At 49.8% G+C, this 70,099-nt stretch overlaps 2 protein-coding genes and 8 non-coding genes across 10 annotated transcripts; 7 read left to right on the top strand and 3 right to left on the bottom strand.

The window, feature by feature from the left end:
- Positions 1 to 25,872: 25,872 nt before the first annotated feature.
- On the top strand, positions 25,873 to 26,863 carry LOC113248967 (olfactory receptor 6S1). Its single transcript, XM_026490557.1, is given in 3 exon segments — positions 25,873 to 25,912; positions 25,915 to 26,808; positions 26,811 to 26,863. Coding segments are annotated over 3 exon segments (987 nt in total).
- Positions 26,864 to 33,321: 6,458 nt separating this feature from the next.
- Positions 33,322 to 33,393, bottom strand: TRNAP-UGG (transfer RNA proline (anticodon UGG)). The gene has a single exon. It is a non-coding gene; the product is annotated as a tRNA-Pro (tRNA).
- Positions 33,394 to 35,043: 1,650 nt separating this feature from the next.
- TRNAT-UGU (transfer RNA threonine (anticodon UGU)) lies at positions 35,044 to 35,116 on the top strand. Its single transcript has one exon. It is a non-coding gene; the product is annotated as a tRNA-Thr (tRNA).
- A 644-nt stretch (positions 35,117 to 35,760) lies between these two features.
- TRNAY-GUA (transfer RNA tyrosine (anticodon GUA)) lies at positions 35,761 to 35,850 on the top strand. The gene is given in 2 exon segments: positions 35,761 to 35,797; positions 35,815 to 35,850. It is a non-coding gene; the product is annotated as a tRNA-Tyr (tRNA).
- Positions 35,851 to 39,091: 3,241 nt separating this feature from the next.
- On the bottom strand, positions 39,092 to 39,173 carry TRNAL-UAG (transfer RNA leucine (anticodon UAG)). The gene has a single exon. It is a non-coding gene; the product is annotated as a tRNA-Leu (tRNA).
- Positions 39,174 to 46,385: 7,212 nt separating this feature from the next.
- TRNAT-UGU (transfer RNA threonine (anticodon UGU)) lies at positions 46,386 to 46,458 on the top strand. The gene has a single exon. It is a non-coding gene; the product is annotated as a tRNA-Thr (tRNA).
- A 307-nt stretch (positions 46,459 to 46,765) lies between these two features.
- Positions 46,766 to 46,837, top strand: TRNAP-AGG (transfer RNA proline (anticodon AGG)). The gene has a single exon. It is a non-coding gene; the product is annotated as a tRNA-Pro (tRNA).
- A 2,415-nt stretch (positions 46,838 to 49,252) lies between these two features.
- TRNAL-AAG (transfer RNA leucine (anticodon AAG)) lies at positions 49,253 to 49,334 on the bottom strand. The gene has a single exon. It is a non-coding gene; the product is annotated as a tRNA-Leu (tRNA).
- An 828-nt stretch (positions 49,335 to 50,162) lies between these two features.
- On the top strand, positions 50,163 to 50,234 carry TRNAP-AGG (transfer RNA proline (anticodon AGG)). Its single transcript has one exon. It is a non-coding gene; the product is annotated as a tRNA-Pro (tRNA).
- A 12,686-nt stretch (positions 50,235 to 62,920) lies between these two features.
- Positions 62,921 to 66,350, top strand: RNASE12 (ribonuclease A family member 12 (inactive)). Its single transcript, XM_026490541.4, has 3 exons — positions 62,921 to 63,097; positions 63,310 to 65,011; positions 65,683 to 66,350. The coding sequence occupies exons 2-3, from the start codon at positions 64,978 to 64,980 to the stop codon at positions 66,156 to 66,158; spliced, it is 510 nt and encodes a 169-aa protein (XP_026346326.3). The 5' UTR covers positions 62,921 to 63,097; positions 63,310 to 64,977; the 3' UTR covers positions 66,159 to 66,350.
- The last annotated feature ends 3,749 nt before the right edge of the window (positions 66,351 to 70,099 follow it).

Below are 70,099 nucleotides of genomic sequence, written 5' to 3'. Positions count from 1 at the left end.
TGAGACAAGAGGGTCTTCTAGCCACATACCTATCCACAGAGAGCTGGCACCCCAGAAAGGGCTGGCGTGATCGAGTCAGGGTACTAAATGAGAAAAACATGCAGCCAAGAATACTTTACCCAGCAAGGAGGCATTCCGAATAGGAGCAGAGATAAAGAGCTTCCAGGACAGAAAGGAACTCAAAGGATTTGGCCGCGAAACCACCCTGCAAGAAAAAGGAAGGGGGATCCTGTAAGTGAAGAGACACTCCAAGAGTACCACAGACCAGAAAGAAACAGAGACCATCTACAGAATTAGGGACGCGACAGGTAACGCAATGGACTCATCTCCATCTGCTTTTTAGATTTTTTCTTTATCATTGGTCTGAAGCAATTTTATTGGGATGTAGGTTGATAAGGAGGGTTTTTTTCATGATCCTTATGTTTGGGGGTTTTGTTGGCTGGATTCCTGAATTCTTGAATCTCTGGGTGTAGAGGGTTCATACAATTCAGATAATAATCAGACATTACTTCTTCAAACAGTTTTTTTCTGTACCTCAGCCAATTTCTTATCTACCAGGCCACGTGAAATTGCTACAAAGCTCACACATACTCTAGTGTTTGTGTGCAGGGCGTGGTTTGCACCCTTCCTTTTCTCTGATTTATTCTGGACAAATGCAATGATCATACATTCACGTTCTCTCTCTCTCTCTCTCTGTCTCTCTCTCTCTTTTTGCTGTTTAGTGTCTAACGTGAAAGAAAGGCCATCTACTACATTTTTCATCTTAGACGTGCTACTGTTCAGCTCCAGAAGTTGGGTTTTCCTTGTTTTCATATTTTCTATATCTCTGTTTCACTTCATCCTTTGTGTACATTCTTACGTATGTAAAACCTCTTTCTAACGGTGGTTTGAATGTCCATGGGCAATACTTCCATCGTCTTTTTCATTTCTGGGTAGGTTTCTATTGTTTAATCTTTCTCCTCAGTACGAGGTGAACTTTTCTCCCTCTTTGCATCCTGGTAATCTTTTGTTGGAAGGCAGGTATCGTGAATTTTAATTGTTAGATATTAACTATGGCTTATATTTCTACACATACTCTTGAGGATTGTTCTGATGGGGAGGCTCCTGGAAAACTATTTTATCCTTCCAGACTAGCTTTCCAAAGGTTTGTTAGGTGGTATCACAGTGGTCTTCAATGTATTTTGCTACTGTTCTGTTGGTATTCTGAGCTCTCTTTGCAACGTCCCACGAATTACGAGGTTTTCCACTCTGCCTGCTGCCGGTAGCACAGACTTTTCCTGATTGTGTGTGAAGGCTAGTGACATTTTCCTCTCTGCTTCCCCTGGGCTATTATTTTCCCCACACCACCTACGTTCCTCACACATGTGCCCTACTGCGGAATTCTATGAAAACTCAAAAGTGATCCTAGATGGCTTTCTGAGGTCCTCTTTCTCTGTGCAGCTCTCCTCAGTATTCTGTACTGTAAACCACAGCCATATTGACTTCTCCAAACTTCCATCTTGCTGTCTCCAACTCTATGGAAATGGCTGAGCTTCGCCTGTATTCTTCATTCCTGACCCGTAGACTAGAAATGAAATCTCTTTAGGCAGTAAGTTAGGGAAATACAGAGTCCCCCATGTTTGTCTTCCCTCTTGCACTACTCGCTTCCCTGCATTGCCTGGAAATACATCGACAGTGTTCTTTTGCCAGGGCGCCTGGGTGGCTCAGTTGCTTAAGCTTCCGACTCGTGATCTGGACTCAGGTCACGAATTCAGGGTCTTGGGATCAAGACCAGCATTGGGCATCACACTCAGCACAGAGTCAGCTTGAGATGCTGTCCCCCACTCCCTCTATCCTCCCCACCCCCCACACTCTGTCTCTCAAACCAACACAGAAAATCTTTCAAATAAAAGAAAATCAGTTACGTAAGAGACAGCCTCTGCAACAAGGGGAAGACCCCAGCAGGGTCCGTGCCTTGCCCAGAATCACAGACTGCTAAGAAGGCAGAACCAGGCCTGAACCCAGCTCTCCGAGTGTCCTCAACGGTGGGGCCGTGGCTGAACCTAGCTACTCACTGGGAGCTCGGGAAGAGGTTGTGATTTGGAACTGGCCATAGACCTGGAGATGGTGTGGGGGTGAGAAGAAGCATCGACATCCCAGGCAGGAGGCATCCCGGCACGTACCCGTCTGAGGAGGAGCCCAGGCCAGGGCAACCCACTGACGGCACCCCTGCCCGCATGACACCCAGAGGAAAGGAGGGATGGCTCGTGACACACGACTGGCAGTGTCTAGGGGTAAGGGTGGGCTCAGCCCCTCTAAGCCAAGGCTCCAATGCCTTCTGCAGGGTTTGCCTTGGAAATTAGAAAGCCTAAGACCTGGGAAAGCTATTTCCCATCCACCCCTAGGTGGGACTCTCATCTTCTCGGCCTGCACAATACGAGTATTGGGGCCCGCACACGTGCACAGATACACACACAACACAATAGGGACTGTGGGTGGCATCGGAGGAGCTACAGACTCAGAGAAGGTGAGAAAGGAAGAAAATGTGGTGGCAGGTATTCCCTACGTGGGACACCACTCCCCCAGTTTCTTAGATGGTATCCCACCTATGCCTGTGGACTTCCGCAAGAAGTCCGCTGGAAAAATCCCTATCGCACAGGCAAGACACAGACCATCCCTGACGGGCACAACGGCTTCTCCGGGGTCCCCAACAGGGAAGATGGAGACTTGCGTCAGAGCCCGGGGTGTTTCTAAGCTGGGGCCCTGGCTGCACCCAGACCTTCCCTAGGGCCTGTGGAGAGGGTTGTGTTGGTGTCACCGGGTACGCATGTGGCATGGCACGCAGAAAGGGGATGAGCAGTCGGCAGCCCAGAGCACTGTTTGTGTAGGTGCTAGTCCAGGTGTGGACTCGGGGAGGGGATCTCAGGAAGTGAAGTCACTTCCCTGATAACCGACCCCCACAGAACTTGGAACCCCGGTCACCAGGCACCCACATTCTAGTGCGGTCCCGTATCAGGCTCACTTGGCCGGAGACATTCGATAGTGAAAGATGTTCTCTTGCTGCGTGCCCATTTTCCGGGGCTCTGGCTTCCAGAAACCCCGGGGTGAGGGACTTTTCACCTGCTGCAGACACTGGCTCAACCCGTGCCCCCGACGCCGCAGGGCCTTTGCCAGGAGGTGCCGGAAGGTAATACCGAGCGACCTAGGCCAGGCCAGGCCAGGCCACCTCTCCGAGCCACCCCCGGGCAGCCCCATCCCCCCAGTTTCAGGGAAAGAGGGGTATGTGGGGGAGGTCCCGCCCTGGGCTGGAGGAGGTTGCAGGGCAGTGGATACCCTGGGGATGCCTTCATGGTCACACCGATGCCACGGTGGGCAGGGTGGAAAGAGGATTCCTGAGGTGCCTCTCACCAGGGCCAGAGTGAATCCAAGGCCCTCGAGCTGTGTCACTTTTCTCTCCATGGTGGAGCTGCGTGCATCCTGGGGTGTGGTGGGTCTGCAAGGGAGTCCCCTGGGTCTGAGGACCAGCAAAGGCAGCCAGACAGACCTCCGAGGCCTCCCGCCTGGCTGCCGGGCACTGTCTTTACAGAGCTCCACACAGGAGACAGGGCAGGAGCTGAACGATGGGATCCCCTGCCCCACCTCCCAAAAGGACAGGAAGGAGTCCCCTACTGCCAACAAAGTCCAGCGCTGGCTCAGGGTGAGTGGAGGTGCCGGAGGGACCCAGCACCCAGGGCACCGATGCGGCACAAAGGGACCCAGATCCCAGAAACCAGCCTCTGGGCTCCTCGGGGCTCCCTCCTGGACTCCTGCTCCCATGTGAACCCCATCTCCTCCCCAAACCTGCCCTCAGGGCCCTGCCAACGGCCTTGGCCCCATGCACAGTCCCTATCCACATATCTGTACGAATATCAGAAAAGCCACCTTAAACCACCTCTCATCCCTTGCTCGAGATCCTGCTGAGCTGGGAGACTTTTCCCCAAAGGGGCCTGGGGCTCATGGTACTATGCCTATTGCTCTGCCCTTTGGTTGTGAAGGAACCCATCCCTGGGGCCCCTCCAGGGTCCGGAGCAGGCGCCTCCTTGTGCTGCACAACATTCCAGAAGGCCCATCCGTTACCGCAGCCACTGAGCCCTTCACAGAGGCAGGACGTTCATGTGATTCCCTTCTGTTGCCAACTCACAGCGCTGCACGGAACATCCTACCTGCCCTAAAATCCCGAGCACCCCCACCCATGAAACAGTCTCTGTGTTCTCAAGCCTGACATACATCGTCAGAAATCACAGGGACGATGCCGTTAGTGCAGGGAGCGGCTGTCAATACTCAGCTAACGATCTGACCTGAGATACCGACGTCCATTCACACACCCCCCACCTCACATCCCCGTATTGTTGCCATTCTCCTTTTTCCCTAAAGAGATTGCACGAGTTATTTTTTTTGAGAGACAGACAGAGACAGAGACAGAGACAGAGACAGAGACAGAGACGGGGGTTGGAGACACAGAGGGAGAGACAGGATCCTCAAGCAGACCCTGCCCTAAGTGCGAAGCCTGACGACGGACTCGATCTCAGGACGCGCGCATCAGGAGCTCAGCTGAAACCAAGAGGCGGACCCTGAACCCACGGAACCAGCCAGGCACCTTGCTCCTTTTGTCTACTGTGGGCCCTCCTGTCCCACCTCTTTGCCTACGTCACCGAGAGCCTGGGGGTTTGCTCTGGGCTCCAACCCCCAACCCTCCTGGTGACCGCAGTGAAGACCGCATGTCTCCCCTGTCCCACCTCAGGCTAGAAAGGCCTCAACCGTGAAGAGCAATGGGACCCGTGTGGTGCGGCCCCAACGGGCAGAGCTGCTGAAGAAGCGAGTAGAACACCTGCTGACCGCCTTCCTAGACGGAGACCTCAGCTACGTCTCCATGTTCCTGGCCACATACAGAGCTTATGCTACCACCCAGGAGGTGCTGGACCAGCTGGTGACAAGGTGAGCACCCTGCCCCTCCACAGCCCAGTGGGATTTGCCCACCTCCTGCCTGGGAGTCTGGGGACTGCCACCCAACTTCCCGGAGCCTCAGTGGGCTCCTCGGACTGGGGCAGAGTTATTACAGGGACTCAGTGGGGTCCTGGAGGGTAAGGACACCTGGGCGCCTGGCCCTGTGGAAAGGTCCGCTACGGGGGCTGTGGTCGTGCTCGTGGATCATCGTCCCGCTCCCCATGAAGAAGCCTCTGCCTTAGCCCTCACCGTCACCACGGTCTTGAGCTGGGCTCTTTTCCCCTTGGAAAAGGACATCTGACACTCCATCTGGGGTCTGTGTCCTGAGTGAGACCAGAGCAGGCATGCCCGGGCATTAGCAGGGGGCCCCGGGCCCACTCAGCTCTCTGGGATGGGGCTGGTGGGGGCCCTTTCATTCATCGAGCATAAAGGATGGATGCCCTTCTGGGTGCAGACCTGCAGACGCTTCCCTGGGCGCTGACTGTGATCCCACGCACACAGCAGACAGCACCCGGGAGCACCCCAGGGCTCCATTCTAGTCGGCAGTAAGACAGTGACACTAGATATGATGAGAGGGAGGGTTCACAGGGCATTTCATGTGATCCCCCCACCACCCCTCCGGCCTCCTCTAGCTACAGATGCGTCCTCTCTTCCTGGGACAAGATCGGCGGAGCCCAGGAGCAGCGGGGCACGTGAGTGAGCTTTGGCTAATGCACAGGGCCCTTCCTTCTTCGAGAGGGCAGCGAGGGGACTGTGATCTGGGGGCTGCTGGACCCTCATCCCACACATCTGCCATTCCTGTGAGAGGGTCCAGGTCTGAGGGCTGCTTCTGCAGAAGAGGAAAGGGGGCCTGGAGAGCCCTGGGTGGGGTGTGGGCACTGTGGGAGAGCAGAGCGGGCTGGAGGGCAGCCTCAGCCCCTAACAGAGTCATTCCCCATCCCCGCCGCCTCTCAGCCCTGTCTCTACCCCAATCCTGGGACCCAGAACAAAGGGCATGGCTTCCACACATCTGGTGGAACGTCGACACTGGGTGCTCAGCAGGTACTCAGGAGACCCAGGGAGGCCTCGGGGACTGGACGTCCCCCAGCCAGTGGGAGATTAGTGTCCACGCAAGGACACCCTCTCCTGGCACCTACTGAACGAGGCAGCACGTAGGCACGGGAGGGGAAGTGGGCGGTATCGGGAGGGTCCTGGGAAGGCCAGGGATGGGACAGAGTCCCTTAGTTCCCTCCTTGGTTGGATAGTCACAGCAATGACCACGCCAGACACGCCACCCCTCCCTGCCCACATGCAGTGCAAGTCACGCGGCAAGTGGGCAGGGAGACTGAGCAGGGTGTCCAGCTTCCGCTTGGAGGACAGAAATGGTCACACCAGGGGTCAAGGGCTCCCACTCACAGAGGCTTTGGGCCAGCCCCTCCTCAGTGACCAGGCCTGCCTCAGGCAGCTCTGCCACATCACAGGTGGACATGGAGTAGGAATGGGCTCTGACAGCCAGGAGCCGGGGACCCAGGGGCCCAGCTTCCCACAGGGGCTCCCTGGGGCATCCGCGTGGGAGGTGCCCTGTCCTCTGACTCCTCTGCCCACCTGTCTGTCCCCAGGGCCATCTCCTCCATCCTGGGCACCTGGCTGGGCCGCTACCCTGAAGATTTCTTCCAGCCCCCAGAATTTCCCTGCCTAAAGACACTACTGGCATACGTAGGGCTCCTCGTGCCAGGCTCAGACCTGGAGCAACGTGCCTGGCTCCTCCTCTCTCGGCTGCGACACCTCGAGCCCGCTGAGCCGGAGGCTGGGGGTGAGGAGGACTGGGGGTGACTGATGGAGGCCTGTGGAGGGGAGAGAGTGGGCCACACAGAGCAAGCCTCCACAGACTGCAGTGTGGCTGGGAGCAAGGTGTGGTCTCAGATCACTGTCCCCATGGGCTACAGTTTGGGGAGACCACCCAGGGACGGGTTCTTAGACAGTACTGAGTGGTGGGCAAAGTTGCCTTCATTTGGAAGGGACATGGAAAGACAATCATGATGACCATACTTTCTCTTCTTGGAGCGACAGCAGCAGCCCCAGAGCGAGATCCGCGACCGCGCCGAAAGCTAGTCCCACCTCCCACTGTGGTGCCTGATGCAGCTTCAGAGCCTGAGCTGGAAAATCCCATCACTGCTGCTGGAGCTCAGCAACTCAAAAGAGCAGGGACGTCACCTGACATGTCGGGCCCAGTGCAGCTGGTGATCAGGGCTCTGATCCACCGTGAGGACGTGCAAGAGTCACCTGCACCCTTGGAAAGCCAGGAGCCTCAGCAGGCCCCAGCACCAGCCACGGAGGTCCCTGAAGAGCCCGAGATGACACCTCCCACGTCAGAGCCACGGCAGGACATACTCACTGCTCTGACTCCCTCTCAGGAGCTAGAAGAGTCACCTGCACCTTTGGAAAGCCTGGAGCCCGAGCAGGCTCCAGCACTACCTATGGAGGTCCCTGAGGGGACCCTGATGCCACCTGCCCTGTCGGAGCTGGCGCAGGACATACTCACTGCTCTGACTCCCTGTCAGGAGCTCCAAGAGCCACCACCGCCCTTGGCAGCGCCGGAGCCCGAGCAGGCTGCAGCACCAGCCACGGAGGTCCCTGAAGAGCCTGTGATGGCACCTCCCATGTCAGAGCCATGGCAGGACATACTCACTGCTCTGACTCCCTCTCAGGAGCTAGAAGAGTCACCTGCACCTTTGGAAAGCCAGGAGCCTCAGCAGGCCCCAGCACCAGCCACGGAGGTCCCTGAAGAGCCCGAGATGACACCTCCCACGTCAGAGCCATGGCAGGATATACTCACAGCTCTGACTCTCTGTCGGGAGCTAGAAGAGTCACCTGTACCTTTGGAAAGCCTGGAGCCCGAGCAGGCTCCAGCACTAGCTATGGAGGTCCCTGAGGGGCCCCTGATGCCACCTGCCATTTCAGAGCCACGGCAGGACATACTCACTGCTCTGACTCCCTGTCAGGAGCTTGAGGACCGCCCTGCACTTTTCGCAGCCCCAGCGCCCGCACACGCTGCAGCAGTAGCTATGGAGGCCCCTGAAGGGCCACTGATGCCACTTGCCATGTCACAGGCAGCGGAGGATACACTCACAGCTCTGACGAACGGTCATGAGCTGCAAGAGCCACCGGCATCCTTGGCAGCCCCAGAGCCCGAGCAGGCTCCAGCTCCTGCTATGGAGGTCCCTGAAGGGCCCCTGATGCCACCTGCCCTGTCGGAGCCGCCGCAGGACATACTCACAGCTCTGACCGCCTGTCAGAAGCTCCAAGAGCCACCTCTGCCCTTGGCAGCACCGGAGCCCGAGCCGGCTGCAGTCCTAGCTATGGAGGTCCTTGAAGAGCCCCTTAGGCCACGTCCCATGTCAGAGCCAACAGAGGATAGACTCACGGCTCTGACCTTCTGTCAGGTGCAAGAAGAGGCACCTGCACCTTTGACAGCGCGGGAGCCTGAGCAGGCTCCGGCACCAGCCATGGAGGTCCCTGAAGAGCCCGTGATGACACCTCCCATTTCAGAGCCACGGCAGGATATACTCAGCGCTCTGACTCTCTGTCGGGAGCTTGAAGACCCACCTGCACCTTTGGCAGCCCCGGCGCCCGCGCACGCTGCGGCACTAACTATGGAGGTCCCTGAAGGGCCCCTGATGTCACTTGCCTTGTCAGAGCCAGCGGAGGATATACGCAGAGCTCTGACTCCCTCTCAGCAGCTACAAGAGCCACCTGCACCTTTGGCAGCCCCGGAGTCCAAGCAGGCTACAGCACCAGTTATCGGGCTTGCCGAAGGGCGCCGCCTGCCACCTCTCTCAGTGGAGCATCCGGCCTCGGCCCCGGAGCAGCAGTTCCTGCTCGCTGAATCCCCAAAGGATGGCTTCCCCTCCCCTGTCATTCCAGTGTTTCTAATTTTTGCGTTGTTCATGCACCTATTTCATAGCTTAATATATTCTGGTCTATAAATAAAGGATAAATTGAGTTTTCGTGGAATTTTACTCTGATCCTTTTAAATTGTACCTCCAGGTGTCATTAGGTACACAGTGTTTCACAACCTGTCCTTCTACAATATTTCCCTCCCAGACACTCCCGTGCCACTCGTCAGATACTGCTCATTCCCTCAGCCCAGTCCCTGCAGCCACGGCTCCCCTCTCGTCTCCGCCTCTGTGAGTTACTTCTTCTGGGTTTTCATGTGTGTGGGATCAGGCAGTGTGGCCTTTTTGTATCTAGCTACGTAACCTATGAGTGATTCATTTTTTTTTTCAGGTTTTTTTCTCTTAAAAAACAAACAAACACAGAAAAATAAAAACAGAAACAAACAAACAAACAAAAAAACCCATTTTACTACAAAGGAATATTCCTGATACAATACTGCGCATGTGAAGCCCCAAAATGAAATGTTTTCATGATCTGGGATAGGCTTTCCTTTTGTAAGTGTGACCCAGGAGCCAGAAATATCTGGGTCCAGGAGACACCTTCAAAATCTTTCATTTTCCTGGATAGGCCAGGTTTCAATGATTCTAATGTGCATATTATAAAAATATTAAGACTGCATATTAAATCTTCCTCTTTATTACAAACATATCAGGTAATTTAAAAGTTCTCTAAGGTTTCAGCCAGATTATGTTTTGGTAGCAAAAGAGTGATGTAAATATGAAGAAAGGAAGACACATTCCTTCTACCTTCTACCATGATAGCCCATAACACATGGTGTCCCTCTTCCAGTCCTTTCCCTCGGAGTGTATGGGTGAGTGAGAGCGGGGGAGGGGGTTTGCCTGTGTGGGGGACAGGGTGGGGCAGGGAGGGTTCCACAGCTGGGCTCTTGTTCGGCCTGAGGTCCCCACAGTGGACAGGCACTGCTACTCCTCTCCTGTCCCCTTCTGCATTTTCAGGGGCTACACATCATTTACTCAGCAGCACCACCTGCCCAACAACTGAGACCTCTCCAATTCTTTGAGTCTCCCCCTTAAAGTGAAGAGTACAATGTGCCGTAAATCTCTTCTGCTTTAGGGCTGTTTCCTAAAAGCACAATTTCTGGAACACACGCTAGTCCCATTGTTGGAGTATTGGCTGCAGGGTCCTCTAGCTATACTCTCTTTCTTTCCGTGGAGCCTTGCTTGGGAAAGGAGGGTCCCCGGAGACTAGAGATGAACCCTGAAATCACGAGGAAGACAAGCCAGCAGTGAGGCCATCAGGCTCCCTGGGCGGGACCCGTGGAGCAAGGAAGAGCCTGCCCATACCGCCCTCATGGATCCTCCCTCCACAAGCAGCCCTGCCCCCCCACCCCCCCACCCCCGTCCTGGAACACCCCTCATCCAGACCCCGTCCCGGGACACACCCCAGCCACTCCAGCCCCTCTTGCTCTAGAACTCAGCTTCTAAGTAGAGCAACCGGGTCCTGCTTCCAGGCCAGCAGAGGGGCGTCGGCCGGGCCACACTTGTCTGCTTGCTCCGGGTCCATCCTTTTTGGGCCCTCTCCTCGCAGGCAGGAACCAACCTCTCAGGGCCGCTCAGCTCAGGGAGTCACAGACACGACCTGAATGTGTTCATCCATATGTCCACTAGGTGGCAACAGCGAGAACTGCTTGAACCTCTGTGAACAGGAGGGACCTTTACTGAGGAGGCAAGAGAAGGCTAGCTGAGGACAAAGCTGGAACTGACACCCCCCACCCACCCCCCACCATGGGGTGGAGGTGACATTCCGCAGGCACTCCCGGCTGCCCTAAAGGGCAAAGAAATAGTTCACCTTATAGACACCACAATCCTGCAAGACTTAAGTCTCCCTCAGCTTCCCAATGTCTTAGCACTTTCCAAGAACCAAGCCTTTCTATCAATTACTTAGCTTCCTGAAGGGAAAGTAGATACAATGAAATGTCCTTCTAATCTGCAGCCTCCAGGAAGTTCCCAACCGTCTTAATGTTCATGCCTTGCTAGAGGGCAAAACCACCTTCCCTAGACAATGGCAAGGCCTCTGCACCTTGGGAGTCTTCTTTAACATATGCAAGTATTATCTCAACCTCCCTTTTTCCTTCCCTTCCCCCAACCCCATAGTCTTATCATCAGCCACCCCTCACAAGCCGGGGCAGCAGCTCTTTCTGCCACGGGTCCTGTCATAAACCACCAGTTTTGCACCAAGGACGTCTCAAGAATTCTCTCCTGGTCGTCGGCTCCGGGTTCCACCCCACTGAACCTCACCTATATTCCACGACCTCCTCATTTCCAAAGCACACTGGGTGCTCATGGAAGCTGCAGGATGGACAGAGCCTCAACCGGCGGCTTTGGCACTGGGCATAGCCCCTCCACACCCCTCAGGCTCCTCCAGCAGTGACCCCCTGCCCCTGCCAGCCCCGATTCCCGATAACCCTCCGCTTCAGTTGTTGTGAGAGCAGTGCCTACGCTTCCTGCTCGAGACCCAAGTGAGGAGAAGGGAGAGATCCCTCTCCTCGCACCAAGTCACTTGACGGGGAGTCCACTTGATCAGAAGCTCTCCGTCTGGGAGCCCTGCAAAGGACAGGAATGCTGTGACCCTCCGCCTTCCCCCAGGAGCTTTGGTGTGGGGAGCACCGCAGACGTCTACACAACTTGGCGCACAACAGCATCACACCTCCGCGCCTACAGATGCGGGCGGCCGTTTTTATTCTCACCCTCTCAAGAGGCGGGGAAAGCCCTCTGGGAACGCAAGGCACATAGAGCAACCCGCTGACCCTGAGCCCCACCGGGCCCCCTGGCAAGGGGCAGTGCATCCCCGTCCAGGCAAAAACACCTGCGAAACAGGGCACTAGGCCCCTGCCCCCCGAAAACGAGGTGAAACAACAAGTGAACAGCAAGTTTACAGACCAAAGAGGACGGCCAAACTCCAGCGCTAGGGGAAAATAGCACCTAGAGCTCGAGGCTTTTTCTCATCATTCATTTCTCTCTCCATTCAACATTTTCCATTTCGTTTTTTTTTTTTCTTTTTTCCCTTTCCAACTACTTTTTCTTTTTCTTTTAGCAACTCTTCATTTTTCAATCTTTTCTTAACTTTCATTTTTTACATTGACATTTTATACATATATTCTTCATTTTTGGATTCCTGTCGCTATATTCAATTTGATTTCTGTGTATATATGAGTTTGGCTTTCTTTACCATTTTGGGATTTAGTGACTTCCAACACACAGACCAACAGACACTCGGGACCAAGTGGCTCACCCTGTTTTGTCCACCCTGTGAGATCCTAATCTCTCTCTCCCCCATCCATTCTTCTCTGGGAAAAGTGACTAGAGGGAGGGATTCACAGCAGCAGAAAGAGCCAGAGGTAACACTCTCTGCCACTGATCTAATGCATACGGTTTTAAGTAAGATGTCAGAGCTGGAACTCAGGATGACAATTACAGAGTTGCTAGCTGGGCTTGAAAAAAGTCTAAATGACACGAGAGACTCTCATAGTGCAGAAATGAAATCGAATCAGGCCCAAATTCCAAAGGCTCTAACTGAGATGCAGTCTACATTGGATGTGGACGCTCTAACGGCCAGGGTCAATGAGGCAGAAGACAGAGTCAGTGACACCAAAGACAAGCTGACGGAAAGGAAGGAAGCCGAGGAAAAGAGAGAAAGCCAACGAATGGACCGTGGGTGGGGGAATCGAAAAATCAGTGATGCCACAAAAGGAAACAATATTGGAATTACTTCTGGCCCCGAGGGAGAAGACACAGAGGGACAGAAGATCTGTCTGTGTAGATCGTAGCTGAGAACTTCCCCAATCTGGGAGGGAAACGGGCATTCAAGTCCAAGAGGTAGAGAGGACTCTTCCCCAAATCCACAGGAATAGAGGAACACCCTAACATATACAGTGACGTTTGCAATTTCAGACACAAAGAGAAAATCCTGAAAGCAGCTTGAGACAAGAGGGTCTTCTAGCCACATACCTATCCACAGAGAGCTGGCACCCCAGAAAGGGCTGGCGTGATCGAGTCAGGGTACTAAATGAGAAAAACATGCAGCCAAGAATACTTTACCCAGCAAGGAGGCATTCCGAATAGGAGCAGAGATAAAGAGCTTCCAGGACAGAAAGGAACTCAAAGGATTTGGCCGCGAAACCACCCTGCAAGAAAAAGGAAGGGGGATCCTGTAAGTGAAGAGACACTCCAAGAGTACCACAGACCAGAAAGAAACAGAGACCATCTACAGAATTAGGGACGCGACAGGTAACGCAATGGACTCATCTCCATCTGCTTTTTAGATTTTTTCTTTATCATTGGTCTGAAGCAATTTTATTGGGATGTAGGTTGATAAGGAGGGTTTTTTTCATGATCCTTATGTTTGGGGGTTTTGTTGGCTGGATTCCTGAATTCTTGAATCTCTGGGTGTAGAGGGTTCATACAATTCAGATAATAATCAGACATTACTTCTTCAAACAGTTTTTTTCTGTACCTCAGCCAATTTCTTATCTACCAGGCCACGTGAAATTGCTACAAAGCTCACACATACTCTAGTGTTTGTGTGCAGGGCGTGGTTTGCACCCTTCCTTTTCTCTGATTTATTCTGGACAAATGCAATGATCATACATTCACGTTCTCTCTCTCTCTCTCTCTGTCTCTCTCTCTCTTTTTGCTGTTTAGTGTCTAACGTGAAAGAAAGGCCATCTACTACATTTTTCATCTTAGACGTGCTACTGTTCAGCTCCAGAAGTTGGGTTTTCCTTGTTTTCATATTTTCTATATCTCTGTTTCACTTCATCCTTTGTGTACATTCTTACGTATGTAAAACCTCTTTCTAACGGTGGTTTGAATGTCCATGGGCAATACTTCCATCGTCTTTTTCATTTCTGGGTAGGTTTCTATTGTTTAATCTTTCTCCTCAGTACGAGGTGAACTTTTCTCCCTCTTTGCATCCTGGTAATCTTTTGTTGGAAGGCAGGTATCGTGAATTTTAATTGTTAGATATTAACTATGGCTTATATTTCTACACATACTCTTGAGGATTGTTCTGATGGGGAGGCTCCTGGAAAACTATTTTATCCTTCCAGACTAGCTTTCCAAAGGTTTGTTAGGTGGTATCACAGTGGTCTTCAATGTATTTTGCTACTGTTCTGTTGGTATTCTGAGCTCTCTTTGCAACGTCCCACGAATTACGAGGTTTTCCACTCTGCCTGCTGCCGGTAGCACAGACTTTTCCTGATTGTGTGTGAAGGCTAGTGACATTTTCCTCTCTGCTTCCCCTGGGCTATTATTTTCCCCACACCACCTACGTTCCTCACACATGTGCCCTACTGCGGAATTCTATGAAAACTCAAAAGTGATCCTAGATGGCTTTCTGAGGTCCTCTTTCTCTGTGCAGCTCTCCTCAGTATTCTGTACTGTAAACCACAGCCATATTGACTTCTCCAAACTTCCATCTTGCTGTCTCCAACTCTATGGAAATGGCTGAGCTTCGCCTGTATTCTTCATTCCTGACCCGTAGACTAGAAATGAAATCTCTTTAGGCAGTAAGTTAGGGAAATACAGAGTCCCCCATGTTTGTCTTCCCTCTTGCACTACTCGCTTCCCTGCATTGCCTGGAAATACATCGACAGTGTTCTTTTGCCAGGGCGCCTGGGTGGCTCAGTTGCTTAAGCTTCCGACTCGTGATCTGGACTCAGGTCACGAATTCAGGGTCTTGGGATCAAGACCAGCATTGGGCATCACACTCAGCACAGAGTCAGCTTGAGATGCTGTCCCCCACTCCCTCTATCCTCCCCACCCCCCACACTCTGTCTCTCAAACCAACACAGAAAATCTTTCAAATAAAAGAAAATCAGTTACGTAAGAGACAGCCTCTGCAACAAGGGGAAGACCCCAGCAGGGTCCGTGCCTTGCCCAGAATCACAGACTGCTAAGAAGGCAGAACCAGGCCTGAACCCAGCTCTCCGAGTGTCCTCAACGGTGGGGCCGTGGCTGAACCTAGCTACTCACTGGGAGCTCGGGAAGAGGTTGTGATTTGGAACTGGCCATAGACCTGGAGATGGTGTGGGGGTGAGAAGAAGCATCGACATCCCAGGCAGGAGGCATCCCGGCACGTACCCGTCTGAGGAGGAGCCCAGGCCAGGGCAACCCACTGACGGCACCCCTGCCCGCATGACACCCAGAGGAAAGGAGGGATGGCTCGTGACACACGACTGGCAGTGTCTAGGGGTAAGGGTGGGCTCAGCCCCTCTAAGCCAAGGCTCCAATGCCTTCTGCAGGGTTTGCCTTGGAAATTAGAAAGCCTAAGACCTGGGAAAGCTATTTCCCATCCACCCCTAGGTGGGACTCTCATCTTCTCGGCCTGCACAATACGAGTATTGGGGCCCGCACACGTGCACAGATACACACACAACACAATAGGGACTGTGGGTGGCATCGGAGGAGCTACAGACTCAGAGAAGGTGAGAAAGGAAGAAAATGTGGTGGCAGGTATTCCCTACGTGGGACACCACTCCCCCAGTTTCTTAGATGGTATCCCACCTATGCCTGTGGACTTCCGCAAGAAGTCCGCTGGAAAAATCCCTATCGCACAGGCAAGACACAGACCATCCCTGACGGGCACAACGGCTTCTCCGGGGTCCCCAACAGGGAAGATGGAGACTTGCGTCAGAGCCCGGGGTGTTTCTAAGCTGGGGCCCTGGCTGCACCCAGACCTTCCCTAGGGCCTGTGGAGAGGGTTGTGTTGGTGTCACCGGGTACGCATGTGGCATGGCACGCAGAAAGGGGATGAGCAGTCGGCAGCCCAGAGCACTGTTTGTGTAGGTGCTAGTCCAGGTGTGGACTCGGGGAGGGGATCTCAGGAAGTGAAGTCACTTCTCTGATAACCGACCCCCACAGAACTTGGAACCCCGGTCACCAGGCACCCACATTCTAGTGCGGTCCCGTATCAGGCTCACTTGGCCGGAGACATTCGATAGTGAAAGATGTTCTCTTGCTGCGTGCCCATTTTCCGGGGCTCTGGCTTCCAGAAACCCCGGGGTGAGGGACTTTTCACCTGCTGCAGACACTGGCTCAACCCGTGCCCCCGACGCCGCAGGGCCTTTGCCAGGAGGTGCCGGAAGGTAATACCGAGCGACCTAGGCCAGGCCAGGCCAGGCCACCTCTCCGAGCCACCCCCGGGCAGCCCCATCCCCCCAGTTTCAGGGAAAGAGGGGTATGTGGGGGAGGTCCCGCCCTGGGCTGGAGGAGGTTGCAGGGCAGTGGATACCCTGGGGATGCCTTCATGGTCACACCGATGCCACGGTGGGCAGGGTGGAAAGAGGATTCCTGAGGTGCCTCTCACCAGGGCCAGAGTGAATCCAAGGCCCTCGAGCTGTGTCACTTTTCTCTCCATGGTGGAGCTGCGTGCATCCTGGGGTGTGGTGGGTCTGCAAGGGAGTCCCCTGGGTCTGAGGACCAGCAAAGGCAGCCAGACAGACCTCCGAGGCCTCCCGCCTGGCTGCCGGGCACTGTCTTTACAGAGCTCCACACAGGAGACAGGGCAGGAGCTGAACGATGGGATCCCCTGCCCCACCTCCCAAAAGGACAGGAAGGAGTCCCCTACTGCCAACAAAGTCCAGCGCTGGCTCAGGGTGAGTGGAGGTGCCGGAGGGACCCAGCACCCAGGGCACCGATGCGGCACAAAGGGACCCAGATCCCAGAAACCAGCCTCTGGGCTCCTCGGGGCTCCCTCCTGGACTCCTGCTCCCATGTGAACCCCATCTCCTCCCCAAACCTGCCCTCAGGGCCCTGCCAACGGCCTTGGCCCCATGCACAGTCCCTATCCACATATCTGTACGAATATCAGAAAAGCCACCTTAAACCACCTCTCATCCCTTGCTCGAGATCCTGCTGAGCTGGGAGACTTTTCCCCAAAGGGGCCTGGGGCTCATGGTACTATGCCTATTGCTCTGCCCTTTGGTTGTGAAGGAACCCATCCCTGGGGCCCCTCCAGGGTCCGGAGCAGGCGCCTCCTTGTGCTGCACAACATTCCAGAAGGCCCATCCGTTACCGCAGCCACTGAGCCCTTCACAGAGGCAGGACGTTCATGTGATTCCCTTCTGTTGCCAACTCACAGCGCTGCACGGAACATCCTACCTGCCCTAAAATCCCGAGCACCCCCACCCGTGAAACAGTCTCTGTGTTCTCAAGCCTGACATACATCGTCAGAAATCACAGGGACGATGCCGTTAGTGCAGGGAGCGGCTGTCAATACTCAGCTAACGATCTGACCTGAGATACCGACATCCATTCACACACCCCCCACCTCACATCCCCGTATTGTTGCCATTCTCCTTTTTCCCTAAAGAGATTGCACGAGTTATTTTTTTTGAGAGACAGACAGAGACAGAGACAGAGACAGAGACAGAGACGGGGGTTGGAGACACAGAGGGAGAGACAGGATCCTCAAGCAGACCCTGCCCTAAGTGCGAAGCCTGACGACGGACTCGATCTCAGGACGCGCGCATCAGGAGCTCAGCTGAAACCAAGAGGCGGACCCTGAACCCACGGAACCAGCCAGGCACCTTGCTCCTTTTGTCTACTGTGGGCCCTCCTGTCCCACCTCTTTGCCTACGTCACCGAGAGCCTGGGGGTTTGCTCTGGGCTCCAACCCCCAACCCTCCTGGTGACCGCAGTGAAGACCGCATGTCTCCCCTGTCCCACCTCAGGCTAGAAAGGCCTCAACCGTGAAGAGCAATGGGACCCGTGTGGTGCGGCCCCAACGGGCAGAGCTGCTGAAGAAGCGAGTAGAACACCTGCTGACCGCCTTCCTAGACGGAGACCTCAGCTACGTCTCCATGTTCCTGGCCACATACAGAGCTTATGCTACCACCCAGGAGGTGCTGGACCAGCTGGTGACAAGGTGAGCACCCTGCCCCTCCACAGCCCAGTGGGATTTGCCCACCTCCTGCCTGGGAGTCTGGGGACTGCCACCCAACTTCCCGGAGCCTCAGTGGGCTCCTCGGACTGGGGCAGAGTTATTACAGGGACTCAGTGGGGTCCTGGAGGGTAAGGACACCTGGGCGCCTGGCCCTGTGGAAAGGTCCGCTACGGGGGCTGTGGTCGTGCTCGTGGATCATCGTCCCGCTCCCCATGAAGAAGCCTCTGCCTTAGCCCTCACCGTCACCACGGTCTTGAGCTGGGCTCTTTTCCCCTTGGAAAAGGACATCTGACACTCCATCTGGGGTCTGTGTCCTGAGTGAGACCAGAGCAGGCATGCCCGGGCATTAGCAGGGGGCCCCGGGCCCACTCAGCTCTCTGGGATGGGGCTGGTGGGGGCCCTTTCATTCATCGAGCATAAAGGATGGATGCCCTTCTGGGTGCAGACCTGCAGACGCTTCCCTGGGCGCTGACTGTGATCCCACGCACACAGCAGACAGCACCCGGGAGCACCCCAGGGCTCCATTCTAGTCGGCAGTAAGACAGTGACACTAGATATGATGAGAGGGAGGGTTCACAGGGCATTTCATGTGATCCCCCCACCACCCCTCCGGCCTCCTCTAGCTACAGATGCGTCCTCTCTTCCTGGGACAAGATCGGCGGAGCCCAGGAGCAGCGGGGCACGTGAGTGAGCTTTGGCTAATGCACAGGGCCCTTCCTTCTTCGAGAGGGCAGCGAGGGGACTGTGATCTGGGGGCTGCTGGACCCTCATCCCACACATCTGCCATTCCTGTGAGAGGGTCCAGGTCTGAGGGCTGCTTCTGCAGAAGAGGAAAGGGGGCCTGGAGAGCCCTGGGTGGGGTGTGGGCACTGTGGGAGAGCAGAGCGGGCTGGAGGGCAGCCTCAGCCCCTAACAGAGTCATTCCCCATCCCCGCCGCCTCTCAGCCCTGTCTCTACCCCAATCCTGGGACCCAGAACAAAGGGCATGGCTTCCACACATCTGGTGGAACGTCGACACTGGGTGCTCAGCAGGTACTCAGGAGACCCAGGGAGGCCTCGGGGACTGGACGTCCCCCAGCCAGTGGGAGATTAGTGTCCACGCAAGGACACCCTCTCCTGGCACCTACTGAACGAGGCAGCACGTAGGCACGGGAGGGGAAGTGGGCGGTATCGGGAGGGTCCTGGGAAGGCCAGGGATGGGACAGAGTCCCTTAGTTCCCTCCTTGGTTGGATAGTCACAGCAATGACCACGCCAGACACGCCACCCCTCCCTGCCCACATGCAGTGCAAGTCACGCGGCAAGTGGGCAGGGAGACTGAGCAGGGTGTCCAGCTTCCGCTTGGAGGACAGAAATGGTCACACCAGGGGTCAAGGGCTCCCACTCACAGAGGCTTTGGGCCAGCCCCTCCTCAGTGACCAGGCCTGCCTCAGGCAGCTCTGCCACATCACAGGTGGACATGGAGTAGGAATGGGCTCTGACAGCCAGGAGCCGGGGACCCAGGGGCCCAGCTTCCCACAGGGGCTCCCTGGGGCATCCGCGTGGGAGGTGCCCTGTCCTCTGACTCCTCTGCCCACCTGTCTGTCCCCAGGGCCATCTCCTCCATCCTGGGCACCTGGCTGGGCCGCTACCCTGAAGATTTCTTCCAGCCCCCAGAATTTCCCTGCCTAAAGACACTACTGGCATACGTAGGGCTCCTCGTGCCAGGCTCAGACCTGGAGCAACGTGCCTGGCTCCTCCTCTCTCGGCTGCGACACCTCGAGCCCGCTGAGCCGGAGGCTGGGGGTGAGGAGGACTGGGGGTGACTGATGGAGGCCTGTGGAGGGGAGAGAGTGGGCCACACAGAGCAAGCCTCCACAGACTGCAGTGTGGCTGGGAGCAAGGTGTGGTCTCAGATCACTGTCCCCATGGGCTACAGTTTGGGGAGACCACCCAGGGACGGGTTCTTAGACAGTACTGAGTGGTGGGCAAAGTTGCCTTCATTTGGAAGGGACATGGAAAGACAATCATGATGACCATACTTTCTCTTCTTGGAGCGACAGCAGCAGCCCCAGAGCGAGATCCGCGACCGCGCCGAAAGCTAGTCCCACCTCCCACTGTGGTGCCTGATGCAGCTTCAGAGCCTGAGCTGGAAAATCCCATCACTGCTGCTGGAGCTCAGCAACTCAAAAGAGCAGGGACGTCACCTGACATGTCGGGCCCAGTGCAGCTGGTGATCAGGGCTCTGATCCACCGTGAGGACGTGCAAGAGTCACCTGCACCCTTGGAAAGCCAGGAGCCTCAGCAGGCCCCAGCACCAGCCACGGAGGTCCCTGAAGAGCCCGAGATGACACCTCCCACGTCAGAGCCACGGCAGGACATACTCACTGCTCTGACTCCCTCTCAGGAGCTAGAAGAGTCACCTGCACCTTTGGAAAGCCTGGAGCCCGAGCAGGCTCCAGCACTACCTATGGAGGTCCCTGAGGGGACCCTGATGCCACCTGCCCTGTCGGAGCTGGCGCAGGACATACTCACTGCTCTGACTCCCTGTCAGGAGCTCCAAGAGCCACCACCGCCCTTGGCAGCGCCGGAGCCCGAGCAGGCTGCAGCACCAGCCACGGAGGTCCCTGAAGAGCCTGTGATGGCACCTCCCATGTCAGAGCCATGGCAGGACATACTCACTGCTCTGACTCCCTCTCAGGAGCTAGAAGAGTCACCTGCACCTTTGGAAAGCCAGGAGCCTCAGCAGGCCCCAGCACCAGCCACGGAGGTCCCTGAAGAGCCCGAGATGACACCTCCCACGTCAGAGCCATGGCAGGATATACTCACAGCTCTGACTCTCTGTCGGGAGCTAGAAGAGTCACCTGTACCTTTGGAAAGCCTGGAGCCCGAGCAGGCTCCAGCACTAGCTATGGAGGTCCCTGAGGGGCCCCTGATGCCACCTGCCATTTCAGAGCCACGGCAGGACATACTCACTGCTCTGACTCCCTGTCAGGAGCTCCAAGAGCCACCACCGCCCTTGGCAGCGCCGGAGCCCGAGCAGCCTGCAGCACCAGCTACGGAGGTCCCTGAAGAGCCCCTTGGGCCACGTCTCAGGTCACAGCCAACAGAGGATATACTCACAGCTCTGACTCCCTGTCAGGAGCTTGAGGACCGCCCTGCACTTTTCGCAGCCCCAGCGCCCGCACACGCTGCAGCAGTAGCTATGGAGGCCCCTGAAGGGCCACTGATGCCACTTGCCATGTCACAGGCAGCGGAGGATACACTCACAGCTCTGACGAACGGTCATGAGCTGCAAGAGCCACCGGCATCCTTGGCAGCCCCAGAGCCCGAGCAGGCTCCAGCTCCTGCTATGGAGGTCCCTGAAGGGCCCCTGATGCCACCTGCCCTGTCGGAGCCGCCGCAGGACATACTCACAGCTCTGACCGCCTGTCAGAAGCTCCAAGAGCCACCTCTGCCCTTGGCAGCACCGGAGCCCGAGCCGGCTGCAGTCCTAGCTATGGAGGTCCTTGAAGAGCCCCTTAGGCCACGTCCCATGTCAGAGCCAACAGAGGATAGACTCACGGCTCTGACCTTCTGTCAGGTGCAAGAAGAGGCACCTGCACCTTTGACAGCGCGGGAGCCTGAGCAGGCTCCGGCACCAGCCATGGAGGTCCCTGAAGAGCCCGTGATGACACCTCCCATTTCAGAGCCACGGCAGGATATACTCAGCGCTCTGACTCTCTGTCGGGAGCTTGAAGACCCACCTGCACCTTTGGCAGCCCCGGCGCCCGCGCACGCTGCGGCACTAACTATGGAGGTCCCTGAAGGGCCCCTGATGTCACTTGCCTTGTCAGAGCCAGCGGAGGATATACACAGAGCTCTGACTCCCTGTCAGCAGCTACAAGAGCCACCTGCACCTTTGGCAGCCCCGGAGTCCAAGCAGGCTACAGCACCAGTTATCGGGCTTGCCGAAGGGCGCCGCCTGCCACCTCTCTCAGTGGAGCATCCGGCCTCGGCCCCGGAGCAGCAGTTCCTGCTCGCTGAATCCCCAAAGGATGGCTTCCCCTCCCCTGTCATTCCAGTGTTTCTAATTTTTGCGTTGTTCATGCACCTATTTCATAGCTTAATATATTCTGGTCTATAAATAAAGGATAAATTGAGTTTTCGTGGAATTTTACTCTGATCCTTTTAAATTGTACCTCCAGGTGTCATTAGGTACACAGTGTTTCACAACCTGTCCTTCTACAATATTTCCCTCCCAGACACTCCCGTGCCACTCGTCAGATACTGCTCATTCCCTCAGCCCAGTCCCTGCAGCCACGGCTCCCCTCTCGTCTCCGCCTCTGTGAGTTACTTCTTCTGGGTTTTCATGTGTGTGGGATCAGGCAGTGTGGCCTTTTTGTATCTAGCTACGTAACCTATGAGTGATTCATTTTTTTTTTCAGGTTTTTTTCTCTTAAAAAACAAACAAACACAGAAAAATAAAAACAGAAACAAACAAACAAACAAAAAAACCCATTTTACTACAAAGGAATATTCCTGATACAATACTGCGCATGTGAAGCCCCAAAATGAAATGTTTTCATGATCTGGGATAGGCTTCCCTTTTGTAAGTGTGACCCAGGAGCCAGAAATATCTGGGTCCAGGAGACACCTTCAAAATCTTTCATTTTCCTGGATAGGCCAGGTTTCAATGATTCTAATGTGCATATTATAAAAATATTAAGACTGCATATTAAATCTTCCTCTTTATTACAAACATATCAGGTAATTTAAAAGTTCTCTAAGGTTTCAGCCAGATTATGTTTTGGTAGCAAAAGAGTGATGTAAATATGAAGAAAGGAAGACACATTCCTTCTACCTTCTACCATGATAGCCCATAACACATGGTGTCCCTCTTCCAGTCCTTTCCCTCGGAGTGTATGGGTGAGTGAGAGCGGGGGAGGGGGTTTGCCTGTGTGGGGGACAGGGTGGGGCAGGGAGGGTTCCACAGCTGGGCTCTTGTTCGGCCTGAGGTCCCCACAGTGGACAGGCACTGCTACTCCTCTCCTGTCCCCTTCTGCATTTTCAGGGGCTACACATCATTTACTCAGCAGCACCACCTGCCCAACAACTGAGACCTCTCCAATTCTTTGAGTCTCCCCCTTAAAGTGAAGAGTACAATGTGCCGTAAATCTCTTCTGCTTTAGGGCTGTTTCCTAAAAGCACAATTTCTGGAACACACGCTAGTCCCATTGTTGGAGTATTGGCTGCAGGGTCCTCTAGCTATACTCTCTTTCTTTCCGTGGAGCCTTGCTTGGGAAAGGAGGGTCCCCGGAGACTAGAGATGAACCCTGAAATCACGAGGAAGACAAGCCAGCAGTGAGGCCATCAGGCTCCCTGGGCGGGACCCGTGGAGCAAGGAAGAGCCTGCCCATACCGCCCTCATGGATCCTCCCTCCACAAGCAGCCCTGCCCCCCCACCCCCCCACCCCCGTCCTGGAACACCCCTCATCCAGACCCCGTCCCGGGACACACCCCAGCCACTCCAGCCCCTCTTGCTCTAGAACTCAGCTTCTAAGTAGAGCAACCGGGTCCTGCTTCCAGGCCAGCAGAGGGGCGTCGGCCGGGCCACACTTGTCTGCTTGCTCCGGGTCCATCCTTTTTGGGCCCTCTCCTCGCAGGCAGGAACCAACCTCTCAGGGCCGCTCAGCTCAGGGAGTCACAGACACGACCTGAATGTGTTCATCCATATGTCCACTAGGTGGCAACAGCGAGAACTGCTTGAACCTCTGTGAACAGGAGGGACCTTTACTGAGGAGGCAAGAGAAGGCTAGCTGAGGACAAAGCTGGAACTGACACCCCCCACCCACCCCCCACCATGGGGTGGAGGTGACATTCCGCAGGCACTCCCGGCTGCCCTAAAGGGCAAAGAAATAGTTCACCTTATAGACACCACAATCCTGCAAGACTTAAGTCTCCCTCAGCTTCCCAATGTCTTAGCACTTTCCAAGAACCAAGCCTTTCTATCAATTACTTAGCTTCCTGAAGGGAAAGTAGATACAATGAAATGTCCTTCTAATCTGCAGCCTCCAGGAAGTTCCCAACCGTCTTAATGTTCATGCCTTGCTAGAGGGCAAAACCACCTTCCCTAGACAATGGCAAGGCCTCTGCACCTTGGGAGTCTTCTTTAACATATGCAAGTATTATCTCAACCTCCCTTTTTCCTTCCCTTCCCCCAACCCCATAGTCTTATCATCAGCCACCCCTCACAAGCCGGGGCAGCAGCTCTTTCTGCCACGGGTCCTGTCATAAACCACCAGTTTTGCACCAAGGACGTCTCAAGAATTCTCTCCTGGTCGTCGGCTCCGGATTCCACCCCACTGAACCTCACGTACATTCCGTAACCTCATCAGTGGCAATGTCTCCTTTATTTCTGAATCATAAAGTATAGGTAGCACCCAATATATAATCAATACAGAAGAGGAGTTGAATGATTTTATTGACAGTGAGGCAATTCCCGGAGAAGCTGGAGGAAGATGAGGCTCTGAATGGAATCCCTAGGGAGAAAGACCACAGAAGTGCTTTATCCTACACAAAAGTACAAAAAAGTTCCTACTCACGTGGGACCCGGGTTGAGACATTGTAATTAAAGAGGTTACTGCCTGCTGGGAGCAAAGAGTTCTGGAGTGTGCCAGAGAACAATAGGGCTGAGAACCAAGGCCTTAAGGTCAATTCTCACGCTTTGCATGACTAAATGTGATCAGTATTCTAATAACGGAGGCATTTTTTTTAAAGCAAGTTTCAGAATATCATCGATTTGATTCTTATAACTGGTGGTGGTCTTCAAAACTGGAAGGATTTGAATGAAATATTAAGGACTTCATTTCTGATCTTGTGAGTAATTACCAGGAATTCCTGATTCTGTCTCTGTCAAGTCCTCTAATTGACCCCAGGTTTGTGAAAGGGCCTTGGATTGGTATCATGGAGTGAAAGAGCATAAGAAACCCACCCTAGGGGCGCCTGGGTGGCTCAGTTGGTTAAGCGCCTGACTCTTGACTTCGGTCAGGTCATAATCTCAGGGTCATGATCTCAGGGTCTTGAGATCAAGCCCCAAGTGTGGCTCTGCGCTCAGCGGGGAGTCTGCTTCTCTCCCTCTCCCTCTGCCCCTCCTCCTGTCCATGCACTCACTCTCTAAATAAATAAATAAATAAATCTTAAAAAAAAAAAAGGAAACTCATCCTAATATCCCCCAGAATATTTAGCTTAATGTTGACATTAAATATATCGATGTGGATACCTGATCGAATGATTCAGTGTAGTTTAGCCCTATTCTCTCTTTCAAACATACCATAACTTGCTTTAGATAAGCAAGCATTTTATGATAAGCTTAGTTCAGTTAGATCCATAAGTTCTGGGGGAAATTCTCCATGAAAAAGGTCATTTTATATAATAGATGTACTAATGACCTACATTGCTATGATTCATTCCACAGCCAAGCAGTTGAAGGACAAACCAGCTGGGTGCGACAATCACCTTCCAAGGGCAATAGCAAGCCAAGTCTAGAGTCTGGTGCCCTAACTTATACGGCTTTCTCTACCACATCGTTTTTCAGTTAAGTGCTCAAAAGTCTTTTGAACGCTTTGCACTCTTATTTCACTTGCTTCTTATAGCATTTCACGATTGAGAAACGCAGGAGTGATTACATAACTTTCCCAAGGCTACTCAGCTAGAAAATGGAGATGATGGAATTCAAAGCTATGCAGCCTACTCAAGTCCTGATCCTGGTGGAATGGGAATCATATTCTTCATGAAATTATTTTTTTGATATTTTTGTCCAACTCAGATGGTCAATGATCTCATTATTATAAAAATGAGGCATCACCATTTAGGATCTAAGAATGGAGGCTCCTGGCATTTTTACACATAAGTGTTAGCTACCCTTTCTGGAAAATCTTCTCCAGGTTTAAAAGTAATTAGATGAGGACCTCAGGTTCTTCAGATCTTAACAGGGATTGGAGAAAGTGGGGATATGTGCGCCATATCACAATACAAGAAGTTTCAGGATTGTTCTGGAGAAGACGTGTCCTCACCAGGATCAGGTTCCTGTTGTCACACAGGTGGGAAAGAGAATGGCTCCGGGCAAGAACCAGAGCAGTGGTGTGACCGAGTTCATCTGGCAGGTTTCCCGAATCTCAATAACACAAAAGCGGAACTGTTTTCTGTCTTCCTTCTTGTCTATCTGCTGACTCTAACAGGCAACGTGTTGATTGGGGTGGTAGGAGCTGACACTCGCCTGCAGACTCCCATGTACTTCTTTCTGGGTAACCTGTCCTGCCTAGAGATCTTGTTCACTTCCGTCATCATTCCCAAGATGCTGAGCAATTTCCTCTCAAGGCAACACACTATTTCCTTTGCTGCGTGTACTACTCAATTTTATTTCTACTTCTTTCTTGGGGCCTCTGAGTTCCTGCTGTTGGCTGTCATGTCTGTGGATCGCTACCTGGCCATCTGTCGCCCTCTGCACTATCCCCTGCTCATGAATGGCACTGTGTGCTCTTGGGTGGCCTTGGCCTGCTGGATGGGGGGACTTTTCCCTGTGCTTGGCTCCACAGTGGCTGTGGCCTTACTTCCTTTCTGTGAACAGGATGGTGTGGTGCAGCACTTCTTCTGTGACAGTGGCCCACTGCTCCACCTGGCATGCACCAACACCAAGAAACTGGAGGAAACTGACTTTGTCCTGGCCTCTCTTGTCATTGTGTCCTCACTGATGATTACTGCTGTGTCCTATGGCCACATAGTTCTGGCTGTCCTGCGCATCCCCTCTGTTTCAGGTCGCCAGAAGGCCTTCTCCACCTGTACCTCCCACTTGATGGTGGTGACCCTCTTCTATGGAAGTGCCATTTTTCTCTATGTGCGACTATCACAGAGTGGCTCTGTGGATACTAACTGGGCAGCAACCGTGGTAACAACATTTGTGACACCACCGCTGAATCCATTCATCTATGCCTTACGCAATAAGCGAGTCAAGGAAGCTTTGAAGGATATGTTTAGGAAGGTGGGAGCAGACCTTTGGGGGATCTTTTACTTGCTAAGAGTTTCAATAGGAAGACAGTGATGTGAAGGGAGTGTTATAACCAGTCCTGAGTCCAAGTCTTCTCCATTGTCCCTCTCTTTCCTATGGTCATCATGGACATCACCAAATGACCAAATTCTGGACCCACGGAAGAACTCCAAAGTCATCAAGGCTGCCCTTCTCTTTCAAGCAAAATTCCTTGACTCTGTCTCATCTATAAATCCATATTATTATTGATACAGCATAATCAATACCATCATTACATCATAAGATCCTCCAATCTGTGACAACTTAACCTAAGGGTCGATGATCACCAGGGAGTCTAAGGATGGGCTTCAGAAAACTTATTGCCTAACTAGAATTTAAATAAAATTTGAAGGGGAAAAAAAAAAAAGAAAATGTATAAGTCCCATTAGTATGTAAATTTTATGTTTTTGACCTTACATGCATTTGTCTGGGAAGAGGATCCATCGTTTTAATCCAGTTCTTTGAGAGATCTATTTGTGAACTTGCCGAAAGTTAAAAACTTATTAAAGTTCTTAGTAGAGTCTTTCAGTTGTTTATGAAAACCAAGAATCTTAAGAAAAATTTCCTTATAATCTTAAATAAAAATAGAATAAATGGATTATTTGTGTGTTTTCATATACACTTTATGAAAAACATTGTGTTTACCGTCATGTGGAAGTGAGGTAAAGCAAATTGAAAAGGGACTCACTTCTCCACAGTAATCCTAGGTGTCTTTCCAAAAGCAGATCCAAGAGAAAGGTCATGAATAATAGCATTTGATGTGGTTTTCTAATTTGCACTGTATTACAAAGATGAATTAAAGCTACCACTCATTTTTTTCACTGGATTGCGTCCCTTTCCTTTGTCCACTTTTGACATTCTTTTATTTGTTGTGTTCAATTTTGTTTTGTTTTTAGTAGAATTGGAACTGGGACAAAGACCTTTAATATCAGAGAATTATGAATGCCAACTGCTGTACCAACCAGGAGCCAGACTTTGGGGTACATTTTATGCTCCTCACTGGATATTCGATAGGGAGTGAGGATTCCTACTCGTGGTGCCTTTGGACGTCTTGGGCAAGTATTCGCTTATTTATTCACTCACTTTTTTTCATTTATTTACACATTTGTTTGGCAAAGGTCTGTGAAGCACCTTTGTCGGATATTCCGAAATGTGCTAAGATGAGCAAGAAATGGTTCCTCACCTCAAGCAGCTTTGATTTTAGAGGAGAAGACTGAGAGACAAATAATAATTCAAAGGAATAGGGATAACAAGGGGATTTACAAAACAACTTTGGAGATCATAGGAAAATTGATTTACCCTCTCTAGTATTTTCTTGTTAGAGAAGTTTTCAGAGACTATCAATGGGGATCGATCCCATGTTAGAGTGTGCTTGTATACATAGAGACAATGCTCATATATATACAAGTATCTCAGCACGTCGACCTCAAAATACTGCCACAAAATTGGCAAGCTGAGCCTTAGCATGCAAAGAGATGGCCATAAAGCTTCAGTGGGCACTGGAAATAGTCATGCTTCCATCTCATTTCATTAATAATACACACACACGAACTATTTCAATCCCCAAAGTATTTCTGAGTGAAAACGAAAGGAATGGAAGGAATGACCTGTGGTTTGAAAAGGAAAAAGAATTCTTCTGGAGTGATCTAGGACTGCTGCCCAGAGAGGAGATGAGCTATTGCCTTAAAAACTCCCTACTTTCACAGTGCCAAAAATCTGAAGCCAATCCCAGACATTGGCCAAGGAGAGGAATTCATGTAACAGTGTATAATATTTTTGGAAGGAACTGCCCCCATATTTTGGCAGGAAAGTGCATTAAACCATCTATTTTCAAAATTGCTTTATTGTAGGAAATTACTTGGGACTCAGTTCAACAAAAGTTTATCAAGTACCATGTTCTGGGAAATAAGTTGCTAAGAAGAGATACACATATATGGTCTCTGCCACCAAGGAACTCACAGACTGTATAGATATAGATGCTATAATTTATAATAAAATTATATTAGTATATAATATATAGTTATATTAATATGTAAAAATAAAATTAAGATTATATATCCATGTATATATGACTTAGGTCAAAATATAATAAGACCATTGTAAAATTTAAAAGTGGGTCTGACAAAATGACATTTTACTAATAAAACATAAGAGCAAACATTAGGTAATTGAATGTGATTAGGAATGGAAATATCACAATAAAAATCGTACTAGGAAGCAATCTGCAATTTTCTTTTTTTATTTAATTAAAAAAATATTGCAATTTTTTTTCAATCTCATTTTACAAGTTCCTGTTCCATAAAGAATTGTCTACTCTTGGTCTGAATGTCAGCAGCACTTCGCACAAGTGATCTTGGACTCTTATTTAAAATAGCTTTGTTCTTTGGTTCCCTAAAGAACTTGCCTGGTTTTCTGGCCACATTTCCAGCTACCTGGTTTGGTTTTGCAGGTGTATCCTCCTCCATAAAGCTGTTAAATATTAGCTAATTGTAAAGTTATTCTTAGAAGTCACAAATTAAGAGGAAGGTGAAAATAAGAATGTATTTCAAACACGTAGAGCAGAGCCTGGTCCATAGAATGTGCCCAGGAAATATTTGTTGAATGGATTAAAGACTCACGAGCAGATGACTGCCACCGCCCTGAGAGAGACGCTAGACTCAGGTAAGCAGCGTGGGTGTTAGTGCTCATTCCCGCATGAAGCGTACTCCAGCACTGTTCGAAATGGAACCTCGCACACACAGCTCCAACACTAGAGGGTTATTATCAGTGAGACAGTAGGTGAGAAAAAATTTGCCTTGCAGCAATCAACAAATCTGTCAGCTTCTAGGAAAAAGTCATCTTTGAGAATTCTTAACTGAAGCTCTGTCTTCATACACAAAAGTTGCGTCATCTGGCGTTATCAGAGGGGAGGTGGGGGGGGATGGGTGAAACACGTGATGGGGATGAAGGAGGACACTGGCTTCGGTGAGCGCTGGGGGATGTATGGAAGTGTTGAGTGTATGTACATCTGAAACTACTATAACACTGTAGGTTAACTGTATTAGAATTAAGATAAAAACTTTAAAAAATTAGGTATTATGAAAAAACATTATGAATATTTGTGTCATCTGGGAAACCACAAGCTAGTACCTTCATATAAGCATTATTCTCAGTTAATAACACCCATGGGCAGAATGGATTCAACATCTCTGAAGAGGGTCGCACCTCAACACAGATGGTACAAGACTCCCTTAGATAAAGTCTTCTTGAACATAAGCTCGCAATCCAACCAACAAACAAACAACCCACATACAGGAGCTCCATCAAAATCAAAAAGTTTTGTGCTTGAAAGGACACTTTTCAAGACAGCGAAAAAGATGTCTCACAGAACGGCAGGAAGTAGTTGCAAGTCATACATCTGAAAAAGGGCTTGTATCCGGAATATATAAAAACATCTATTCTCAAAAATACAAAGAACTCAATTAAAAATGGGTAAAGGATCCGAAGAGACATACAAAGTTATACAAATAGTCAATAAATACATGAAACTCTACATCGTTAGTCATCAGGGAAATCAAATGAAACCACGAGAGACCATTTCATAACCATTGAAATGGCTATAATGGAAAAGACATTAATACATATTGATGAAGATGTAAAGAAATGGAACAGTCGTACTCTTCTAGTGGGAATGTAAATTGGTGCATCCACTAGAAAAATCTGACAGTTCCTCAAAAGCTTAAACATAGAGTTGCATATGACTCATCAATTCCACTTCTAGGTATATACCCAGAAGAAATAAAAACTTTTGTGTCCACACAAAAACTTGTACACCATATCCATAGCAGCATTATAATGCTGAAAAGTGGAAACAACTCAAGTGCCCATCAGTTGATGAACGGATAAATAAAACGTGGTCTATCCATACAACAGAATATTACTTGACAAAAAGGAGCGAAGTACTGATAAATGCTACAACGTGGATGAACCTTAAAAACACAGTCCTAAGTGAAAGAAGCCAGTCACAAAAGACTATGTATTGTATGATTCAACTCACATGAAATATCCAGAATAGGCAAATCTACGAATCCTTAATGATATACTTGCTCTGGCAATGGCACCATTTTCCCTGTTTTCCCATTATTTTGAAAAATGCCTTGAAGACAGAGACCGGGTCCTACCTGAGTTTGTTTTTCTTGCCAAGAAGAGTGCCTGGTAATTTGGAACACAGCAAAATCTCATCACGTCGTTTTTTTGAAGGGACAAATGACATAAGGGCTGGATAAGGGTCAAATAGCCATGCTCACTGGTGATTTGCCGGGGGCCTTTTTGCATGATTCGAGGTGGGGGTGTCACGTTGATAATAGTGTAGAGTACTAAAGGCCCACATCAGCTCCTATAATCAATATTATTTAAAAAGCTGTTCTATTACAACAAAATAAAACAAAAAAAGCAACCAGGACTCTAAGAATCAACAGATAGACTTAGACCCTTAAGAACCTCAGACAATACAACCATTATTTGGGTTCTGAAACCCATACCTCTCTCCCACCTAAGATCATCTTAAAACTATTTCTGCTTTTCAGAACCAGCTTTCCTTCTTTCACCTCCCTCCTCAGGCCATGAGCTAGTCCCCTTTAATTTGCTCCTGTGCCTTTGTTCAAGTGCTGCTGAGTTCTTCCTGTCTTGATTGTAAGCCCGGCCAGTATTCCTGCCTCCTACCACGGTAATAGAAGGAGTAGTGGTGCCACTTTCATCTGTGCTGGTCATAAAAGTCCCTGAGAGTCCTCGATACCCCAAGAAACCTTTGCCTAGTCCTGAGGGCAGGGAAAGAAAGGACCCACTAAATAATCATGAACTACCCTGAGACATCCAAGCCAACCATGAAAGGTCTAGGTCTTCCCCTTCACAGCCAAACTCCTACAAAGAATTCTTTACCTACGTGTCCACACTTTCCCTCCTTCTTCAACCCACCCCTGTCAGCTTCCCTACGCTTTCTGCTTTTAAGCTGGTAAAAGGCAGTCAACAGCCCCTTGAGGAATCAAATCAGCTGTCAGGGCAAGGGATTGCCATCATGCTTCCTCTTCCAGTTCCTCCACTCACAGGATTCCATTCTCAACTTTTTTACACACTGGTGATCACCAGGGCCTGTCCTTAAATTCTTTCTCTGTGAATGACCTTTCCTGTGCATTCTTCTCCAAGCCAATGTTCACCACCACCTTGTGGGTTCATTTTTTAAATTGTAGTTGACACGCACTGTCCCATTAGTTTCAGAAGCACAACACAGTGATTCAATAAGTCGATACATTATGTCGTGATCACCACAAGTGTAGCTCCCACCTGCCACCACGCACACAATTACTATGGTTTTAATTCTAAAAATTCCCTTCTCCGGTTTGAGTCTTTCTCCTGAACGCCAGGACTTTATTTCCAGCTTCCTACTGCGCATCTCCCAGGAGCAAACGCACCCAACACATGAAAGCCCAGGCTAGCTACATCACACTCTGACGGGCTACCAACTGGTAGCCAGGGCATCCCGGCAGATTCCGCCCTCTCTTTTCCCTCCTTCCAATCACCAATCACAAACCCCTTGATTCTTGCCTGGCCACATAACCTTTCCAAGATAGGAACCTGGGAAAGGACAAATATGATAGAATCAGTCAGAAATCCAATCAGAGACTGCCCTTGTACAAGCTGTTTCAGAAGATTCCAGCAGGTTTGGGCTACTTCTGCAAACCGAAATCAACCACACTGTAAGGTTTCAGGGAGACACCTCACACGGCAGCCCGCTGGTTTTCCAGGTAAGCAATCAAAGAGCACTAACGGGTCTGGTGGACTCTTGCTGGAAATGGCAAGGCGACTTATCACTACGTTATACTGAGTCTTGGAAAACATTCAGTTGGGCTCTCTTTGGATGGAATGGATGTCTGCGCCTTCGGAGCGCAAGGGTCCCCAGTCCGCAGCTTTGCATTATCCGGAAGACTGCCAGGGCGCTTGTGACTGTGGGGTAGACGGTGTCCGGAACCAACAGCGCAGTCGCGCTCCTCACCCAGGCGGGGGCTAGATTCTGCACCGCGAAGGGATCGCTGCCGCGGACCCCGCCCTCTGGACGAGGATTCTGGTCCGGCATTGCCATCCTAGCACACCTCCAGGTACCGCTCTGTTCCGTGCGCAATGCCCTCGCGAGAAGGGCGCTAGCTTTTTTCCCGGCGAAGTGCCTGGGTAAGAACCGCCGGAGCAAGCTATTCCTGACAAAAGAACCTGTCAGAGCCAGACGGGGGCAGCCCGATCTCGTGAAGCCCTTGGTTCGCGGTAGCATCTTCGTTGTCCTTGTATCGGTACACAGAAGGTCCAACTTGCCCGGAAGCTGATCTCGAAACAGAACCAGGCTGGAACTGACCTCAGCCTAGGTGGATTTAGATTTGGGCGGTGTTGGCTTTCTTTGACTCTACAGGGGAGGCAGAGGGAAAAAAAGAAAAAGAAAAAACAAAACAAAACTGGGCTCGTCCGGGATTTGAACCCGGGACCTCTCGCACCCAAAGCGAGAATCATACCACTAGACCAACGAGCCAGCCCTGAAGGTGGGTTTTTCTCTTTTGGAATGTTCATTCATCCTGTTAGCTGCATCACGCTGTTTTTGATGCAGCTCACAAACCCAGCAATTTCCTCCAGACCCCAAGAACATCAATGTGCACATTGGGAGGAACCCGAGCCACGGCATTGCAGGGTAGGAATGTTCATGAAGCAGTTCGGGCTGAGCTGCGAGTCTGTCCTGGGCCCTTCCGAGGTGGGGTCTGGCGGCTTACACGGTTGGGACCAGAGCCATCGCAGGCGTCCCGGGGTGTAAGGACACAGGACCAATAAGAGCCACCGACCTCACTAAGAGGCAAAGGTTACCCACAGGACCAGCGGAGGAACTGGACATTATAGCCCCCGTGGAGGTCAAATCCTGGAACCACTGCCTTAGTCCACTAGGCTCTCTCTCTCAACACTTGCATAAACGCTTTTGCTGTTTCCTTTCAGCTTTATTTAATAAACTTTGTGCTTTAGGTCTAGCGTTAAGGCACCCTTCGAGGGCGGGCAGAAGGTGACCTCGGGGAAGAGTTGCCCCCTTCCCATACCCTCTTTAGAGAAGGCTGGACCTCCCCTATAGACCGCTTCTCTATCACCCAGAATGTGGTGGGTGGAAAGGGAAGGGAGGGCGTTGTCCTTACTTTGCAAGGCTTTCTGCTTGGGGACCGAAGTTCATGGGCTCTGGCTTGTCTGCCTTGGTCACATTGTCTACCCTGCGCCGAACACGTTCCTGGCACGGGGTGCAAACTCGGTGAATAGCTATTGAATCTCCCGAACCAGGCACCAGACTCCTGGGCGAGCTACCAGAGGAGAGAAAAGGAAAAGAGGAGCGCTCCCTTCCAACCCTCCCACAAGTCGCCACTTTCTATTTGTTCTGGACTTTAGGCTGGGCATTTACAAGAGCACGGCGGCCCAGAGAGAAGCAGCTGCCTCTCGCACTCCAAGTTGTCAGCAGAGAGCGTGAAAGGACCGAGGAAAGGGTTCGCTCTCTTTTAGCCAGCTTCTGCTTCAGGAAACCTGGAGGGATCTCAGGCCCGGGTCCACTGTGACAGCCTGATTCTGCCTGAAAGGCTTGGGGAGGGAGCAGGGGGGGTCTGGATGCCTTCCGGTTCTCACTGCCTCCGCCCCCAAATTCTGAGGGTCGGAGGGGTATGAACTGTGCTTAGAGAAAGCCACCTCCCTTTAAAACAAAGCAAAGCAAAACAAAATAAAACATAAAACAACCCCATCGTAATCTGTAAGAGCTGGAGCAGTTCATTGTGTGAGCCCAAGCAGACTGGAGACAGTGAGGCTGCTGCCGTCCATGTCTTTCACCCTTCTCTTCCGTAAGGCACCCTCACCCTACCCCACTTGACCTCAGGCCTCCCTCCACTCTGGCCCTGCTGTGGCCGGAGCTCAGGGACTTGTCAGGACCGAGGCTGATCAGAGTGTGCTATGGGGCTTGCCCTGCTCTTGGAGAGACGTACATCCTAGTTTAGGCCTAGTCCAGGACATGTTGCTTCATCACTCCCTTGTTTGAAGGTACTTCCTTCAAAACAAATTCCCTTCAAGTTTGAATTGTCTGTTAAACTTTATTTAGATGTAAAGTCAGTTAACTGCAGTTTTTTTAAAACAAAAGAATTCAATGGTAAGAAATAGGCTGTGGGTTGGCTCCATAGCTCAGGGGTTAGAGCACTGGTCTTGTAAACCAGGGGTCGCGAGTTCAAATCTCGCTGGAGCCTAAGGTGTGATGCCAGTTTTCCCCCAACGTTATTCTCCGTTTTTGTCCACTTATTGAAAAGGACTTGGAGGGAAAAAGCACTTCGTGGTCTTTCTGGGATAATCAGATCCTAGAGATCTAGGACAGAAGATCACAGAATCTGGGCTCCTGTGATCCCGAGGTGAAACTGAGGTGTCTGTACCGTTCAGTAAGCAGGAGAGGAACCAGGTTACTCAAGTCTCTGCTAGAACACAGACTGGGTCGGCACGACTCCACACCTCCGTATTTGCGGAACAGGGCAACTTAGGCCCATTGACAGCTTTGACCCCAGCGGCATGGAGTCCTGTGCACCTGCCGAGTGCAGCCAGCCGGGCGCCGGGTTTCTCCTGCGCCTGTGGAGCGACCCGCTGGCGGGTTAATCCTGCGGTGTAGTCCAGAAGCTACGCCCCATTGGGCTTCTGTGCTGCTTCCATGCTCACTTTCTCAGACTCAGAGTCCGCGTCCTACACCCCAGGCTACTCCTCGGGATTCGATTTGTTATAGATAAGACTCTGTGGGGACTTGGTGGGCGTCATCTTAGTCCGAACCTCAGATACAAAGAGGCCAGACGGCTCACTAGCTGTTACTATTTCCACAAAAATCTACATTAAGGCACAGTTGTTGTGCCCTTCGATAGCTCAGCTGGTAGAGCGGAGGACTGTAGAGGGAACAGCTGCTGTCATCCTTAGGTCGCTGGTTCGATTCCGGCTCGAAGGAGGTGCATTGCATTTTGACGATGGCCCCTACTTCCTGAAAATTCTATCCTCCCAGCCGGATGACCTGAAACATTTACTATGATTCTATTTTCAGGCAATAAGAGAGCAACTTACTGCCTGCCAAGAAACTTAATTTCACTTATCTTCTTTCTGATTATGCAGTAGATGTGGTTTGGTTTACTCCAAATGGTTTGGTTTACTCCAACTTATACTTTCGTATAAGACTTGGATCTGTTATCTCCTAATCTTTGGGACCAGTTTACGTTGATTGAATATTGGGGTAACATCCCTCAACCTCACCAGATACCCACGCTTTTTCATAAGGGCGAGTAATGTACACTAGAGAAATCAGAGGTTAAGGAGAAACACATTAGAAAGGCTACCCTTGGAGAGGATAAATACACAATAGAGATGAACAATGCGAAAGATTAAATATGCAAATGCAAATGTTCCTCCATTAATAAGAAAGAAATACTGGTTTAAACGAGAGGATACGGTTTCATCTCCAAATTAGAAAATGTTGATTGCTATTTAATACTGACCAGGACGTAGTTATGACATTCTTGTAGAATGTCCCTACTTTCTCGAGGGCACTGGGCGTTATAAATCAGGAACCTTAAAATTCATAGTGTTCGGTCAAGAATTCTATTCTACTTCTATAAACTTATCATTTATACATGAAAAAAGGAAATATGGCAAGATACAGTTATTTGTGGGTGATTTGTATTCTTTATATTTTTGGGTTTTTTTCAAAACATATCACTTGTATGCATTACATTAATTAAAAAACACAGTGTTTTAACCTTACAAAATAAAGTTGAAACGTACTCTGTGCCACTGTGGAAAACATTCTGGCAGTTTCTCACAAAACTAAACACACTCTTATCATGTAATCCAGGAATCACGTTTCTAGGTAACTCCCTCAATGAATTGAAAAGTACGTCCACACAAAAACCACAGTAAACGGTGGCACATTAAAACAAAGGACATATGTATTCAGCACTAAGAAGAAATGAGACATTAAGCCATGAAGTGATATGGAGAAACTTTAAATGCATACCACTAAGTGCAAGAAGCCAATCTGAAAAGGCTATGATTCCAAATATATGACATTCCGGAAAATGCAAAATTATGGAGACAGTAAAACGATCCGTGGTCGCCAATGGTTGGGGGGTTGCATTGGCAGAGCACAGTTTTTAGGGCAGTGAAACTATTCTGTACGATTCTAGAGTGGAATGGTGGATATATGTCACTTACACAGTTGTCAAAACCCATGGAGTGCATAATACAAAGAGTAAATCCTAATGTACACTGTGGGCTGGGGTTGATAATGATACGTAAGCGCTGGGTCACTCATTGCAGCGAATGCAATCCACTAGTGCAGGACGTTCACGGCGAGGAGGCTGTGTGGTGCGTAGGGAGGAGAGAAGGTAGGTAGGAACTCTGTATTTTCTTACCCAATTCTGCTGTAAATCTAAAACTGCTAGTCTTAGCTCAGGCTGCTATAACAAAAATACCATTGTGGCTTAATCCAAAAATGTATTGCTCACAGCTCTGCAGACCGGGAAGTCCGAGATCCAGGTGCCGACAGATTGGTGTCTGACAATGCCCTGCTTATTGGCTTGTAGACGGCTGCCTTGTCGCTGAATCCTCCCATGGCCAAGAGAGAAATCTCTCCATTTCTGAGAAAAACGTGGTTTCTTTTGTGAAAACCTCAGGTGCCCAAGATATTTCTTGGTGAGAGGTGGGTGAAAAGGAAGGGAACATCCAAAGAGGAGTCATCAAAGTGAAATGAAGGGGGCCTGGGAGAACATGGGAGAGGATTTCGAATGAGGAGGGGGAAGTCATAAAAAGGAGGGCACAATCAAAGAGTGGCATGAAAACCCCGAGACCTTGGTTCTTGCAGAGTCCTAGTTCCCTCCTCCATTCATTTCACTCATTCCTCATGACACTCCCGGGAAATTCTCTGCCTTCTCCAAGGGAGCTGCCTGCTCAAATCCAGGAGTAGGACTGTAAGTAACAGGGGCTGTAAACGGCTGAGAAGTTCAGTGGAACAGCCCTTCTAAGAGGGTACCACTAAGGGTCCCTGAGGGTATCCTCTCCTCTTTCGCACACTGAATCAGGCTCTGCACAGGTATTGCAGTTAAGTGGTTTAGAGACCTGGACAGTCCCGAGATAAGTAGATTCATTGGAAGGAACGGGGGAGTGGCTAAGCCAACACCATTCACAGCACACACTCCCTGGGCCCCACGCAAGGAGTCAGCCAAGAATCAGCTTGGAAGTGTTTTGGAATCACAAACCCACCTGCAGAGTCAAATTCAAAATAGCTGTTTACCTACCCAACACCACCCCATAAAGCAGCGACGCTCCAGTGAGAGCTTGAAGCCTGGTAAGTATTGGCTTTCTCATTCATCCGTCGTATTCAATTACAAAAGTAACGTGATTAAAACCCAAATCGGGTCTGTGCAGGTTACTTCTCAGAGCATAGAGCTGCAGCTCCTAAATGAGTGTCAGGGGCGGAATGATTGGGGTGGGGGCGGGGGGCAGGACATTTCTGGGATGTCTTCCTGACCAGATGATGCCTAAGCCACGTCATAAGAATGAATCAGTGTGAGTGTGGATTTTAGAAGAGGAAGACCTTAAGAACTAGGAAGATCGGTAGGGGAAGAAAGGGATAAAGAAAGGGGCGGTAATCAGAAGGGGGAATGAAGCATGAGAGACTATGGACTCTGAGAAACAAACTGAGGGCCTCAGAGGGGAGGGGGTGGGGGGAATGGGATAGACCGGTGATGGGTAGTAAGGAGGGCACCTATTGCATGGTGCACTGGGTGTTATATGCAACTAATGAATCATCGAACTTTACATCAGAAACCAGGGATGTACTGTATGGTGGCTAACATAATATAATAAAAACACATTAAAATTTAAAAAAAGAAGAAGAAGAAGAAGAAGAGGAAGACCGAAAACGTTCCCGATTGAGGGAACACAAAAGCAGTGCAAAAGCCTAGACAAGAGGAAGGTCCGGTGCAAATCCTAAGCCTGAGAGGGAATGTCAGAAGAGCAGGACGATCTCAAGCAGTAAACCGAGGTGGTTTGACATGCGAATAGAGAAATTAGCGTCCGCTAGGAACTTTACGGTGGGGAAGAGGAATTTCGAATACTTACTGCTAGATAGTCTTCTACAAACTCCCTTCTAACAAAGAAGGGTATTTGGGATTTGTAACTAGATTAAAATACAGTATTGGCAGCGGTGGGATTCGAACCCACGCCTCCGAAGAGACTGGAGCCTAAATCCAGCGCCTTAGACCGCTCGGCCACACTACCACTTGCCAGAAGAGTTTTTTTCCCATCACTAAGTTATTTACCCTTCCCAGCGTCGGGCTCAAAATTCGGATTTTTTCTTCATGGTCAGTAGGGTTCCCCGCAGCGCTCTCATTCATCCCTGCGGACCTGCGCAAACGCAGGAAAGGAGGAATCGTATTGTCACACGCCTGGGAAGTGAGCCACAAGGTAGCCAACGATTACTAGTGTGAATGTCCTTGGAAGATTTCTACCTTTTCTTTAACCTAAGCAATAAGGCCCAGAAAAGAAAACCCCGCTGGCGACTTATTACGGGTGATTAGAGAAGATTGAATAAGGAGCTCCTCGCTGTTGAGTCATTCGTCGGTGCCTGAGTGTTAGTGCGAATGAGGTCGGAGTTCAGATCCAGCAGGAGGCGCCCTCTCTTTCACAGATCTGGCCCTCCCGCCACCGCGTTCCGGGGCGCCCCTTGGTCGCCTCCTCCTGCAGGTTCAGTCAGAACGGAGAGACTGGGGAGTTGCGGCCCTCTTGGTCAGTAACCACCGCTCGGCCGTGGTAACCGAACCATTTCCCTTAGATGGGACCAAAGTGACCCCGCAGGGAGGCTGCATGCCAGGAGCGTCCCCAGCCCCAGAAGGGGTGGATTCCGGGCTTCCCTTGGGTCCAGGCGCCACTAGCTCCATGCGCTTTCTTTTGAAAGGAGCAGAGGGAAAGCTAGGAAAAAGTTTCATGATGATACCTGCCGTCTCCTGACCCAAAGTGGGGTCTCGCACCTGACCACGAACTCTACTCGGCTCAAAGCCCTGGATTCTATCTTATCCATATATATATATATTTTTTCTTTCCTGTTTCTGGTTGGCCGTTTCTGAGTCTCTGGAACCAGAAATTCTCCTGTGAGTCTACGTTTCCGAACTTCAGGGGCCCCTCCTCCCCCTCTCGGACCTCCTCCTGCCTCTCCTTGCCTCAGGGCTCTCCGAGGTCTTTCCCCAAGTCCTGGTGGCCTGAGGGTCGGGGGCTGGAGGTGCGCAGAGAGAGAAAAAGTTGTTCTTTACTGGATCTTCAGGGGGCGAAGGTCCAGCTAGCTCCCGTCCTCGCTGCCATGGGAGGGGGCGACGAACAGAAAAGAAGTTCTAGAAAAGCTGCTTGGAAATAGGGCGCAGGGAGCATCTGGTGGCTGTAGACCAAGGCGGGGAAGAGGGATCAGGAGAAGGCTGGGGCCCTGCGAAGGAGGGGTCCTGGACCGACCGGGGTCAGAGGCGGCGTCTTCTTGGGCTCCGCATCAGCATCCCCTCCCCTCCAGGCCCGCTGCCTGCTGGGCCATACCCCCTTCACCCTGCCACCTGCACCCCTACTGCACCCCGACCTTTCCTTGCAGACAACATATTAAGTGCCTCATTTATGCCTTCTGCTTTCCTCTCTCTACTTCTAGCTCATGGGCACTCTGAGCTCCCTGGGCAGACATGGGTGTCCACCCTTAGGCTCCAGCCAAGTTCTTTTTCTCTCCAGAAGCTCCCAGAGTCAGGAGCCAGGCGCAGGCTTGGCGGCTGTCAGCAGCGAAGGCCAGGGGGCACCATCCAGTCCAGCGCAATGGTCAACGCTGTGGCTTCTGCGCCCTACACACTGGAGCCAGAGGGACTCAAATACCTGTAGCCAGCCCTTTTGGCTGAAGTGTACTTCTAAGAAACTTCACTCTGTGTTTCAGAATCCTCAGAAAAATATGAGTGTGAGCTGATTGCTTTCAGCAGTACGCAAAAGTCTTTGCCGCTTTGGAAAGACTGCTGTGGGAAGACTGGGGTTAATCCCAAGGTGGAGAGAACCTGTGTTCTCTCAGTAAGAGAAGGAAGCATGAGTCCAAAAGGGAGAAAAGAACCCGAGGCTTTTTATTACTCGAAAGAAGTAGGGAGGAAATGGGAAGGGAGAGAACAAATATTTAAAATATAGGTTGAGGGGGCCTGGCTGGCTTAGTGGGTGGAGCATGCGACCCTTGATCTCAAGGTGGTGAATTCCAGCCCCAGGCTGGGAGTGGAGCCTATTTAAAATAAAAAAAAAAAATTAAACTATCGGTTGAACTATTATGCCTCCTACTGAGCTAGACAAGAAACTCAGGGTCTTGGGAAGGTCTTGGGAAGGTCTTATTGACACTTGGGGTGAGATCTCCAGATGTGATCACACTCGTGTCCGTGTCTGTGAGGGCACATACACATTTGAATAAACCACAGTTTCTGTAACTATGTTTTAACCTAAAACAACAACAGAGATTCTCCTGAGATGGAAGTGACCTGAGCCCTTCCTGATCAGGCCATAAAAAGAACCAGTCAACAGGAAAGAACCTGGTCATTACAGCAGAGCTCCCTTTGATCCTGGGACGCTGCGTGTTCAGCATCCAAACTGACAGACTCGAAAGCGCTTTGTTACCAGGAGACAAGGTACCACAGTCCCCCGTACCTGGCTGCAGTTCCTTTACTACCCAGGGTGCATGGCTGCCCTGATCAGTCCCTGCATAGTGCCTGAGGACTCATGCTTCCCTTGAACTCACGGGTCCCTCAGTGGAGGGAGGTGCCTTGGTCTAGTCCCCTCAAGAAATGGATCCTATGTTGGACTGACAGTTCAAATAAGAAATGCCCAGAGACTCACAAGCCAGGTGTTGCAGCTTTCCCAGCGGGGTACCGACTTTGCCACCCACTTTATTGTCCTGTATCTGAAGCAATAGATAAGCGCCTCTTTGGAAAGATGTGGGATACAGATAAATGCGATGTGTTTGTCTGGCACGTGGTTATCCCTTCCGTCTTCAGCACGGAATGCTCGTGTTCTAGACTCTAGCATTCTGCAGTACTGCCAGAGAATTTAACCTTGGGTGTTCTGCTATCCTTACCTTGCTAATAGTCCAGATGATGAAAATTTATAGACAGGCAGGAAATTCAAGACCTTGATACTCATAGTGCGGTCCAGGCACCAGCAGCATCAGCGGCTCCTGGTAACTTATTAGAAATGCAGGATCTCAGGCCTCTTGAATTGGAGTCTTAACAAGCTCCCCAAAGGTGAGAGAACGTTGAGAAGTACTTCATGTTCCAATCTGTGTATCAAATGCCCTATGCTCAATTTAGGGCATTTGAAAGTTTATCCAAGCACACTTTCCAGTATGCTTACCTTGTTACGATTTGTCTCCTCTTATGTTTTGTTTGACTTCAATAGGTTGCATTTCCACAAGAATCCTTCTGGATCAGCCGAAGACTTGCATTACACTGCAGTGTAAAGTTGTGTCCCTAGCTCCAACAGAGAGCCACCCAGGTATTGGCCTGCGGCCCCCTTCTGCAGGTGCTGTAAAAATCTCGCTAACATTAAATCCTAGTAAATAATATGTTCCTTTCGAGGAATGTAGCAGATAGTTCTTTCAGCATTTATTGAGCCCCTACTTAGATATTTAGTGCCTATATGGTCTCACATGTTAATTATATCATTCATCACAATAATGCAAAATACTGCGATGTGTTATACTTGCAAGTTTTCTAAAGTAAATGTTCAAAGGAAAAGGAGGGGAGGGTAATCACTTTTCTCATTTTCAACAGGAAGAATCAAACCTCTTATTTTTAATTTTGTATTTTTCCCTTACAGTGTTCATCAGCTCAGGAAACCAGCCTACTCTCTTTAAGTCAGACCTATAGGAACTCAGACCACTATCTCTAGTAACAATCCAGGAAGCCAAGCAATAATCCTGTAACAATCAGTCCCAAGTGGGTAAGACTTGATTAGTAACTGACAGCTTTCCCAATATTTGTCCTTGCTTCCAACTTAGGACCAACCAGAGAAAGCCAAATACGCACCCCTAACCAATCCCATAGGACTCCCTGCTTCTAGAGAGATTCTCTACAGCTTCCCCATACCAATAGCCTCCCATCGAGGCACACCTGAAGCCTTCCTTTTTTCCCCACTATAAAGCTTTCCCTTTTCTGTCTGCCCAAACTGAAGCGATGACCTCCTTGCGACAGCAAGCTCTGAATATATAGCCTTTGCTTGTCGTCATTTAGTTGGATTTCATTTATTTCCGCACTGGAGTTAAAATTTCGCAAAATAGAAAGTTGAGGGAAAATGGAAGAAATAGAGACACATAAACAAACAAAATAATTAAAAACAATCCTAAGATCGCTAGTAGGGGTCAAGTTAGAAGTCAAGAACTTCTAATTGGCCAGAGCACTCTGCAACATGCCTTTTTGATGTTGTTCTCTGGACCGGGCCAGTGGAATGGGCTGGGAACCTCCTGAGTCAGGCCAAGCCAAGTGAGCAGAGGGCAGAGCTGGCTGAAGAATGAGAGACGTGGATGTAAGGTCCTGGGTCAGACTTCAGGGGCAGGAGACAGACTGCATGTAGATAGGGTCTGTTGGGCAAAAGGTCATCTATCCTGTGAGGAGAGTGAGGCCCCTGCCCCTGGAGATGATGTCTGTGAAGGAGAGACCAAAAAACCTCAGGCCCATGGTTGTTGTTCCGGCTTCTCCTCTGAGCATTTTTAATTCCTTTTAGATGTGGGAGACGCAGTCTGCGCTTACAGGGAAGAGATCAGTCCGTAGGGGAACAGAAGTGAGCTTGCTGAGTTGTGGCAGGGTGAGGAGGAGGGGCAGAGTCTAGGAAAAGGGAAAAGGAGCCAAGAATGCAATGGGAGAATAAGAGAGGAAGAGCAACAGCGAGCAGGCGGGAGGAGGAGAAAGCTGTCGGGGAGACAGTTTTGCCTGGTTAGCAATTTCGCCTAAGGCCAGTGTCTCTGAATAAAAGGACAATAAGAAAGATGGTAATAACAATGGTAATAGTAATGAACCCTCATTTCCAAAACAAGGATATTTCCGTGCTGCAAGGTTAAGTAACTGACCCAGGTGTTTTCTAACCACTACACTACGTAGTCGGTGTCCGCGCGCACCAACCGAACACACCACCTATGGGTCTACATTTGTTTTGGTTTGATTTTCTTGCCCCAGAGAAAAAGTCAGGCACCCTGCCATTTCCTTAAGAATGATGACACCTGTCTCTAGGTCCAAAGGAATGACTATGCTGATTACCTTGGAGGTTTCCACCAGCAAAATGCCTTTGTGTAGGCAAATGGGAAGCAGCAGCCGATTCTGGGTCCTTCAGAGCACAGCAGTCAGTTCAAGGCCTTGCAGACAAGGAGGATATTGTCTGGTGGAGAAAGACTGAGGTTTGAGCATGCCGGGAGCCCTGGGAGCAGCAGCTGTTGTCAAGCCGCAGAACATCCTATCAGCTTCTCAGCCCCGAACACTTGGATATGTTCGTCTTATCTTAGGACGACATCGTGAGGCCTGCCTCTCCGTGACTCATCCCGGAACCAAGAATATTGCCGTAAATGCCTGAGTTTGCCTATTTAGAGATTTCTCTTCCTTAAAAATCTGTAAGTTCGGCGGCATATTGTTTTGCGTTGACACAGTGAAAATTCAAGGACACGACCGTTGCCAGGTGAACTGCGTGGGTATCTCTCTCTATCGGATGGGGGCCCCCACGTGTGGGGCGATGGTCTGGTGGAAGCCAGTGGCGCCTGAGGTGAAAGAATTCACCTGAAGCAGAACAAAGGAGATAGAAGTTTACCGAATACACCTCAAGGGAGCTCCAGGCAGGAGAGCAAAGGACAGACTGTCTGCAAGGAGGCAGTGGGGGGGCTGTATTTAAAGGGGGAAGGTGAGGAGGTATGGGGAACGGTTGGAATTTCCCTGTTTTGGAAACTGTGCCTGGTTGTAAGGAGCCCATTGGTCAGTGAGCTTATGGATATTTTGATGTGGGTCACCTGATAGGCCTGTCTGTATTCAGCCAGGGGGTATCACGGGCCCTTCTGTCTTGATCAAGTTTCCATTGCTCAAGCCTGCAGCCTGAAAGCGGCCTCTACACTGTGGAGACCTGGGGTCCTGGGGCCTCAACTCAGGCAGAACCAAAGGAGTCATGGAAGGTTCTTGGTCTTGTCATGAGAAATAATTCAAGGACAGACCTGCAGCACAGCAGAGGAGCGAGCGGCACAAGCAGGAAAGTTTAAGGCAAAAAATACACTCTTGAGATGCGAGAGCGAGAGCCGGCGAGCTCCAGAGTGAAATCAAGAGAGAGCACTGCGTCCCTGGGGTTTGGGTTTCCATCTTTTACCTGCAGTTGTTAACTAGGGGGTGGAATATTCATTAATTGGGGCGAGAAACAGGGTTTCCCACTTCTTTCTAAGTAGGTCAGGGGTTCTCGGCTTGGCCTCCGCCGTCCTGGCCTGTCTGGCTTGGTCCTGCTGCTTGTGGAGTGCCACCGGGAGAGGCCTCTGACTCTCATGGCTGACCACGGCTTCCTCCTTGCCGACCTCCCACGTACTGGGCTACAACCTAACTCCTGCTCTAACACAACGAATCACAGGCTTACAGATTTCTTACAAACTTCATGATCGCGGACAAATGGAAACATGAAAAAACAGTGGGTACAAGAGCAGGCGTGTGGGCGGAGAGTCTAAATCTTACTAAACAGAATTGGTTCACTTCTTGGGGTTGCATGAATGAGTGCTCATCTGTGATTATATTTGCAGTAAGAAAAAAGTACGAGATCTTTCTTAATTAATTTTTAGTTCCTGTTAACTAGCTTATATAAACAAGGTTTTCAAAAAGTGAAAATCCTTTTTTTAAAAAATTATGTTATTTTCCTACCAAAGATGTATATAAATCTGTCTATGTCTTTAAGGAAGGATTAAACTTTCTCCCCAGTACCCCTTTTCCCTACTTGCTCCAACCCCTCAATCTTTGTGAAGGAGGCATTAATTCCAAAATACAAAATAAAGGTTTGGGGCTCTGGATTCAGAAAGGAAAAAACCGTGGTAAACCTCTTTTCACCTTCCCCAGATTTTACCACAATATTAAGTGAAAGGAGTGCGTCCCGTGCCCATCAGACACCGTCCCTACGCGCCTCTTATTTCCCTGGTGGGTTTCCCGTGTGCCCAAGTGTCTGGAATTCTGATACCCGCCTCCTTTCCGGTCACCAGAGGCACAGGAGGCAATGTCTCAGCAGAGTATCAAGATGAGAGACGACAAGGCAGCCTGGTAGTGGCTGTACTCAAAACGGAGTCTTTTAGAGGAGTTGACGGGACAGGAAGAAAATCTAATTTTGTGGGAGACTATCTGGGATTTTTGCTCGGGTCCAAGTTGTATTTAATGCTCTGGGATGCTGGCTTTACTAGACGCTTGTATAAGATGAGAGCTAGAAAACAGGCACGCAGGAGAAGGCTCCATAGCTCAGGGGTTAGAGCACTGGTCTTGTAAACCAGGGGTCGCGAGTTCAAATCTCGCTGGGGCCTGTGGTCCTTTTTTCTCCGCATCTCGTGGGGCTCCTCAGGAGCTAGGCCGGCAGGACCGTCAGAGGGAGGGTTCCGACGCCGCAGAACCTCCCAGGCCGGCCGCAGCCCAGAGGAGACGTTCAGGCAGTGCGTGATCCACTTCCCCTGCAGCTCTCCGGCTCCGGCTCCACCGCAGCGGGAGGCTTAGGCTTCCTGGTAAACAAGCACGCATTCCTTCCAACAGAAGGCACTCGAATACACAGTTTTTCTGGAAACGCCCAGTGACGGAAATGAGCCTTGAGGCAGAGTTAAAAGCAGCCTATAGGGCGGCTCGTTGGTCTAGGGGTATGATTCTCGCTTAGGGTGCGAGAGGTCCCGGGTTCAAATCCCGGACGAGCCCTGTTTTGCCTCCACTGACTTGTTCCCAATATTTCCGTCGCTGCATTTTGTTCTCTCTACTCTGCTTTAGAAAGTTGCGATCGAAGGCTCTCTGACTGATGTGAAAGAGCAAAGTAGACCCAGCCGCAAGCTAGCTTTTGATTTCTGTCCGACCAAGTGTTTCCCCACTCTCCCGGGGAGACAGGCAGACGGGCAGGTCGGAGAGCAGAGCATGCCACCGCCTGTGAGGGCATCCGACGCGAAACGGGAGTGGTAACGCTTTTCCGTCCCCTGCCTGACTCCAGGGATCTCGGCCAGTCACCTCAAATGGTGTATGGGGACTGTCTTGGAAACTTTATATCGTGCCAAATATACGGAGCTGCTTGCTTTCCTCCGAAGGAACTGGGGCTGCTGCTGCTGACGCTGCCACCGTTTTACAAATGGATGATGCGTTAGCCGCTAGGAGTTTTTACGTGTGGTCACAGAGCAGTGTCTTTTTTTTCTCTTTTTCTTTTCCTCCCTCCCTCCCTCCCTCCCTCCTACCGTCCCTCTCTCCTCCCTCCCTTTCTCCCTCCCTCTCGCCTGCCTGCCTTCCTTCCTTCCCACTCCCTCCCTCCTTCCTTCCCACTCCCTCCCTCCTTCCTCCCTTCCTCCCTCAGGCTACACTGGCCTTCTGACTGTTTCTCAGATACATGGCCCTTGTTTTCTGTTCTGTACATTTCACTTGCTGTTTCCTCTTCTTGGAATATTATTTCCTCAGATATTTTTGTAACTTCCTCTTTAATTCCTCCTGTGCTCAAATGTCATCTCTTTAGAGACAAGTTCCTTGATCACCCTTTCCAGAATAGCCCCCAATGGTCACTATTCCCTACATTATGTTTTTTCTCCACAGCACTTACCAGTATTTGACATGATTATGCACATTTGTTTCTTTTTTCCTTTTCTTTCCCCGCATTAGGATATAAGCTCCAGAAGGCCAACATTTTTCATTATGCTTGCAGCTGTGCCCTAAGCACTCAGCACTGTGTGTGGTATGTAGTGGGTGATTAATGTGTGACTAAATGAATGAATGAATGTTGCCATATTCCTGGACGTACCTGCTGGCCTCCAGAAGCCACAATTAAACGGCATTTATTTCTGGCTTCTGTAGACTCATATTAAAATCTCCCCAAAGGATCGGAACCATAGCTATGGGCTTATATTAAAAATGGACAGCCTAACTTGATCATCTCTCCACTTGGGCCCAGGAACCCAATTCAGGCTTCTTCTCAGAGAGAAAGTACCAAATTGCTTATCTGCAGACACGAGAATTACAAATATCTGTATGTATTGATAAATAACACTTTTATATAGACTTCTTTGCTCTCTGAAGCTTTCTGTAGACAATGTTTGATCTTTTCTCATCTAACCTGTAGTAAAATTTCAACCCAGATGGGAGAAAAGAAAGGGTGGGTCCTGTGATCTTAAATACCGCAAAATGTGTATTTAAGTAACGAAAACATTTAATATTTTTTGACTGCCAGACTGCGCTAAGCACCTTACGTGTATGAACTAACGAAAGTTCCCCGAGATATGCAGCATTATTATCTCCATTTTATTTTTTAAAGATTTTTTTTATTTATTTGACAGAGAGACAGCCAGCAAGACAGGGAACACAAGCAGGGGGAGTGGGAGAGGAAGAAGCAGACTCCCAGCGGAGGAGCCTGATGTGGGGCTCGATCCCATAACGCCGGGATCACGCCCTGAGCCCAAGGCAAATGCTTAACCGCTGTGCCACCCAGGCGCCCCATTATCTCCATTTTACACGTGGGGAAGTTGAGGCACACGGAGCATAAGCCACCCGCCTAAGGCCGCACAGCTAGTAATGGGAGAACCGGAGCTCTGCTATTCTAAGGGCAGAACTGGCCCCGCAGCACCCTCCCGTCACTGCATTGCCTTCCTTAGAGGGCACTTGTCTTCTGTTTGATGATGTCTTACGGTGTTTCAGGACTGTTTTGCAATGGTATGGCTTCCTCTTCCAGGTTGGTCAGTGGGCTTCCCTTGTGGGCGAGCATTATGCTTTATTCATCTTTTTTGTACTCCTCAGCGTTTGAACACTGTCAATAACAAGACAAACGATCAAACTTTGCTCTCTGGTTGAGTGAAGAAAGGCAAAACAAAGGTTATAGGTTGATGAAACTAAAGGACTAGTACTTGACCTCGGGGAAACCATGGGTTCAAAGGCATCATTATAATGTTGCGATGGTACTATGGTCTTTAATAAGAACTCTGAGCTTTGAAAGACTGAAATAGGAGAAGTTGCAAAACGGTGCATACCCAGATTCCCACCAGTCAGGGAAAGCGGTTGGGCGCGAAAGGAAGGCGAAGGGATTCACTGCTCTACGTGGCTACACCAAGGCAGTCATCGCTGTCTGTCACAAACGGTTTCAAAAATGGATGGCAGCGGTGGGATTCGAACCCACGCCCCCGAAGAGACTGGAGCCTTAATCCAGCGCCTTAGACCGCTCGGCCACGCTACCTGCTCAGCATGCACCCACTAGCACATTCTCTACCCTTCCTCTCTTCCCCTGCCCTCCACTCCGTGGTTCATCTATTTCTAGTTTTCCCGGGTTTTGCATCTCTTTCTGCATTCCTTCCTGGCTGGTCTGCCTGGCTTTCTTCTTTCAAGCTGCAGTATTCGAGATTGGTGGAAAGAGCCCAACCACACGTCCTGTTCCGAGACAGGACAACCTCCATGGGGTCTAGGTGTTCGGAGCGCCTGCCCCGGGCGGGGCACAGGCCGGTCACCCGGGAGAATCGGGGCCCCCCGGGTCTCGCAGGGCCCCCCACGAAGGGCGTCACGCGGCGAGACCTGTCGCTCCGCCGACGATGCCGCGTCTGGCTGGGACCCGCCGGCGGTGGGGCGCCGGGACGCGCCGGGAGGAGACGCGGAAGCTTCCGGAAGGCGCGTTTCGCGGAGCTGGCCGAGCCCAGCAGCCGTCTGCAGTGTGCCGAGGCCGGGAGGAGCCTTCCCACCGCCCCGCTGTCCTGCGGGCCGTAGGCGGCCCTCCCGGCGAGGCGCGTCCTCCCCTCCCCACGCCCCCGGGACCTTCCCTGAGACGATGACCTCCCACCACTCCCGCAGCCTCCGGAGCCTAAACGTGCCGAAATTCTTCTCGTCGATGCCTGGGGTTTCTCCCGAAAAGGCTCTGTAGCCCGGAAAGGGGGCGAGGGAACCTGCAGTGGTTGGTTCATCCGCTAGGCGTCAGCCCATGCCCACAGTTGCAAAAAGGAGACCTTCCGGCCAACTGTGGACGTGGCTAAAATTTTCTTTACTAAACTTTAGAAATAGGAAAGTAGTCGTGTGTGGCTCGTTGGTCTAGGGGTATGATTCTCGCTTAGGGTGCGAGAGGTCCCGGGTTCAAATCCCGGACGAGCCCTGTTTTTCTCCCTTCGTCACCATCAGGCTTCAGGGGTCACTTTCTGTAGGTAATGGATGAACGGACACCAGTGTATGCTCCACTAGTTCAGATTTGCACCTTTAATCTTCAGACAAGGGCTCTTTGTGTTTTTAAATCAGGGTAAATACCAGATTTTGTTACATATAATTTATATAGCATTTCTTTCGCAAAATCACTATTTCTAAAATCGACCATTGTTTCTCTTCTGTAGTTTTTTGTTATCCAAAAATCAGTCATTCAGGCCTGGGCGAGGCGTATTTTATATTAATTGTTTTGCATGACCCTCAGTTTTCCTCCAGTGCAATCATGGGGCCCTTCTGGGTGCTGGGACCCCGAGGGTCAGCAAGTGCGGCAAGGTGTGTTGTCACATAAAGCCTGGCCTCCTTCCCTCCTTTGGGCCTAACATTCCTGGGACCTTGTGCCTGTGGGCATGGGGGAGTCTCAGGAGCTGTAGCACCATGGGATGAGCTTCCGACGAGGATGCTCAGGACTGCCGCCATATTACACTCACCTGTGGAACTTTTTCATCATTCACTGGTTTGGGGTCCAACCCCAAACCAATTAAATTGGATTTTGTGAGGATAGGCCCTTGGCATGGTTATTTATTAAAAGCTTGCCAGCTGTAATTAGGGTTGGTCTGGGAGGTACAGCTGCTACACAATTGCTCTCCAGACCACAGCTGGAGACTGGGCCCAGTACCCCAGTAACTCTAGGTATCCTGCATCCCATCCACCCTCCTCAGAATCACCCCCCTTCCAGCTGGGACTTCATTTTCCCTGGATAAGTTTAGTTCTGGGTGCAACCATGTGCCAAACTTAGTTTCTCTGTGACCCTCCTTACTTTCCCAGGCCACAGAAGCAGACTGCTAAGAGCAGAAAACTCCAGAAGAGGCAGCCCAGTGGGTCAGCGTGCTTGGTTTGAGGAGGGACTGGTGGAAATGTGTGTGGCTTTCAGTCCTTATAGAAAGGACTAGACCCTATCATCACGCCCCCCACCCCACCCCACCCCCACCCCCCGCCCCCGAGTCCCTGCCTGCGGGTATTTAGTGCTGACACTCTCCTATTTCAGTTGGATGTGCCCTGACTCACCTGATGAACGAGAGTTAGAAACCACAGGTATTTTTCACCTCAGTCTTAGCTATGCTGCTAAGTATTTAACTTCTGGTACCTCTTCAATATTTGGAAGAACTGCAAAATAATCCTGGAATTATCTGTTAGCCCTCTCTCTCACAACCTATATTCAATCCTTTACCATATGATGTTAGCTGTACAGTTAGAATCTTTCCAGAATCCAAACACTTCTCATCACCTGTGCCACCCACGCCATATAGCCTAAGCCGCCACCATCTCTCATCTGTGCTGTTGCAGTGGCCCCTTGCAAGGTTTCTCTGGCTGGCCCTTGTGCCCTTCAGGCCATTCTCGACAGAACAGACAGAACAATCTTGTTGACACCTGGGTCAGACCTGGTCTTTACTCAAAACCCTCTGTGCGTTTCCATTTCATTCAGCATAAAATCAAAGCTCCTTGTCATGGCTTAAAAAAAATCTCTCTGTGATTTTGCCGCTTCTTGGTCGCTCTTCACTTTGCTGATCTCACCTCCTACAGCTTACTCCTTCCAGTGGCTCCATTCCAACTACATTAGCCACTAGTGCACCTCAGAAATTCCCACCTCAGGGCCTTTGCACATGCCCTTCTCCCTGTCTTGAGTCTTATCTTCCTCCTGCCTGCATGGCTCAGTTCCTCACTGCTTTTAAGACCCCTGCACAGATGTTAGTACCTACCAGGGAGGTCTTCTCTGACCCCTCACATGAGATAGCACCCACCCTCTTTGCTCTCTGTCCGCCTTTCTCCACTCTAAGCTTCCTCTTTGCACATACCGCCCCCCAACTTTGGCTGCTGCTGATGTTGCTTTTCTTAATTCTCCCTCTCCCACCACCAGAAGGGAAGCTCCATGAGAACAAGGTGTTTTACTGCTGACATCTCAGAGGCTGGAACAGTTCTTAGCACCTAATAGATACTTGATAAATATTTGGTTAATGCTTTGTACGAATTGTTGTAAATCACAGAGTTATACAGGCTGGTAAGGAACACCTGATCTTGCCGCGCAGGGGGAGACAGGAGCAGGGAGGTATTGGGGCTTGAACAGAGAGAGGGCTCCTGCAGTGTGGGGAATGCTCCATCTTTGGAAAAGCCTGAGGGTGGGGGCTTGCCTGGAAAATATTTTGTGGCAGCTCTCCTTTTGGGCCACAGTATGGCCTTATCCATGTTTTAAAGAAGCGTTGAAAGGCTCTTCCAGCTGGACATACGGGAAGGCACAAGGTAGGCTCTCGGGAGTGGGGAATCGGGCCCCAGGGCCGTTGATTCCCGTTGCAGACCCGCCCCAGGCAGAGCTGCTTAAATGCAGGGCTGCTTTAGGCCTTGGTCACTTTCAGCCAGTTCTGAACCAGATGGTGTTTGGGGGTCACACTGTCCGGTTGCGCAGAGCAGGGTCTGAAGGTAATTGATAAGAGGAAGAACAGCAGTCCACAATAGGGGCAGCAGGGGAAGAGGAAAGCTAAGGTTAGGGAAGGAATTGTATAACCAATGGGACTTCGTCAACCTCATTTGACCAGGCTTTGTGGGGAGGATTCACTGTGAGTACGAGTCCTAAGGACATATTGCCGGCCTTTTGGGAGGATTTATGCAGTGAGAACCTGCCGGTCACACGCTGTGTCTGCCCCCTGGAGCTAAGAATGCAAGCTGGGCTCTGTCCCCTTGTGGGCAAAACAGGTACTGTCATGGGTCTTCCCTTTAGGGGTCTTAAAGGAGACACAATTGATTAAAAGCTAATTTCTGGGGACCCCACTACTTTTTGCTGATCTTTCTGTGCGCATGATATAGGGACGAGAGCTGTGTTATCGTCCAGGGAGATGGTGCTCGTGCAGTTAAGCAGAACTATTTTTGTTTTTAAGTAGGCTCCATGCTGGGTGCAGCCGAAGTGGGGCTTGAATTCATAATCCTGAGATCAAGACCTGAGCTGAGATCAAGAGTTGGAGACTTAACCAGCTGAGCCACCCAGGTGCCCCTAAGAGGAACTATTTATTTATTATTATTATTTTTTATAATTATTTTTTATTATATTATGTTAGTCACCATACAGTACATCCCCGGTTTCCGATGTAAGGCTCGATGATTTATTAGTTGCGTATAACACCGAGTGCACCATGCAATACGTGCCCTCCTTACTACCCATCACCGGTCTATCCCATTCCCCCACCCCCTCCCCTCTGAGGCCCTCTGTTTGTTTCTCAGAGTCCGTAGTAAGAGGAACTATTTATTAAGGTGGATGCCCTCCCTTGGTTCTGGAGGGAAAGCAGACAATTGAGCCAGCACTGCTAGCAAAACTCTGGGGTTGGTCTTTAACAGCTGAAGTGAGTGGTTCAGAGAGAAAATCTTAGATTTGAGCCTTGAGTAGTAATTAGAGGTGAACCAACATTTTTCTTTCCTTTCACTGATCTGTGTGGTGCCACAGGGTCCTACCCAAAGTACCAGGAAAGATTACTGAGTCTTACAAAGAATAAAGAATAGCTCTCTGATACTAGCATTAAAAGAGCAAAATCTTTTAGGTCATTCCGTCATGCCTTCTTCCACTCAATCAATATTTACTAAACATTTATTGAGCAAACATTTGTGAAACATCTATTATATTCCAGGCACTGTGCTTGGAACAGAGATTACTGCAGGGAACCAGACAGATGGGGTTTCTATCCTCATGAAACAACGAGATAACTTTAAAAATCAGGAAATATAAATAATGTATTGTGCTAGTGATAAGGGCCACAAAGAATAAACTATAGAGTAGTATGCAAGCAAAACGGAAGCTGTTCACTCACTCGGGGGTTTCTGGGAAGGCTTGTGTGAGGGAAGGAGGGACCCACAGGATTTAACCCACAGGATTTAAGCAGGCAGATTGGGGACGGGGAGTGGAGTCAGGAACATTCCACAATGAAAGAACTAGATGTTAAGAACCTTGAATTGGAAGGAAGCTTGGTGAGTTTAGGGAACTGAAAAGAGGAGTGTATGTAGGGTTAGAGAGAGACACAGAGAGAGAGAGTGGTTTGAGGTGAGGCTCTCTATACAAGGTCTGGCAGGCAGAGGTCAGGACAGTGGTCATTATTTTAAGACTTATGAAAAGCCATTGACACATTTTTGGTGGGAAGGGGGTGACTAGCACAGGTCCAGAACTAGATTTGTGTTTTAAAAAGATTACTATGGTATAATAAGGTTGACAAAGACCAATGGGGAGCCCCGATTCAGCTTCTAATAAGCACAGAGCCCTGCATCAGGAAATGTTACGGCTGGAAGGCTTTACCAACTCTAAAATTATCAGCTGTTTTCACCTCGTGCATTCCAGTTTCCAGCCACTTTTAAAGGAGGTCGGTGAGAACCTGGGAATTAAGCTCAGGGCCACAGAGCTAGTTAGTGGCAGAGTCAGTGTCAAGACAGGAACCTGGCATTCGGGAATCCCAGGCCCCTCCTCCTTCTGCCCTAGCTGGGTGCTTCTGAGAAGGAGCTGGTTTGTTCATTTGTTTGTTTTTAAAATGAATCTGATTCTTTAGGGCCTCAATGATTATGTGGGGTCAGGGGATAAGCATTCATCTTCTTTCAGGGAATCTTATCTGATTTTCAGGGGAGCTGGAACTGGCCTGGAGAGGAGAGCAAAGCCTGGGAGTGTATGAAAGACCTGAATGCCCTTGGAGGTGCTGTGGGAAAGGCTGGGGTAATTGTCCTTCCTCAATGAGCTTTGAAGGAAGCTGCTGGGGGCTCGACCTGGGACACACAGGAGAAGCCAGATATGCTAAGATCAAAGCGTTCTCAGAAGTGGAAATCTGAACGGACAGGGGGCCTACCAAGTAGCTGTTAGAAAGATAGGCTTAGACAACCTCCCCTCAACCTGACTGACCTGCCCTGGGTGATGGCCTGGTGACAATCATTTCAGGGACACACATAAAGTGACAAAACAAAACAAAGCGAAACAAAACAAAAAAGACTTCCTTTGACCCCAAGGGAGAACAGGATCTCCCCTGTTCACAAGTTGGGGCTTTTCACTGTGAGGCAGAGGTTGCTAGCCTAATCCGATCCTGAACTCGGCCTGCCCAAGTCGGGAGCCGCGTGTTCTTGACACACACAAGCTCCAGTCTGACGGTCTCACTTGGAGAAAGCGAGTAGGAGGGCAGTTGGCAGGGGCCCAGAGGCTTAGTAAGGTATCGCCTGAATCCTGCAGGTCACCGCTTGTCCAGGGAACTGCTCTGCAGTTGCCAAAGGTAGCCAATGAACCCTTCAAGAATAAGGACGCTTCATGCTTCATGCCCCCTCTTTTGGGTATTAGTAAGCGTTCTTGATTTGGGGAGGTGTGTGTCCCTTTGACCAAAATGTCAATTTCCTACCCCATTTCACAGGGTTACTCCACGTCCACCACGTTCCTAAATCAGAGCTCCACCTCCCCACTCCTGGGCCTGGTGGCCAGGAGCCAGCCCCCCGTTTCCCCACGGCTCACCCTGACTCTAGGCTGGGAGGTGGAGACCACATCTCTACTCCCTCTGTGAGGTGGGACAGAGAAGCCAGAAAACTGTCATCTGAGGAGAATAGCCATCGGGGTCATTTCAATTTAGCTCAGAACCTCAGTTTGTGACAGCAGAAAGGGGACTTATGGAGTCAAGTGACTGCCACCTCCATTTGAGAAATGAAGGCCCTCAGACAGAGGTGACACGATTCTCCCAAGATCACACAGCCAGTTCGTGGCAGAAGAACGGGATTCAAAGTCTTCCACTTTTTCATCTGTTGACCAACAACAGACAGAATGGCGAGCTTCGGAATCAATGTGCGTTTACTGGGGTCTTAGGAATCGCCATCTGGAAGGCACCGAGGGACCAAGAGTGTGCTCTGCAGAGACAAAGGCGGTTAGTGTATGAAAGAGGAAAGAGAGAATTTACAGGACTTGATTTGCATGAAGTGTGGTTGGTGCCAGCCGCACATATGCTGAGCTGTTGGAATGCCCCTGGAGGGTCACAGGCAATGTTGCAAAAGAGCGTTTGCGGCCTTGTGGCCAAAGCGTGTGGCTGTTTTCCAGGATGTTGTTTGCATGGGCCTGAGGTTCGGGGTCCATCTGGGTGAGGACGCGCTTCAGGCCTCCGGGCTCCATTTTCCGGCCCCTTCCCACGTCTGACGCCATCTTAGGAATTTTCTTTCACACACCCACTGTGCAAACACTTTTTGATTGCCTGTGAAGTACTGGGCAGTGTGTTAGAGCAAGCAGGTCCACTGCTCTGAATCATCAGAAGCCCACAGCACGTGGGAAAAGAGGCCGAATAGGCCCTTTCCGAATAGGCTTACTTTGGTGGCCTGAGAGTTTGTGGGAGCCAGCACGCATTTCCTCACAGGTGAGGCCCACTTGCAAGGTTAGAAAGAAACCTATAGGGATGCCTGGGTGGCTCAGTCGGTTAAGCACCAGTTAACTCACTCACTCACTGAGTCTTGGTTTCAGCTCAGGTCATGATCTCAGGGCCCTGATCTCAGAGTCGTGAGATTGAGCCCCTTGTCCTGCTCTGGGATTGGTGCCAAGCCTGCTTGAGAGTTTTTCCCTCTTCCCCTCCTCGCCCCCCCAATAAATACATAAAATCTTTAAAAAGGGAGGAAGGGAGGAAAGGAATGAGGGAGGGAGGAACAGTGCACCTCGATGGCTCAGTTGCTTGGGCATCTGTCTTCAGCTCAGCTCATGATCTCCGGGTCCTGGGATCAAGCCCTGCATCGGGCTTCCTGCTAAGCAGGGAGTCTGCTTCTCCCTCTTCCTCTGCCCCTCCCCACCGCTCGGTCTCTCTCTCTCTCAAATAAGTGGGTAAAATCTTTAAAAAAAGCAAGCAAGCAAGCAAGCTATCATCTGACTGCTCCCCACACCAGGGTAGGAGGTGAAAATGGTTTGGGAGGACACCTTAGTGGATCCCAATTTAGAAGTACTTCCAACCTTTTTGTCTTCAGGGAGGTGATAGAGAAGTGGGTACGAAGAGGGTTAGAGAATGGTGGGGGAGGAGAGCACCTTCTGCCCTAAGTAACCTTCCTGAATGCAAGCCATTCCCAGCTTCCCAGCTCCTCACTGCCACTCCCCACCCCTGCCCAGCCCTGCTGCCAGCCCACAGGCATGTTGGCACTTCTCCGGCACTCCTGCCTGGCCCTGGAACCTCCCTCCCGTGGAACTCAGACCACCCCAGTTCATCTCGATGATCCCCTATGAAATGGCCTCCAGACTTGCTGAAAGAACATACGTGATTGAGGATCACAACTAAGGATACAAACCAATCCTCCCTCCTCCAACGGTGCGTTTGGGGGCAAGTCCTCCCACTGTCCAGGGAGGGAGATACTCCAAGGAGCTGCTTTAGTCACATGACATGAAGCTAGTGCCTACCCTTTGTCTGGGTACTGAGCATTCCATATTATGATGTAAAAGTCAGTTTTATTGTGGGATGGGTGCAACTCTTTAGAAATTATGCTGTTTACCAATTTGGAGCCCCCCTATTGTGGTGACCCTTAAACATCAGTGTGCATTATAATCACCAGAGATGGCCTGCTGATTACAAATGCAGATTCCAGGGCCTCACCTCTAGAGACTTTGATTCAGTAGGTCCGGGGTAAGGTCCAGGTTTCTGCATTTTTAATTAGTAGCCAAGAAACTCTGATGCATTTCTCTTAGAAGCCACCTCCCTCCACCACATATATACATATATTTTTTTATCTGTGAGAGCCAGGCAGTGGCAGACCAAGGAGTGGTTAAGGGCTGGTGGAGAGATCATTAACCCTCCCCCAATATGCTCTGCAACCTCTGTCCATTCCCATTCTCTAATAGGGGCAAATCATGCTTCCCCAGCTTTGGGTAAAGCACTCAGAAAAGGCATCTTCGAGAAGAGTGCCCCTAGCGCCCCCTTGTGGCATGATCCCTGTCTCCTGCATCCTTCTCCACGGAAACTCTGTGGTCCCCACTACAGAGAGCCGGGGCTCCAGGACTTGAGGAAGAGATAAAAAGGAGAGGATAATAAGGGGAATAAGCAAACCCCACATCAGAATGACCAAGGAAAGTGACATTCAGAGGGTGTTCTGGTGAAGGCCTGCTGATGGCTGCTGGAAGTAGTCCATGCGAGTTAGTGTTAGGATTTTTCTCTCAACCCCATATCCTTGGGTTCCGTGGGTGTTAGAGAATATAGGGCAGGGCCTCTATCCAGGCTTTGGGAGGAGGGTGAAACAGGCCAGAGGCCGCAGCCCCACGGAGAAGCACTTATGAGAAGCCAGGGATGAATACCAAGGAAGTCCGAAAGGTCAGTTTGGGACAAGAAATTTAAAAAACACTCCTCAGAGAGCTCCTAAAACATTTTTGGAAGGGAACTAGAATTCTAGTAGCAGTGAGGGATGCGGTTTGGATTTTGTTTTAGAGAGGGGGAGGGGCAAAGGGAGAGGGAGAGGAAGAATCTCAAGCAGTTTGCATACCCCGAGCAGAGCCCCACATAGGGCTCTATCTCATGACCCTGAGATCAGGACCTGAGCCTAAATCAAGCGTTGGACACTTAACTGGCTGAGCCACCCAGGTGCCCTTGGATTATTTTTATATGAATATTAAAGGAAAGACAATCCCCCAAATCTAACAAACTGGAACTGTTTAAGTTAGATTCCCTTTGTCTATTGTTTCCTGAGTTCCCACTCAGATGCCACCTATGGCTCCTAGTCCCTTGCATCATTTCCCAAACTGATGTTCCATGGAACCCTATTCCTTTGGATGTTAATAGTGTTAACCATTTAGTGGTCAAATGAAGCTCTATGCTCAAAACAGTTTGTAAAATTCTGAATTAAATGAAATTAGTCAAGCTCTTCAGAATCTCATGCCTTGTGAATCTTGTGACTCTCCAAGGGAAGGAATCTTAATAAACAACGTTCCTGAAACTTCTGATCAGGACACTTTTTTCTTGAAGGGCACTCATTAACATTTTCCAGAACAGTGTTTGCCTGAAGGCAAGTAGCAAAAGTGCTGCTAGTCGTCCCCAGTGTTTATTCGCCCCCTTCCTTGGTCATAGGACACCAGAATTTGAGCCTGGCACATACATGATTGCCCAGAATACACCCAGCGTTTGCCACTGTCTCTTGCAGTTGAACGTGACCGCGTGACCAGGTTATTGCCAATGAGATGTAAGGGGAGATGGTGCGGGAAACTGGGGGATGGGCCCCTAGAAGGCAGTGTCATGCCCCTCTTGTGCTTTGCTTCCCCCTGGTGGCGGAATGCAGACATGACGCCTAGAGCTAAAGCAGCCCGTTCAGGCTGGGACAGAGAAGCCACACGCTGGGAAAGTCCAGCACCTGGGAGCACCTCCCCAATCCTGGACTAACTACCCCGGGCTCTCTTTTACATGAGAAATAAACTTCCATCTCATTCAGACTACTGTCACTTCGTGTTTTCTGTCATTAGCTGCCACTGGGGAAAGGTGTCACGATGACCCCTTTAGATTTGCTTTTTTTTCGTTTTTCAAAACCAGTTGTGTATTAGGATATATGGATAGCCTAGGAATTTATACAGAAGCCAACAAAAATAATAAGGATATTAAGAAAGATACTTGGAGTAAGGTGAGGGCTCTTCCTACTAAGAGAGTTTAGGATCAAAAGATATATTCTAGCAATAAATATGCTAATTGTAATAAATTAGGTTATTTGAACGTATTCTTCTAAAGTTTCTATACATAGAGAGAGTTTATATAGGGAAACTAGTAAGAATGTTTTTCCCTTGGTTGGTGCTGTTGGCCAGTACAGGGCCCATAGTGAGAAGGAGCAAGAACAGTAGGCCTTCCAGATGCTCGGGGACCCCTAGCTAGGGAGGAAAAGGAAGCTTAATAATGGCATAAATTGAATTTCTCCCCAGCTTAGTAGGATAGAAGACTTAGAATTAACTTCAATTTGACATAGAAGCAATTAAGAAATATAAATTTCTTGCCCGTGTTTGTAGAGTAAGATTCATAACCACTAGGTAGCAAAATATTTACTTACAGTACTTCACTGATTTTTTTTAAGTGACCGGATGCTCAGGAAGGGTCTTTATTTGGTCACAAGGTGATGGATGGGAAGGTAGGAGGCATGGAGGGGCCAGTGGACTCCGGGAGGCCTTGTGAGCTAGCCCGTAGAGCAGGGGAGGCTCTCCAGGCAGGGATGGAGAGAGTGGGGGAGTTAAAAACGAAATAATAGGAGTTTTACATCAGATGGAGATTTTGCAGAGTCAGATGGAAGGCAACGTTTGTTACAAACTTTATCCTCAACTGAGGCAGCTGGACCTATCTGTATATTTCAGAGAATGACTCTGCAGAAATTGAGCTGAGACTGGGTTCACATGTTCAATAGTGTTGGCAGCCTGGGAGGAAACACTTGTAATACCTAAAACCAATTAAGAGCTAACATCTATACAGGACTTACTCGTGTCAGCAATAAAAAAGAAACTTCAGAGGCGCCTGGGTGTCGGGTAAGCGTCTGCCTTCAGCTCAGGTCAGGATCACAGGGTCCTGGGATTGAGCTCCACATGGGGCTCCCTGCTCAGTGGGGAGTCTGCTTCTCCGTCTCCCTCTGCCTGTCTCCCCCCCACCCCCGCTTGTGTTCTCTCTCTCTCTGAAATAAATAAACAACTAGTTTTGCGTTATTGTGTGAGAACCTACACTCTATATCCAAAAAACTTCGGTGGTATCTGCTACTTACTTAACCTTAGTGGGATTGGATTTGCTTCGGGAGATTTAGCAAGTGGGGAGCCCTCTCTTCTGCTTCTCTACCGCTGCTTTACAATCGCCGTAAAACGGTGCCTGGAAACAAGAGCTGTTCCGAGCATCCTGACTCTGGAGGCCGACTGAGCTCAGCTGCGCAGTGCGTCCTGGAGGTCTGGCCTGTTCTTATTCACACGGCGGCTGGAGCTGGTCGGTTGCGTGGGGTTTTCCACTCAGCAGTCTGGCACCTGCGCTGAGAAGCCTCGAGCATCCGGGAACTGGGGCAGGGGGGCAACCTCGCATCTCTTTCTGTCCGGGTGGCATCTGCCGGTGGCGGCCTCCGCGTTGCCAGACTTCATACACAGCGGCTGAAGGCACGCGGCGCGAGCGCCCGGGAGAGCCACCGCCGGGCAGAAGCTGGATGACCTGGTCTCGAAGGATCCCTTGCACCCTGCTGCATTGCGGGGAGCAGGCGCACGGGCCCACCCCAGCTCTCAGGAAAGGACATGGACGCTACCTCTTAATAGGGGAGTGTCAAGATTCCGGAAGAGAACGTGGAACGGAAAATATTTTGTGGCCAGTTTTGGAAAATGCCATCTGCTACGTTGCCTCCAGTCGAGCACGGCTTCGGGCGATTGCAGAAGCCTCGCTAGGATGGCCAAGCACAGCCGTAGGACGCGAACAACCTCCCGGTTTCTGCAGGAGAGCTGCAAGCGGGGAGCTCTTGGAGCATTTCTCGCTATCCAAGCGTCCCCTCCACGTGGGGCCTCAACATAGTGCAACCTCGTACGTGCAGCTGGAGGCACCCAGAGTAAGTGTCCCCTTCCTCTGCTGTCACTCCGAGACCACTGCCTGCTATCCCCGGATGCTGAGGCTGGGTAGCTCCCCAGCCACCCTGCAAGGCAGCTTGTTCATTTGACAAAATGAGTAATTAGGGGAATTGCTAATGATGTTTTACAGCCTGACACGAATTTTAGTTTCTGGCAGCTATGTGGCTCCTGTAGTCCCCTGCGCGTTGTCCTAAGGCTCAGCAAAGGGGGATCTGGGTGTGGGGAGGAGTTTTAGGACAAGTGCGGGCATCTGAAAACAGACCCAGGTGCTCCCTCCCTTTCCTTCCTTTCCTTCTTCCTCTTTTTCATCTTCCTCCCCTCCCCCCTTTCCACTCCTCCTCCTCCTCATCTCACTCCCTCCCTTCCCCCCAACTCCTTCCTTTCCTCTTCTTCCTCCCCCTCCTCCTCCTGCCACCTTCCCTCCATCTTTCCTTCTTTCCTTCCTCCCTCCTTCCCCTTTCCAGACACACAGAATTGACTTTGTCCTAGTCCATTTATGGCCCATGCTAGGCCTCTCTTTTATTTTATTATAATTTTATTATTTCCCCTTTTATTCCTTATGCCTGCTTCTATTTCTCTCACCCTCCCAGCACCTGTGCGATAGTATTTAAATCCGTGTTCTTCCATCCTATTTAGATATTGTGTGTCCTTGGAAAATGCGTTGTCTTATTTTGAAGCATGTATGTTTTGAATTTAAATAAACTGGAAAGACTTTTCATTCTGTTTCTTACTGTTTTTCACACAGTACCACGTTTTCGAGTTCTATCCATGTTGCCACTTGGAAATCTAGTGCATTATTTGAAACTGCTTTATACTATTTTATTTTATGTATCCAACGCTTCTTTACTCATCCATTCCCTTCATGGGGACCACTGTTCTGCCGCCAGTCACGCCGTGATGAGCACCCCTCCGTGTGCTCCACCTGGAAGAACTCACAAGGGCTCAGGGCATACCCATTCTTAATTCAATCAAATACTTCCAGATTATTTTCCTGTATCACCGCACCGATTTTCATGCCCACTAACGTTTTTGCCAGCACTTTTAAGATTTTCTTTCTTTCTTTTTTTTTTTTTTTAAAGATTTTATTTATTTATGTGACAGAGACAGCCAGTGAGAGAGGGAACACAAGCAGGGGGAGTGGGAGAGGAAGAAGCAGGCTCACAGTGGAGGAGCCTGATGCGGGGCTCGATCCCAGAACGCTGGAATCACACCCTGAGCCGAAGGCAGACGCCCAACGACTGCGCTACCCAGGCGCCCAACTTGTAAGATTTTCTAATTTTTGATTATCTGATGGTTATAAGTTGATATCTCTTGGTTATCTTAGTTTCCACTTATTTGATTACTAATGAAGTTGCTCATTGTTCATCACCCATTTTGGCTTTCTCTTCTCAAATTGGCTTTTCTACGTTTTTAACAGTTTTTTTCTGCTCTGAAGTTTACTTTTTTAAAGATTTTATTTATTTATTTGACACAGAGAGAGTACAAGCACGGGGAGTGGCAGGCAGAGGGTGACGGAGAAGCAGACTCCCCACTGAGCAGGGAGCCCCATGTGGAGCTCAATCCCAGGACCCTGAGATCATGACCTGAGCTGAAGGCAGACGCTTACCCGACGCCCAGGCGCCCCTGAAGTTTCTTTTTTATTGCTGACACGAGTAAGTCCCATATAGATGTTAGCTCTTAATTGGTTTTAGGTATTACAAGTGTTTCCTCCCAGGCTGCCAACACTATTGAACATGTGAACCCGGGCTCAGCTCAATTTCTGCAGAGTCATTCTCTGAAATATACAGATAGGTCCAGCTGCCTCAGTTGAGGATAAAGTTTGTAACAAACGTTGCCTTCCTGTTTGTCAACATAACTATATCTGTAATTCAGCTACTTGGAAGTTTCAGCAGGATATGCGGAACATGCTACAATATATATTTCTCTTTATACAGTAGAGATGTTTCTGCAGATAGTGTGCAAATCAAAATTTGTTCACTAGAAAAAGTTAATTATGCATTTACATCTTGGTGGCGCGGAGCAACACGTATCCCAAACGGACGGTTTGAATTCTGAAAGGGTACCCATTACGCACATTTGGGAAAGTAAATAATAACCTCCTGGTTGTTCATTTTCATGCTCTGGAATTACGCTTTTATTGTTGGTATATAGAAAGTGACCCGTTCTTTGAAGGCTTTTCTAGTATTTTCCATCCCCAAATCGCTTTCTTCTTACCAGTTAGAAAGATACCGATGTGTACAGACTAGGTAGCTGTCTCTCCAAAAGAGAAATCATTTCAGGGCAAGAAGTAGTAAAATTAAGGCCATTTTCCCATTTCTATATCAAATGACCAGGAGATGATAGCAACAAAAGTCTTCTATTTTCTCAATGCCTTAAGACACTGTCTTTCCCCAAACCCTCGGCTGCTAGTTCCCCATGTCAGTTTCCCAAGAGTACCATAGGCCGGTGCTTCCCAAATTTTGCTCCATGTTAGAATCACTGGGGGAGCTTTTACTAATCTCAGATGCAGGTCACACCCAACACCAGTTAAAGCAGAATGTCTTAAGGTGGCATTGAGAAATGCCCAGGGGATTCCAGTGTTCAGCAGGGTTTGGGAAACTTTGCCATATTCCCCCAGCAGCCGAGGGCTTTATCAAGGCTAATGCTAACATTGGGGAATAGTTTCTGTCCTGTCCTAGACACCCCGTGAGAATGACACTTGTTAGAACTTGGCGTTCAAGTGTGAAGTGTTGAGAGGGTGAGACTCATTACTCTTGCCATCTCCCCTCTCCACCTGACGCTTTCTGCAAGTCATCTCTTCTTTAATGAAATGGGGGTAATTGCTACGTCACGGGTTTGTAGTAAGGACTGGCCGCAAATCTGGAAAACAGAGGATACTGTGTCTGACACACATCAGGACTTTAATAAACGTTTGGGAAAGTCCACGCCTTTTTAATGGGATACATTCAGGACCTGCCTTACGCAACTCTCCCTCTGAAGGTGACTTGTCGTCCTTCCCAATGGCACCCCAGCAACTCCCCACAGGCTCCTCCCTTTCTGCTCTTTATACTTTGGCCCTCCCCACCCTCAACTGCTCCCTGCCCGTTATTGTCAAGGAACAGCCAGACACAAAGGACTTTCTCAGACCCATGATCACAAGGATATGTTACCTGTGAGAGCCACTGCAAAAACAAAAGGTGAGAGGAGCTAGCCTAGTAGGAGAGATGGGGAAGAACCGGGAAGAGCAGATTAGCAGACAGGGCTGAAAGCATGTGGAATTGGATGGAATCAGTGTTGAGACAATTACGGGGAAGGAAGTCATTCGGCAATAGGAAGAAATAATCAGGCACGGGTACTTTGGAGCACCCTTTCTACATGCTCGGCGCTGTGGTGAGCACGCTGACGGATTCAGGAGAAACAGGAGCTCTCAAGGAGCTTGCAGAAGCAAAACAAACACAACCCAACGGAATGGTCAGAGAACAGTTCAAGGCCAAATGCGGACAGCTGAAATGGTCCGAAAGCGCTTTCTGGAGCTTGCAGGGTCACATGAGATTTTATTTTATTTTTTAAAAGATTTTATTTATGTATTTGACAGAGGCAGAGCACAAGCAGGGGGAGTGGGAGAGGGGGAAGCAGGCTCCCCACTGAGTAGGGAGCCCCGATGCGATCCCAGGCCCCTGGGATCATGACCTGAGCAGAAGGCAGACGCTTAACCGACTGAGCCACCCAGGCGCCCCTCACGTGAGATTTTAACCAGCAGAGAGAAGGAAGTAAAATATCCCAGGGGTGGGGGAGCAAATCAGGGGCCGGGGCTGGAGGAATCCGATTACTTACCCTCGGCTATGTCCTGTCTCTTCTTACTCGGTAGGAGTTAGAGCAGAGGATGTGAAGGGACTCTTACCCCTCATGACCCTAATGGTGATCATTTTCCTGATGCTTCTGTTCTGGGAGAACGAGCTGAATGAGGAAGGAGAAGTGTCAACCATGGAGCAGCTGCACGTGGACTACCCTCAGAGTGACATTCCCGTAAGGTACTGCAACCGTATGGTCTTACAAAGAGTCATCAGGGGACCTGACAACACCTGCAAGAAGGAGCATGTCTTCATCCACGAGAGGCCTCGAAATATCAATAGGGTCTGCGCCTCTTCCAAAAAGAGGATTTGTCAGAACCGTTCTTCCACTTTATGTTTCCAGAGTATGACCAAGTTCAAAATGACAGTGTGCCAGCTCGTTGGGGGCACCAGATACCCGGCCTGCAGGTACCGCATGTCCTCTATGCAGGGGTTCGTTGTCGTCACTTGTGATGACATGGGGCCAGTTAGTCTCCAGGGATACGTTGAATAAGTTGAGACCGGGGCCTGAGATCCTCTCTTTCCTCTCTCAGGGGTACTCACTCTCCCCGAGGCACACCTGAACTGTGGACCGGGGGTAATGCCTTGAGCGAACTGGGGAGCCATTTATGCTTCCAGTATTGCTGAGCTGGAATCTTCTTATTCTGCTGTAATAATAATAATAAAAACCCTCTACTGAATTAAATCATAAGCATGTGTTTTAATTTGTTGTCCCTTTTTTTGGGGTCATTTGTTGAGAGCCAAAAGTGAATCCGAGGTAGAACCGAGATTTGGGTAAAGTGAGCGAGGTGCTCACTTCAGGTTCAAAATTCAAGCCCCAGTAATTTATATACACACATTTTTTTTAAAAATCGAAATTAATGCAAAAATCTCTGATGAATTAAATATCAAAGTTTTAAGTCAAGACCCAGTCTGACAGGGGTGGATTTAGGGTGTTAGGGAATTGCGCCAGTACGGGGACAGATCCTATGATGTGACATTTTGATGTTTCTTGATCAGAGATTATTTTGCATTAAATTAAGATTTTTAACTGTTGGGGCGCCTGGGTGGCACAGCGGTTAAGCGTTTGCCTTCGGCTCAGGGCGTGATCCCGGCGTTCTGGGATCGAGCCCCACATCAGGCTCCTCCGCTGGGAGCCTGCTTCTTCCTCTCCCACTCCCCCTGCTTGTGTTCCCTCTCTCGCTGGCTGTCTCTATCTCTGTCAAATAAATAAATAAAATCTTTAAAAAAAAAAAAGATTTTTAACTGTTGCATGGGCTTTTTGGTACCCCCCCTTAAGTTTTGTACCTGGAGTGAGTGTCTCCTCCCATCGCGCTGTACTCCCAGACTTGACCGTAGGTGTCGAGGCACTTGGAATAGTCGATTAGGGTCTTCTCTAAAGATGCCATGTGTGACTCAAACTGCACCTGTTCCCATCAGCAGCTGCCTCTGTGCCTTGAAAGAAAGGCAAAGGGAGAGCAGAAGGATTGCCCGACTGGTCCGAAACCATGTCCCTTAAAGACCGTGGAAGGAAGAGAACCAGGATTTCCAGGATGGGATTGAGACTCTCAGAGCTCAGTGCCCCTCCTCTTGCATCCCCAGAAGGAACAGAGAACTTGCCTCCAGACTCCTCCTTTCCCCTTTTAGATCTTACAGCTGAGCTGGCTGTTTAGCTCCCCCACATCCAGCTGTGGGCAGGGCGTCCTTAGAGTTAGAGGGCGAGGGGAGAGAATGAGGAGAAGGAGAGGCTCCTCTTTCCGGGGATTTCATTAAGTCCCGTTCTCCGAGCGTTAGTCCGCACACCTGGGAAGCGAGGGGCTTGGACTAGCTAGTCTTTGAGGTTGCCAGGCCTGTTACTCTACAATTCCATCTCTCCTCGTTGGAGGGGAGGGTTAGTACAGAGGGGTCGTGAGAAATAATGGGTAATTGGCAGCTAAGCGCCGGATTATGGGGTCACTAATTCTGAGCTATGGCATTTCCATCCTGTGAGAGCCAGAAACACAGCGAGCTAGAGCGGGCACAGGCAATGCCAAAGCTTTAGAGGGCCCTTTCTGTTCTCATCTTTTCAGTTGAGAGACTTCAACTGTTGCATTATTTATTTGGACTTAGTTCAAGGTCAGATCAAAACAGGAGGTACACCTATGCTAGTTGTTAACTCTGTCCTTTGCAAGCATCAAGTTCTAACTGACTGATTCGATTCAGGGAGGGGGATATTTACAATTGTGAGTAAAGGACACTTTGCAGCCTTGTAAGTAGCAAGGCTGGCTTATGACCCATTTCTCCGGGGGAGTTCCACTGTCACTGTTGTCTTCGTGGATGTTTGGATGTCCCCAAGGAAGCAGCGCCCTCAGATGCTGGGCGGGATCAAGTGGTCCCTAGCATCTGACCTGCAGCAGCAACATTTCTTAAGCAAAATTTTAAAGTAGCTGAAATATGTCTATTTAATGTCCCTGTTTCTGTGTTCTGAATTCTGATTCCTTTTCCCGCCCCTCTCCCTAGGCTTTATTGGCTCTTTTTTCCTTCCTTAACCTTCCTCCTTCTAAGTAGAAACAAAACCTTGCAGATAAATGCATTCCCATTAAGGTGTAAGTAACTGAGACTCTCCAGCGAAATCTATTCTCAGAATATTTTCAGTCAATAGGGATCAAGACCCAATTCAAATGAATTGCGATGTATTAGACATTTGTAGTTGGAGAGAGCATTTCTTTTTTTTTAATGGGCACCTAGCAGCCCAGATCAAACCCAGGTAGCTGTGAATTCTGTGCACTTGAAAAAGATGTTTCAGAAAAGTAGTTTCAGTGCAGAATCTGTGCACTGTTCTTCCTTTTCATTTTTCTCTTCATTGTCTTTCTGTTTTTCTATTATCACCTCACTACTGATGTTGACAGTAGAGGATATTTAGGAAAAAATCTAAAGCCTTCTTCCCTACTCCCTTCAACTCGCAGCAAGTCTGTGCTCAAGCCACACATATGAATACATCATTAATTCCTAATCATCTATCAATAATCAATCAACCCAATTATTAAGGCTTATCTATTCTCAGTACTTGGTCTTTGCTCTAATTTCACCCACAGAACATTTTAAAATTAAGTATAATAAAAAATACAAAGTCTACTTGTGTTCATGTCAAATGAGTGGTATAAGAAGTGAAAGATTATATAGAATTATAGAATCAATATGTTGCATATCTAAAACTACCATGACATCGCCTGTCAATTATACGTCAATAATAATAACAAAAGAAATGAGTGATAAGAAGATCAGGGAAGTGAACAATGGATCTGGTAAATTTAAGCAGTGAAAAATGTGTTAAAGAAAGAATATGATCTGAATTGGGCTCTGAAGGATTTCAAGAGGCAGAAAAGAGTAGGCTTCCAGAAAGGACCAAAAATGGAGAGACAGAATAGGGTGCATGCAGAGAAGGGTGGGTCACGCTGATGTGACTGCAGCAGGGTTGTGCACCAAAATAATGGGAGAAAGCCTTGAGAAGCAGGGTGAGATTAGATCAGGAAGAGCCTTGACTAAGTGGCCTCAGGGGATTAGATTACCTCCAGCAGGGAATGGAAATATTTCAAGGCTTTTGAAATAGTGTCATTGCAAGCGCTGTTTTTAGAAAAGCAGTGTATCCAAGGAACCGGAGGGATAAGGAGCGGGGGTTAGGAGGGAAGAGGGATAATGCGGGAAATACAAGGGAAAGACGCTCTTAGAGGCGGGAGCAAAAGAAATTCTTTCTAGAGCAAGAGAAAGAATTATCACCCTAAATAACCATTCTTTCTGAGGTTTTCATTATGAATTTACCAGCGTTGATCTCGAGTGAAAGATTTTGTACACCAGTCAAGCCATGTTATGTTGTTAACACATGTCGAGAAACTACCATATATGTAGTTCGGTGTTTGATTCTGTACAGATTAAAAAGAAGCAGAAACTAAGTTCCAGGCTCAAGGAATTTTCATACTTAAAAAGAGGGAGAAAAGAATTACATATACTAACCAACTTGCAAAATAAAAAAACATATAAAATGAAGTGCGATGTAATCTACTCTGTAGGGTTTCAAAAAGGCGAAAAACAAATCACTCTGGGTTAAAGTATAAACAGGGAAGATTCCACAGAAGAAGAAACAGTGATGTTGCCCACGTGTCACGGGGATTCTGGCAGCCAAAGGCACACTTTATGAAGGTCTCTGAACATCCTTGTTTCCATGCTGTCCCCTCCTTCTGTCTCATGCAATCCTACCTACCCCTTTCTTGCCCCTCCTTCCCTCAGCTAGACCAATAACAGAAACTTCCAGGAAACAAATACACTTTCACTTCTTGCCGGGGAACAAGCTGGACCCACTTTCTCTTCAGGACCCACTTGCCAAAGGAACTGGTAAAGAGAAATTCCATGACTGAGAATGGGTGGGAAAAGGAATGAGAGATGTTTTCAAATGGCTGCCATGTGCCAAGGTCTGTGTGA

This window comes from Ursus arctos, unplaced genomic scaffold (genome assembly GCF_023065955.2).
Source record: "Ursus arctos isolate Adak ecotype North America unplaced genomic scaffold, UrsArc2.0 scaffold_37, whole genome shotgun sequence".
NCBI classification, from domain to species: Eukaryota; Metazoa; Chordata; class Mammalia; order Carnivora; family Ursidae; genus Ursus; species Ursus arctos.
This window is presented reverse-complemented; position numbering and strand designations above follow the sequence as displayed.

Excerpts from the sequence above, each read along its gene's own strand:
- RNASE12 (XM_026490541.4), top strand. The coding sequence starts at position 64,978 with ATGTTACCTGTGAGAGCCACTGCAAAAACAAAAG. Across the intron at positions 65,012-65,682 it reads AGCCACTGCAAAAACAAAAG|GAGTTAGAGCAGAGGATGTG; the intron begins GTGAGAGGAGCT and ends CTTACTCGGTAG.